The sequence below is a fragment of the Nicotiana sylvestris genome, chromosome 2 (genome assembly GCF_000393655.2).
Source record: "Nicotiana sylvestris chromosome 2, ASM39365v2, whole genome shotgun sequence".
Taxonomy (NCBI): Eukaryota; Viridiplantae; Streptophyta; class Magnoliopsida; order Solanales; family Solanaceae; genus Nicotiana; species Nicotiana sylvestris.
The window spans coordinates 178,091,654-178,163,742 of NC_091058.1; the positions used below are offsets into that span (position 1 = coordinate 178,091,654).

Genomic DNA, 72,089 nt, shown 5'->3' on the forward strand with positions numbered 1-72,089 from the left:
CTTTTGGTGGCTGTTGTGGTATTAAAATTGCTTAGAGGTAAGGTTGATTAAGTAACCTCTTGGTAAGTTAAACCGACAATAATTATGTCGATGAATTGTGATTGCCAAGACGCAATAGCCATTGTAAGAAAATAAATCTTTCAATGGGACGAGTAGATACATTGTCTAGAGACATAATGTGATATAGCAATTGCTTAGAGATGATAATTTTTTATACATATTATGTGTAGTCAAAAGAGGATTTGGCCGATCTTTTGACTTATAAGTGAAACATCGAGGGGTTGAGACTTTTGCCAATTTGAGATGTATCAACAATGATGGTAACTCAACCTATGTGATTGGAGATCCCATGAAGTAGGTTCATATTGATAATAACAAGTCATTAGTTGATCAAATATGCACTATTAAATTATGTCTCTTCCTATGGTGTGTTTGTATATAGTGCAGGACTTCAAGGAATGTGAGGTTGAGTTATTAAACTCTTAATCCAATAATCCATAGTCTATTGTAGGTAGTGTATTGTGTTGCATAATATACTTGATGGATGGACCTATATGAGTGTGGAGTGGGGTCGCTCCTATGACAAAAATTTCTAGAACACTCATGAAAACCAGGCACGCGCATAACAGCAGAAATTGTGGGGGTGTAATATGATGAATAAGATCCCTAGATTACAACACGAGTTTTTGGTTCATAGAAGTTATTAACTTCACCAATTACTCTGTAAGTTAAATCTTATTTTATCTATATTTGGTTCATAGTTTATAAGACACCAGATGAATTTCATTATACCTGAAACACAGCAAATTATACTCTCTCTCTCTTTATTTATTACCTTTTGAGATATGTGGGGGATTGTTAGAAAATTAATGGTATCTCAAAAGGTTATGTCCATCATGGTTTGGAAAATCTTTCTCTTTGAAATATTATTTACATCTACTTATTATTTAGTAAATTATTTTACATTTAATAGAGTCAAACTAGCCGTTATCTAGCCATTAACTAGCCGTTGGAGCAACACCTATATAAACATGGTCTTTGGAGAGCTAAAGATACACTTTCTAATACAACTTTCTGAATCATCTTCTTTATTCCTTCTATATGCTAGGTTTCTTTCTTGAGTTTCTTGCTAGTTCTGTTCCCAGTTTAATAACTGGAAGAGCTTGTTGAATCCTGAGGGATACGCCTAATTTTATTTATCAATGTGTGGGCGAAATATCCTTAAGGACAGTGTCTTTGACACGCCTCAAGCTAAATCTTTTATTGTCCATAATCATCCAATATTTTTCCAACACCTTTAACATTTGAAACCCCAGTTGACCCCCGCATAGAAGAAGCTGTAGAATAGTGCCATGTTATATGGAGTGAGCAAATCGGAAAAGATACACCAACATAACAAATGTCGATGCATTTAGAACCAACACCATGTGCAAAGTAATTGTTGCGCTAAGAAATAATTCATATGAATTAATTAAAAAGAAAAGCTTACAAAATTAAGTAAACATTGGGTATATTAGAAACGATAATTTAGTTAGATCATAAACTTTTATATTAATGATAATTAGGTTAGTAGAATAATTCAACTTGTGCACACCTTGACGATTCCGTACCTGCTATCTCCTACCAACACAAGTACCGAGTAATTTTGCCACAAAGCTTAGGTACATAGAGAAAAAATTACCTAGTGTGTTTAGTCTATATGCTGGAATTTAAGCACCGTTCATCCATGATTTTTCACCCACTTCATTGAGGTTACGCCACACTCTTAGGTGCAGCCGTCAGACCTTTTACTAAACCCAGAATCTCATAACGCATCATAGAAACAGCACTTGGACTGACCTGTTCAAAATGGGAGAACCACAGAGTATCTGCATCTAGGGTTCCACTGCTAGCATACCATTGACAGATGACTCGTGCAATCGCTAAGGCATATACGCCACAATCATAACCATTCACTTGCTTTGGCGTGCCTGGACATTCTTTGTAAGTAGCGCTGGACGCTGTATAAGGAAGAGTAACCTTGTATACTTGTTTGGCGTGATACTCATTCATGAACCCGTAGCTGCTGTCATGATGTACAAATACATTGGAGTTTCTCTCAAAAGCCAGTAAGCTCCAATGACTCCCACCTTCAGCCATGCACACATCAGAATTATCGTTGATAGGTAAGAGAATCAACTTCCTTCTAGGAAGATGAAGTGGTTCCATGAAATCCTTCAGGCTTGCAGGATCAGGACACTCTTTAATCCAGAAAGCAATAGAAGGTGGTACCAGCAATATGTCGTCAGATGGAAAGCTTGAGCTGAGATAGCTAAAATAGAACTCAATGATGCGGTCATTGAGATAATTAGGACCATTGAGAATGTCCAAATCTGATCGCCTGAGAACAACATCGTTGTAGCCGAGAATCTTCTCATCTGCTTTGGTTTTAGCCATGGTGCCAATGCCAACTCTATACATAGTACTCAAGAATTACATACAATAAGAAGAGATTGGAAGGGGGGGAAAAAAGAGTGAAATAAATTATCATTCTGATCAATCAGATTAGAATTTTCTTAGTACAACATCAATAGAACTGCTTATGATTTAAAAAATAAAAAATCATCACACCACCAATATTTTGACTGAAATACCAAGTAAAAGGAAACATAGAATGTCCATAAACATTTAGGAGAAGAGATTCTAAATCTCCAACCAAATCAAACTTCAACCATACAAAACCTCCTCCAAATCCTTTGTCTCGTTATTGTCTTTTTTATTGTCATTAAACAGCTATTTGTTAAATTCCGCACTACCCCAACTTTCAAACCTTATATGTAACCCTTCAAAAGCTATTTAGTTTCTTTCTTCCAAATGATGGATCCGAGCCGGACCATTCTGATTTCTATTGATACCCTAAGTAGCGTCTATGTCCCAACCTAGTTGTTCATATGGATGATATTATTATGACTAAACATTCCCAGGAAGTGATTGAGGTACTAATGCCGCACCACTTTACTAACTTTCATACCACAAAAACTTTGGACAACTTAAGAACTTGTTTGGTATAGTAATTGCTTAGTTTGGCAATTGGATATCTTGAACGAAACCGATATGTCTGTCTACCAATTGACTCACCCCATACCTTTAAATTCAGCTTACTAGCTGAGACATTAACAAATCTAGGCGGCTACAAGAGATTAATCGTTCAAGTTGTATTGTCTTACCATCACATGTTCTGATGTTTCTTTTACTATCTGCAGAATCTGGGATGCAGTAGTACTCATCCTTCAATCTATCAGGAGTAACCTTGTGCAGAGACATCTATAAGAAAAAATCAAGAAATATTGAAGTTTCTTAATTGTACACGACCTAATAATCTTATATGAAGATCCCTTCTACCATATCACTAACCACCAATCCATAAGTAGTTAGCTCTCTTATTTCTTCATTTTTCACATCCACAAAGCTAATAGATATAATAAACGTTATTTTACAATAAGATTTTTAGTCCATTTCATTTGGTGTTTGGTTAATGCATTACACAATTTATCCAAATCAACAACATGATTCAACACACACCAATGCAGACCCAACATTACAACAACATCATACCCAGTATTATCCCATACCGTGAGGTCTGGGGAGGGTAATGTGTACGCAGACCTTACCCCTACCTTGTGATGATAGAAAGGCTGGTTCCAATAGACCCTCGGCTCAGGAATGCAGACCCAACATTGATAGCTCTAAAAAGAAAGCGTAATTGCTCAAGTCATGTCGTTTTCTCAATTCACAGTTTCTCTTTCAAAAAATCATCAAATGGAAAACCTTATTTCTTTTTTAAAGATGAAATCGTACAACCAAAGCTTTGCAATTAAGGGAAGAAGAAAAATGATTTTTTGTTCTCATAAGTCAGCAACAACCTTGCTTTATATTGGGTACAACTGAACCCAATATTGCGACTTGAAAATTTTAAGCAAATATTTATATTATAAACCCATAATTTCAAAAATCCAATAAATTCAGTGATAAGAACTTTAAATCTTCATGTTTAAATCATGAGTCCGCCTCCATAAGGATTATTGCAAATGAATCTAATCACACACCAACAATGATAATAGGAAATAACACCAATTAACTAGTAGAATCAAATATCAAAATTCACACAAAAAAATGAAGAAATTACAATTTGAAAAAATAATTAAAGGTTCCACCATAAATAAACCAAAACACCCACTGAGTTAAATTTTGAGCCATGAGATTACCTCGAATGGAGCTTGGCCGAATCCTTCAACTCTTCTTGAATGTCACAATTATAAATCTTTAATTAATTAATGGGTATAAAATGGAGTAGTACTGGTGAGGTGAAGGAAGAATAAAGAAAAAAAAAGGCAGAGGATTAGTATTTTTGTTTTTGTTTTTTCTTTTGGAGCCCCTTATTTGAGATTTTGGCCAAACTTATCCCCTTATCTTTAGGGTAGGTTTAATTTTGTCCTTCCAATATAATGTTAAGCACATTTTGTCCTCTAATTTACAAAACTTGAGCACATTGGATCCACCTAACATGAAACACCCACAACACTGTTACGACTAATGTTAAACTCACTGAAATGCACATGAACACTGTTTAGCATCGCTCTTATAACCTTCCCTCTGTAATATTCAAATGATCTCCCCTTTTTATCCTTCTTATATTCGAATGATCTTAGTATTTAATTAACCAAAACAAAGTTAGGTGGAGAAATCCATTAGTACCCCTACTCACGCACAACTCCTTTGGAAAGAAGGTATGGCTAGATGCACCACACGCATAATTATCAACACATGCAACTCTTTTGATTAGTTTATATAGGGAAGTATGAATGGTGTTTGTTTAGTTGGTTATCTTGAGAAATTTATATCACAATATTTTTTATTGTTTTATTGTGTATAATTAAAATTATACTTTTTAAAATAGTTTCATTCATCTCGATTTCTCTTTGTATTGATCCGATTAATTTTCATAACTTTATTTATAAATTATCGCAAAATACATAATCACACTATTATTAGAACATCTCATTTGTTATGTTAATCATTAAATAATGAAAAGTTTAATCTAACCATGGTTTGTTTGCCAACGATAAAGAAAACCGCAACATGTTGTTGTTCAACCATAACATGGTAATCTAAACTTTGCAGTGCTGGAACTGAATTTTAAGATCACTTAGGGTTAAAAGAAATTTTGAAGTATTGAATAGAAGCAGTTACATGCTTGGTTAAAAGTGATAATGCTGGAAATAAGCACTTGTATGTATATTTGGTGAAAGCACTATTTTATTTTAAAATAACTAAAATCCTTAAATCTATTAACATAAAAATTAAATGATTAATTACAGGATTTTAATTCTAAGTTAATTTTCGTACAAGTTAATTTATGTCTCAATTGATTTCAAATTTTAAATTTATTAGATAAAATTATTTAATTAAGGAGAGATCTTTTTTTTCTTTTCCACATGTCATTGGTGTATGTTTATATATATGTTCCATAGCTAGAAATTAAACACCAAAGTTCACATGCTTCTCTTAAAATTTTAACTATAATTAACTATATAATAAGTAAAAATCCCTTGGACAATCAAGGGTAAATCCATCATTTCATTGTAAATCACCCTTTGTTAAAATTGGTCTATGTCCCAACATGTAGACATCTGTATTGCACTTTTCTCTTCCTTGATCGTCCATAATTTATAGCCATCAGAAAATCCACTCGAGTCTTTTAGAGTCTCTCTGTTTGTATGTTGTTACTCTTGCTACTTTTCAACACCAGTAGAATTGGCATCAACTACTCAAATTCTTTATGATTGTACGTACTTGTCCCAAGTAAGTAGATATCATAATTTCCGTTTCTTCAAGTTTTTCATGTGCAATATTACATCATAGAAATGAGATATGTCATTAGTGTATAAAGTGCAGGCTTTTTTCCAAACTAAATGTCATGTTAGGCATTAACTTGAAATCAATAGATCACCACATGATACTTTATAACTGAGCATCATCTTCTCCCAAAATACTTTAGTCTTTTCATCTCCCTCACCAGTCTTTTTGGTTAAGAGATTTTGAACACCTTGACCCTTGCACCATAACTCAATCGAGGAAGCCCAATCGAAGTAATTTAAACTTCCCATAAGGGTTACGAAGTAATCATAACGCATGTGTTGTTGCAGTCCTGGACTTCGGTGTGCTTGTAGATTAGTTATGTCTTGAGCAAGATGACATCGAGGGGTTTCTTGAGGTAAGTCACTTGTGCTCATTTTTATTCAATAATCTTAATTCCCTATTGATTTTCCCATCTATATTGTGTGGTTTTGAGGTGAAATTTGGGAATTTGAGGCTAGGGATTTGGAGAGTTTGATTTGGGGATTTTGGTGGCGATTTGGTATCAAATTTTAATAAATTTGTTGTGGTTGGACTCGTGGTTGAATGGGCTTCGGGTTTTGTGACTTTATCGGATTTTGAGTCGTGGGTCCGCGGGCCAGCTTTTGAGTTGACTTTTGATTAATAACTTAGTATTTCCTTATAGAATTAATTTCTTTAGCTCGTGTTAATTGTATCGCATTATTTGTGGCTAGATTCGAGGAATTCTGAGATCGTTTCACGAGGCAAAGGTGTGTTGGAGTAGAAATTTGCTCGGATTGAGGTAAATAACATTTTTAAACTTGGCTTTGAGAGTTCGAAACCCCAAATTATGTGTTATAAGATTGGTGTTGAGGTGACGAGGCGTGTGCGTGTGCACCGTGAGAACTGTGACTTGGTCGATTCCATGGAACTGTATAGTGAATTTATCTTGTTGATATTCGTGTTTTTATTATGTGATAAAGTAATCAAGCTGTCAATCATGCTAGAAATTGTGTTTAGGCTATATGCTAGTACTGTTAGGACCCATAGTGGTCATTTCTTGCAGTTGACTTATTGATTATATTGCAATTTTGTATTTAGTCATATTTATTCATTACATATCATGTCTCAGCCTATATTGCTGTTTATTGTTACATCATATCATCTTTTTTGGTTTATTTCATGATATTGTGAGCCCGAGAGAGAGAGAGAGAAAGGAGAGAGAGAAAGGAGAGAGAGAGACTGGAGAGATTGATGACTGAGTTAGGCTGAGGGCCTGCTTATGAGTGACATTTATGGGATCGGGTTGTACGTTGCAACATGTTTTATTGATTTATACCTGGATCTGGCTTACTATAGCGCTTGGGCTGAAGGAGCCCCTCCGAAGTCTATACACACCCCAGTGAGCGCAGTTAATTTATATTGAGGGATGTATCTTCCCTAGGCATGGATCTTGCTCGAATCATTTATACTTGGGGATGGATCTTCCCCTGGGCTGGATTGACCATATCCAGTACTGAGTGACTGACTGTCAACTGATGTATATATATCTAGGATGGATTTTCCTTGGGCTGGATTGACCATATACAGTGCTGAGTGATTGAATATTCTAAAAGCGCGAGTATACGAGGCTTTCAGCGTGGTGCATCACATACAGCATGTGCATGTGTATTTAGATGTAGGGAAGTTTATCATTCAAATCTATCTTACTTGCATTGAGTTTAACTATTGAACTTGAAAACATGCCTACATTTCTGTACTGTTATTTCTATATTGAACTGTACCTGCTGAGTTCGTCACTACTTTCAGTCCAAAGGTTAGATTTGTTACTTATTGAGTTGGTTGTACTCACGCTGCACCCTGCACCTCATGTGCAGATCCAGGTGCTTCCAGTCATGGCGGTTGTTGAGTTGTGGAGTTTGGATTTTTCGGAGATTATCGAGGTAGCTGCTTGGCATTCGCAGACCCTTGACTCTCCCTCTTTATCTTTCATTTTATGTTTTAGTTCTATTTTTTAGACGGTGTACTAGACCATATCTTCATGTCGATGCTCATGTACTCGGTGACGTCCGGTTTTGGAAGAGATTTTGTATTGAGTTATGATTTTGTATTCTGCTTTAAAAGGTTTTCCTTAAATTTAACTGCTTCCGTATCTTTCAAAGCTTTAGAGTGTTGAAAATATTTGAGTAGCTGGCTTGCCTAGTTCTATGATAGGCGTCATCACGACGACAGGTTGGTTTGGGTCGTGACACTTAGTTACACCAGATTTTGGGGTGAATTCAATTGTATTATCATCATGACTTTATTTATTTATGTTATTCCGCTATTTGAGACGATTTCTTATCATGTTGAGGTTTATTTTCGCATATTTATTGCTGGTTTGCCCAGCAAACGATGTTAGGCGCCATCATGGCTTCGATGGAATTTTCGATCGTGACACTTTTAAATTCTAATCACTCACTAATTACTTTTTTTAATTAATTGTTATTTCTGCTTACTATAGTTAAATTATTTGTTTTGTAGATTACAAAGAATAGACCATATTTAACATACTTAACCATTCACCAGCAATATATATACTCTATTTTGATTTAAATGGTACGATGTGAATGAATTTTTCAAGTAATAGAGGTATTGTTGGTATGACTTTAAATGTATATAGTATTTCTCATCATAGAAGACGTAATATGGCACTTTTCTTAGACTAATATTATCTATTTTATTTGAGATCAGTCTCTAATTGTGAATTATAATTACTTCCAAATATACTCAGTGATAAAAAAATATTTTTTTAATAGTTATTGTTATAAATAGTATTTTATTTATGGTGAATGTCTATATTTTAGAGAGATTTTAGGGTTTGTTACTTGGTGGTTAAGTCATATTTCTCCTATAAATAGAAGGTTCTATTCCGTTGTAATTTATCCAAAATCAATAAGAATTCTCTCTCTCTCTCTTTCTCTCTCTCTCTCTTTATACTTTTCTCTTCAATACTCATCTTCGTTTTTTATTGTTTTATAACACGTTATCAGCACGAGATTTCAACCAATTGAGTAGAAGCTTCGGGATTGAGCATAATGATTGTCAATTCTTCTATGAACTTCCTTCATGATTAAATTATGGATTTAAGGTAAGTATTTTACCTTATTTTTCTCTTTTAAATCCTTGAAAAATTCTATAATTTGATTTTAAATACAAGCGAAGACAATAAATTTTGATTATAACTCTAATAGAATTCATAAGAAATTATAACCACCCGAAGTGGTAAAATTTTTATGTCTTGCTATGATCAAATTCATGTATGATTGTGGGCACAAGAAGTGAAAACTCATCCCATTGAATTTGCTTCATTCTCATTCTCTTAAGAGAATGTGGTAGCAATATGTAATAGGTCTGAAAGAAGTCAAAATTATTATCATGAAAGTATCAATGTGTATGGACGGGGCAATAGACGAAATTATAATCGTCATTATTGTGGTAATGAGAATAATAAGTCTTCACTCTGTGAAATTAATGTTCATCATCGATTTGACATGATATTTCATAAAGCATATATAGATGACTATGGTCCAGATGTGAATGTGACAATATCTGATTTATGAATATATATTCATTATTGGAAAAATATGAATGTGCTAGTGGTAGTGAATATACCACACTCACCTCTAAGAAGAGGTTTGAGATGAAATAAGAAAATAATGTCATTATTATAGCATGAATGGTCATTGATAACATACCTATTGTGATTATGCCCATAGTATTATTGCAATATTATTATTACAGGGCATAAGTAATGAAAATAACATATCTTGCCTATAATGATTTTGACCATAACTATAATGGTCTAACTTTCTCCTTGAAAAAGATATTCACCATATGGTTGTTGATGAATATTTGGTAGTTCAAAATTAATTGAAAGCTCTAGAAGAGCCAATTATACTATTTTGGAGAAATAAAATTAATTATCGATAAGGTATTATTACGTAGTAAGTCTCAAAGAAACTTATTTAGTTTCTAAAATATTCGCAAAACCGGTTGGTTATATTGAGACTAAAAATAAAGGAAAGATTTAATATCTTCTATTACTACAACTTGTAGCGGGATAATATATATGTGAAAAGCTACCCGCTTTATTCTCCAAGAATTGTACTGCACAGATATATATAGAGAGCAAGGTCTCAGTCAGAAGCAATTGAGAGCAACAAAGACAAGAAAAATCAAGAGAAATAATGTGGGAGATAATTCAAAAAGAAGAAGTGACATAAAGAAAAGAAGATGTGATAAAAAGAAGAGCTACAAGACAAGTTGAATAGAAGATGTGACAAAAGGTAGTGCTACCAGACAAGAATTTTTGAGTGGAAGAAATAGTTACAAATACTAAGGGAATCTCTGCTCAAGCCATGTGAAGATGGGGCTCAATGAAGTACCCTACAAGGCTAGACAAGAAAGATTTCTGGAAATGTTTGAAGTCTATATACCTAGAACAAAATAATATAATTTATTCAGACATATACAGAAAACAACTGCATTTGATAATTTTAATACTATCATATCATCAATCATACCATCTAAGAAGAAGATTATAAGTCTATCTTTAATTTGTCTTTCTTTAGTATCAGAGCTAGAAGATTTTCGGACCAATAAGTTAATGAAATAACATATTTTAACTAAATACATAAGTTTCCATCACCAAATAATATATATTACTTTAGACAGCATTAGTAATAACATAATACCTTTGTAAAATATTTCCTTATGAATGCCTTAGCAGTTCCTACCTCAAACCTGTAAAATAAATAAATCCTTATGCTTATGTGTGCATGTTTTTAATTCCCAAGTCCAGTAAACTTTTTCGGGTTTTCCGAAAGGAAAATCTCTCTCCTGTAAACATGTGAGTTACTTATATATATATATATATATATATATATATACACACATACACACACAATACCACAATAAAGTAGAAGTTTATTGATATAAAAATCCATATCATAATAAACTTGAATTTTATTGATAATTGCACACGTCATGGTGTAAACCTAAAGTTTATCAATATTAATAATTTATACAGTTTGTATAACTGGTTTAGCCATGTTAATTTAAGTATGATGTGCAAAAATAATAGAGAATTCACATGGATAAATATTAAAGAACTGGAAAGTTCTTTACGAATTCTCTGTTCTTATTAATTAATAGACCAATTAAAATTGGGATTGAATCCCATGAATGCTGAAAATATCGAAGGTAAATATGGGCCCATTCATCTGCGATATATACCACATAAGATGCATCTATGAGATGATAACATGTGCTATTATTATTAACCCGCAACATGGTGTTTTGCGAAGTAACTTGCTCAATAATTTAATTTCGAGCTTAATTTCCAGATTTTCTATTCAAGACCATTCATCTTGATAAGATGGTTTACATCACAGTTGGTTTAGCAAAATGATTTATTGAGTGCCTCCACTTAATACCTAAACTATTGCTTATGAGAACAGAGTTATCTATATCAGTTTGATATACGTTATATACGAAAGTATATTATATTCTCTCTTCACAAGTGGTTCAGGGTCAGGAACCGAATAATCTCATCTTATTATTATTGATGTGCGGTGTATATTTTAATTAACATCATAACGCACAAATGTAGGTTTCCAAACTTAAGGAAGCAAGTTAGTTTTTCTAACATGAGGGGGAGATAAGATAAACATTTGAGAAAACGTTACGTGAAATGAATTATCATTTGTACATCTAGATCCTCGAATAAGATAATATGAACTTGAAGTTCATAAAAAGATAATTCATCTGCAGTATATTGCAAAGCATGACAGACGCATTTGCTGCCTCAAAGAAAGTAACTATATTCTCACTACAAATGCTCCTATTAGAATAAGTCCTAGAAGAAAAAAGTCTATATATGGTACGCTTAAAGCATATAGACAAATCGGTTTCAAATAAACTTCTTGATAAAGAAGATGAGAAAATGATCATAATAAAGGAAGCAAGTGATCTAGAAGATCACATGACCTAACACTTCATAAAATCTCATGAGAGATTCAGGTACCTGAATATATGAATGAAAAGATCTCTATGTTATGTCTTTATGAAAAATAAGGAGGTTGGTACCGATATAAATTGTTCGTCGACGACATCTATAATAGCGCTAAGTATAGATGAGGATCTCAAGTCTGTCGAATATAGACACAAAAATATTGGCCAAATGGAAGAGACAAAATTCGAATAGAATTTGTTTCATATGAAAGACGTATAGTTTTGGACCTGCAGTTCAAAAGCTTGAAAGTATAAAGTCAATGGTGTGTGTAATCACCTTTATCTATCTTATATGTCTTGCATGACATAAAAGTCGATGTGCATCTAAAGTCCATTCATTTGGCTTATAGGACTTAACTTATATATATGGCAATCCCTGAAAGATTTAAATTGCTTAGAGCATATATAATTCTTGATATTTAAGTAACACATCCTCAGTGCAATTTGTGTACAAATGTATCTTGTTATAACTATACGCATGTTAATATGATAGCAAGAGTTTTTGCCCGTATGTGAAGATATTGAAATGACGATTCCAACAAGATCATATGAAGATAATACATCTATCAGGGATGATGATTTCAAGGTGAAACAAATTCGTTCAAGTTAATATGGCTAATTTGTTTATCAAATCTCTACCAACGATCTTTTGAAGATAGTGCACAAGATTGGAATGCGAAGGCTCAAGGATGTGAATTGATGCTCTCATCAGGGGAGTTAATACGCCCTGTACTCTTTTTTCCTTACAAAGTTTTGTCCCACTAGATTTTCCTTGCAAGGTTTTAACGAGGCAATCAAAAGGTCTATTTCTAAACATGTGTACTCTTTTTCTTTCTCTAGAATTTTTTTTCACTGGGTTTTATTTTAGTTAAGGTTTTAACGAGGCACATTATCTGGTAAATAGACATTCAAGGGGGAGTGTTATAAATAATATTTTATTTATGGTGAATGTCTATATTTTAGAGAGATTTTAGGGTTTGTTACTTAGTGGCTAAGTCATTTTTTTCTATAATTAAAGGGTTCTATTCCATTGTTATTCATCCCAAATCAATAAGAATTCTCTCTCTATACTTTTCTCTGCAATACTTTCTTCTTCTTTTATTATTTTATAACAGTTACTTTGTTTACGAACTCAATTAAATTTAAAGAGATAATAGTTACTTTATTTATGAACTCAATTAAATTTAAAGAGATAATAGCTTCCTGGCCACTTAAACTTGCATCAGTTTGTAAAGCCGATATATAGACTCTTGGGTTTCCCATTCGAACACCTTTACTTGAAAAAATGGCTACTAATAAACACTTGTAATAATGTATGTTGTTCAGTTGCTGCTGACATGGATTTAATTCAATATTTTGCATAGCCACATCATCCATTCATTCACTTTTTTTGACACCTGTATTAATCAGTCACCCACAATTATAGCAAAGATGAACATATACAACTACTGACACTTGCATTTTCCGATTAAAAACCATCTTAGCGTCCCGTCGCCGGCGACCGGCCAAAAGAGTAACTGCTAATAGGGAAGATGAACACAAACATAACAACATTGGCAAAGCCGGAATACCTAGTTATAGATCGAAACCCACCTTTTACTAAGACTGTTGCCAATTTCAACACCCTCGATTACCTCCGTTTCACCACCATCTCCAGCATCTCTATCACTGTCGGCTACCTCTCCTGTAAACTCTTTTCTCTGCTTTACTTTTTAGCAGTCAAATCTTATTAATCAACTCTTAAATCAACCAAAACCCTAAGAAAAAACCAGTTAACAAATCAACTGACCCAGATCAAATAAACCCCAAGAAACTAAAAAAAATAAAAAGAAATAACTCCAGCACTAGATATGCAAATGAGCATAAAATTATAGAATCTTGAACTGAATCTTAAGCCAAAAAAAGTGGGTCAAAGTAACACTGTTAAAAAAATAACGGCGGTGGTCGGTGGCGGGTTATAGTTCCGATGAAGATAAATAGAACAAAGATTTATAGATACAATTATACAGGTGCAAATTTACATATATAGAGAGAGAAAAAGGAAGTATTGTAGAGAATAAGAGAGCAAAAATGGATGCAACAAACTGCATGGACGATTTTTTTTGGTGGGGAAGACGTCAGACGCTGGGAGGGAGGGGAAAAGAGAAGGGAAAAGGGAAAGGTCTCTTTTTTTCTTTTCTTTTTTGGTCTCATTTATATTTTATTTCGATTCTCATATTTTTTTAATAAAAATAATACAATCCACGCACCTTTGTAGCGTGATTTGCACACAATTTAGCCATGTCAACTGCACCGCTTCCATGTATAGGCATAGTCAACGGTCAAATGTATTTATTAGTATCTATTGCATCAAGTTGAAATGTTTAAATGGGAAAAGTGCAAGTTCATGTATCGGCTTTTAAAAGCCCTACACGTTTAAATGGCGAGAAAACCATTACGCCTTAAATTTACAAAGAGATATGTTTGACTTTGTGAAGCGGGGGCTACCTAACTATTTATAAATAAATACAAAAAAAAAAAAAAAGTAAAAGAATCTTGCCTGAGTTCCCATCGACACTGAAACAGTGGAGTTCGGGTCGGGTTTTCCTAAATCTATACCCGTCAGAAGGGCGAAGGCCTACCAAAGACATCGTTGGAACATCGGCAAGCAACACCATAAACCCTAATTCTATCTCTCTCCCATTCTCTACTTTCTCTTCTTTAACTTAACCAACTTTTCTTCTCCACTCTCACAAGCTTTTGGACAACACCCATAAGGTAAACATTCTGATTTTCCTTTTCCTTTTTTTAATGACTTATAGTGGTTCGATGGATCAGTTATTCGCGATTAAAGCTTAGTCCAATGATGTTAGAGTTCTAGAGAGCCTAATTTATTTGCTATTTGGAATGAATTGTGTCCGAGTAGTGCGGTATAGATATTTAGAATTCATACGGCCAACTCCAATTTATTTGAGATTAAGGCAAACTTGATAATTATTGTAGAGGTTTGATGGGCGAGAAGACTTCCATCTTTGTTGTTATGTGTTATAGATTATCTGTAGCAGGATCGGAAACTCGGTCGATACTTCCACTCTTCTCCGCTTAAATACCAAAGCTTTTGTCTGCAGCAGTGTTCGATCCTGTGAAGCTAACCCACACATTAGAAGCTGCGCTCTTATCACTAGACTATGAGCCCGTTTGGCTTAGCTAATTTATAGTAGCTGATAAGGATTAGGTGCTCAAAAGCACTGATTTAAAAAATAAGCAGTTACATGTTTGGATAAAAGTGTTGAAATTAATAATAAGCAGCTGAAGAACTGGGTATATGAAGATTTTTGTTTTAAAAGAAGTATTTTAGGGATAGAATAGTAAATATCTTGGTCAAATCTAAAGTGCTTATAAGCTGAAATTTGATAAGTTGGGGGAGACCAACCTATGGCTTTTGGCTTATTTTTGGTTTATAAGCACTTAACTTATAAGCACTTATTATTTTACCAAACGCGTAGATAAGCCAAAAAATGCTTATAAGCCAGTTTGACCAGCTTATAAGCTTAGCCAAACACCCTCTATATAACATTGTCTTCCTGATTATTAATTTTAATACTAAGCTCATTAAATCATTTGCAGATCCATTCATACATGTCTTTCCTATGCTTATAATCTTTATGGCACACTTTCTCTATAAATATTCACATTCTCATTATTTTGAGTTGATGTCAATTATCCCAAGACACGTTCTTTCCTGAAATTTTGTTATCATTTCTCTGCCTTAATGTTGCAATTTGCAAATAAAAGTTTCCAGTGTTGTTTTATGGTGAAGCTACTTTGGTAAGTTAAATATCTTGTTCTTTTTTGTTGGCGTAGATGGCATTGGTTGTTATCTGTGGTCAACCATGTAGCGGGAAATCAACAGCTGCAGCTTGTTTAGCTGAAGCACTTAAAGAAACAGAATCAAAGCCGTCAGTGAGAACTATTGATGAGACTTCGTTTCATCTTAGTCGCAACCAAAGTTATGCGAACATGACTGAGGAAAAGAACTTAAGAGGTGTATTAAGGTCTGAAGTTGATAGATCTTTGTCAAAGGACAGTATAGTTATAGTGGATTCTCTGAATAGCATCAAGGGATATAGATATGAATTGTGGTGTTTGGCTAGAGCAGCGGGGATTAGATATTGTGTCCTCCATTGTGACGTTGATGAGGAATCTTGTAGAATATGGAACGGAGAACGTCGCGAGAGAGGAGAACTATCTTATGATGATAATATATTTGAGGATCTTGTAAGAAGATTTGAAAGACCAGATAGCAAAAATAGATGGGATTCTCCCTTATTTGAGCTATGGCCAGCTAAAGATGGAATTGATAAATTGTCTACAGCTATAGTTGATGCTGTTAGCTATCTAACAAAAAAAGTGGACTCTAAAACAAGGGATGTTAAGATTCTACAGCCAACCATTGCAACACAAAGTGCACGTGGTTCTGAGGCAAATTCTTTATATGAGATGGACAGGGCGACGCAAGAAGTTACAAATGCTATTGTGGAAGCTCAGTCCCATGCTCTTGGGGGTCCTCTCAATGGTGTATCTCTTGGTCCAGGATTACCTACTGTAGATATCTCGAGATCTGTTAGCTTGCCAGAGCTGCGTAGGCTACGAAGAACTTTCATCAAGCTTGCTGGACAGACAAGCTTGAGCGGGCCACCCCCTCCTTCAGATGCTGATAGTGCAAAAAGGATGTTTGTTGATTACTTAAACAGAGAACTAGCAAGTGGTTGAAGAATTACGGTTCGTATGAATGCAGATAGGTGCCTTAACATTGATTGTATATAGTAGTGAGAGAGACATACTGTATTCCTGCAAATGATGGTGAGAGGACTTCAGTTCATGGAGCTTTACTGCTTTACCATAGTAGTATATGTTCATCTTCCACCGAAAATAACTGTGAGATTTGGTCATTCATTTAGAATTGCTGCATTTGTTTTCCAAGTTAGATTGTTTCATTTTGTTAAAATAGCCCTTTTCACCTCTACATTTTTGGTCTTGGATGACCCTTTTTCCTTGGGTCTAAAATGCCATTCCTGTAGACTATTTGGTTGCTTATGGTTTGATTACGGCTGATGGATGTTTGTACTGCGAATTCAGAACATATAGAACTTTCTAGTTAATAACATTTTCCCTTGATTTGTTGGAGAGTTGTATATGTTGAACGTTATGTTAAGCTAGATTTTTCTCCAGTATGCAAGGATTAAGCTGACTGAAAAGAATATGACAATTAAAATAATAATGAGAAAAAACATAACCTTCAAACCAAGCTAGCTACTGGTACAGTTGGTGGCTGAGGACTTCTGTTTACAAAGCATTTCCGCAAGTTTTGGACCCATGAACCTGAGCAAGAATAATGGTGAACCCATATGGTTAAAATACACACACTTACATTTCTCATTTCGTGCTTGAAATTTCAGTATTATGGATTTTCTCTTTGTAAGAACTATAATAATCACAATTTCTTCTATCAAAACCCCATCATTATCTTCATTATGGCTTTACTCTTTCAAGATTTGTCTTGGTTGGTGAACTTGCTACTACACCACTTAGCACTTGACACTTAGCTGGCGTTTGGACAATGATTTGGTTAAAACTTGAAATAAAGAGTTTTTGAGGTTGTATTGAAAAATAATTTTTGGAAGTTGAAATTGTGTTTGGACATGTATTTTATTTGAAGTTTTTTTGAAGTTTTGTAAGTGCAAGAAAAAATTTCACCCAAAAACTGTTCTAAACTAGATTTTTGGAACTTGAAAAAAAAAATTCAATATTGTTTAAAAAACTGATCATATTCCATGAACAAAAGTTGTCAAAATCTATGGCCGAACGGCAGGTTTGTCTTGAACTTGAGGAGTAGGACTACTCTTCCGCAGTGAATACCAAGCTCAAATCTACGATTTGGCTCAAGAAATCGAAATGGGTGTGCGGATTTTGATCTTCTTAGCTCTCTTTACAACGACCATTTTCAGTAAAAGCTCTCTTTCTCTCATCCCAGATGGTTTTTACGTTGTTGGAAATGAAACCGTTTGGAATAATTCGGATAAGTCACCTTGTGGGTGGACCTGCATTTCTTGCCATCCCAGTGACCAGAGAGTTCAAGCTGTCAGCTTCCCGTATATGCATAGAAATTATATCTTCCAGCATCGGTAAGCTCACCAGATTGCAGAGATTGGCACTTGATGAAAACAGTATGCATGCCCGTGATTCCTAATGAGATTGGCAGTTATGCTGTACTCAGAGCCATATACCTTGATGAGGATGATGTTGTTGGGGCAGGAGGGTTCGGTATGAGTATCGGATAGTTAATGATTGCGGAACATTTGCTGTTAAATGAATTGACCAGACTCGTGAAAGCTATGATCAAGTCTTTGAGAGAGTTGGAATCTTGGTAGCATCAAACACATTAATTTTGGTCAACCTTCGAGGCTTCCTACTGCAAGGCTTCTCATCTATGATTATTTGACCATGCGAAGCTTGGTCGGTTTCTTGCATGAACGTGTGGATATGATCGGTTGCTGAACTCTGAAAATAGCTCTTCGTCCTGCATGTGACAGGGAAAAGGCCTACATATCCATCTTTCGTGAAGCGGGAGCCCTAAATGTAGTTGGTTGGATGAATACCTTGCTGAGGAAGAATAGAATGGAAGACATTCTAAATGAGAGGTGCACAGATGCAGACGTAGAGACAGTAGAAGCAATTCTAGAAATAGCTGCTAGATGCAAATCCAGATGATAGACCTTCCATGCAACTTTGGAGCAAGAGGTCATGTCATCATGCATGGTCCCCGTGATGGGTCGCATTCAGATCATTCTTGGAATAGTTTTCTGGGGCGTAATATTTAGAAACACATCGCAGCCTGATGATGAAATGTGTAGTCTGCCATTGCAGCTTTTCTTACTAATGATCTGTGTGCCTTTTTACCTGCAGATATTCTTGCAGTCAGTTGAACAATGATAAGTCCTAACCCATGGCATTATGAAATAAGTATTAATCTATTTATCAAAAAAAGAAGGTAGTAATCTCATCAGGTTTGTCTTCATTAATATGATTGGAACGCTTACTTTTCTTCCCTTTACACTGTTTAGCAACTGGATTGAAGTTCCAAAGTTTTATTACCTTCTAGGCTTGTAATTCTGCATATGCTTTCAGTTCTCTTTCCCAAAATTATTGCTTCACAATCACGAGATAGTAGGTGTGCTCACTCATTTGAATTTATTACCCAATCTTGTAAAAAAGAAATGGAAGTGATATTGGTGTGTCACACAGTGATGGTACTAAATTTTTTTCCAGAATCACTAAAGATACTTGCACAAGTGCATATAGGTTCAGCAGACTTGAATTTCCAGAAAGTATGTAATTTTGCTGTCATGAAGAAATCTACTAAAACGCGATTAACATCATTTGCAAGTAAATTGCATTCTTCGCAAATTACTGGGACAATAATATGAATAATTGCCATTTAAGTTTCTGTACAAAGGACTAGTCGCATCACCTTAGGAATAGGGGTGGGGAAGGGGGAGACACACAACTGTAAAACATGAAAAATAGCATTATCAATTATTATCAGATTTAGTAGGAGCATTTTTGCTTGTAGGCAATGTCCCATTTCCATCTTCAAGATTCTTCCACTCTTTGCTCTTTTCAAACTCCTTTGCAGTGTCATAGGAAGCATGGAGTCCAAAAAAGATGTAATACACCAAAAGAAAACCAGTCCATGCAGCAAACCTAATGAATGAATCCTTGTCAATTGACCCTAGAAGGAATATGTTAATAGCAATTGAGGCTGAAGGTAGCCATGGAACCAAAGGTACACCCCAAAGCTTTGGATCATGTGCTTGAGGAACGAAAAGCCAAATCCCCAGTGTTGCCAAGAACCATATTGGCACAGTAATACAGTAGACAATCCATCCCTTGTCACTTAGTCCCCAATAAGCAGCTGTTGCGGCTGATGAAGCGAGGATGACCAGTAGACAAGCAATGAGCTTGTTACGGTTTGCATTTGTGGTCACTCCACTCACATAGTAACGACGAACAAGCAGAGCTAGTGCCACAAGCATGAAGATGAAGAGGGTGGAAATTGAGAGAAGATTAGATAAAATGTCAAGTTTTGTAAAGAAGGCAATGATAGCAGTTGCAGCTGTCATAACTGCTGTTGCATTAACTGGTGTTCCAGTCTTGCCATCTACATATGAAAACCAAGGTGGCATCATATGAGTTCTGGCAATGTGAGTTAAGTAACGAGCTTGACCAACAGCACTAACTAACAACACTGATGTCATTCCTTTCAACGCCCCCGCAGCCACTATGTATTGCGCCCAACTCCACCCCACATTTTTAAATGCCACAGAAAATGGAGCATGAGGATCAATGTTTTGATAAGGCTGCATAAGGCACAGAGTAATGGCCAATAAACAGTACAAAGTTGTGGTGATCACCATAGAACCAACTAAGCCAATGGGGATGTCTCTACCGGGATCCTTAGTTTCCTCAGCCATGGTAGAAACTGCATCAAAGCCAACATAAGCAAAGAATAGAACTGCAGAGGCTTTGAAGATACCGCGTGCACCAAATGGCGTAAAGGGTGTATAGTTCTTAGTATCTGACTTGATAAGGCCACAGATGATGATGAAAAAGATCACGATGATGTGAATGATTGAGGCGACATAATTGAGACGAGAAGAACCCTTTGTGCTAAGAATTGCAATGAAACAGATGATAATGCAAACCCCAACAGCAAGAGGATCAAGTTGGTTGTAGCCATCTGCTAAAGTGTTCACCTTGATAAGGAATTTGTCAGGCTGGTAGTTTAGTAAAGTTGCAAAGTAAGAAGTCCAAGAACGAGCAACTGCAGCACCACCTATGACATATTCTAGGAGTATATTACCAGCAGCAATGAAGGCCACAAAGTCACCAAGCTCCACCCTCAAGTAAGCAAATGAACCACCTGCGACAGGAATCTCAACAGCAAACTCAGTATAGCAGAAAACAGAGAGCAAAGCAGAGACGCCAGAAACGACATATGAGAGAACAACAGCAGGGCCTGCATCTTGACTTGCTTCAAGACCAGTTAGCACAAAAATCCCAGCACCAATCACTGCACCCATTCCAAACCATATCAAGTCCCACCACGAAAGTGTCTTCTTCATCTCATGTTGGCTCCTTGACTTTACTTCCACCTCCGCTTCGTCTTTGGACCGTGTCAGCACCCTGTCCATCAATCTACTCGGGGTTTGCTTCAGCGCCTTCACGTAGTTCTCCCAGCTCTTGAATGACTCCTCTGGAAGGAAGTCTTCTTTTGTGCGTGAACATATTCTTCTTCTTAATTCTGACTCTCTTCCCATTTTCTTCTGCATATTTCAATCATTTCTTAGTATGAATGATTTTCTAATGCTATTTAATTACAATACGAAACTGATATTATCATCAGTGTCAGATCTCAATGTGTCTAGCATGAACCTTATATATGACTAAAAAAAAGGGCAGCCCGGTGCCCTAAGCCTTCCCGGACCACAAGGGTCAATCGTACCACGACTTGGATCCGTGACCTCCTGGTCACATTGCAAGAACCTTATATATGACTATGAGAAAAAAATAAAAATAGGTAAACATAAGAAACCACAGATTCTAAATTCCACTTATGAGAAACAATGGCTAGTAGTATTTTGTTTGCTCAGAAAAATAGGTAAAACATGTATGTATTATTTTACATGATAATTTGTTTTGGCACGAGATGGCTATTTTAGGGACATGATTTCTATGAAAGAGGCGTCAAAGCGAAGTTGATGATACTTTAAAATTCCAATAAAATAACTCAGATCAGTAGAAGATGTAATAACAAGACGATCATGTTTCTTCCCCACCCTCAAACTTCTTCAGTTAATAGTAGAGACGAACAATTATATGAAACAACAAAAGAATGAAGAAATTAAAAGATATATACCTGGTGAGAAAAGATTGATAGAAGAGAAACAGTATAAAGTGTAGTAGTATATTTATAGAAGATGAGTGATTCTTGTGAATTCTTTGATTGGCTGAAAAACTAGGCGCTAGCAATAACATCGGACTGAATCTTGTTCATGAAAAGTTCTATATTAAGAGATTCAGATTCTAGTAATATAAAATTGTGTGACAAAGGGCCCGCTGGAGGCAAACTTAGCAATTTTAGTCCCTATTTTTTGACTGATTACGACTTTGGTCATGTGCCCGTTACATTGTGCAAATTTCCTATTTTTCCATACTAAGGAGTCGTCTGGTAAGGATATATTAGGAAAAATAATATATGGATTAGTTTTGGTATTACTAACCCCTTGTTTGGTAGTGTTTTTAACCTATGTATAACTAACACATTTATTAGTTATACACCATAAGTATTTATATATATATATATATATATATATAGCAAACCATGACATTATTAATACAATGGTTTTTAATACATAGATAAGCATGTATAAAAACAGAATTACCTTTTTAAAACTTACCAAAATGTCGTTAAGAAATAATTCCAGCATAACTAGTCCCACCATAACTAAACCCATCATTACTAATACATCTGATACCCATTATTCTTATACACCCTACCAAACGAGCCCTTATTTAATACTATTCACACCCTACCAAATGACCCCTAAAAGGATAAAATGTTACTCCCTCCGTTCCAGTTCATGTGAACCTATTTCCTTTTTGGTCCGTTGCAAAAAGAATGACCCCTTTCTAAATTTGGAAACAATTTAGCTTAAACTTACAATTCTACCCTTAATGAGAAGCTTTTATAATCACAAAAATACTCTGGGTCCCTTTTTGATTTGTTTAGGACCACAAATTCCAAAAGTCTTCATTTTTTCTTAAACTTCGTGCACAGTCAAACAGATTCACGTAAATTGGAACAGAGGGTGTACTACTTATCAAGAAGTTTTCATCACTTTACATATTTACTGCTCCTGTCAAGTGTATCAACTTCAATTGTTTTGACCTCCTGCTTAATTAAGTTATCTCAAGTCTCAACTTCCAAATTAGTTGCACCTTCAAGAGGTTTATTAGGAATTTGAGAATTGAATGGTTAATGTTGATTGTTAAAATGTAAGATATGCTTTCAGAGGTTAAAAAAGGACAATATTAGAAGAAATGGATAGTCTATAAATTCTGGGTCAATTGGTTTTTTTGGCTCTTTACAACCTTGTTTTTAATTTTATGACCTTATTTTTCTTTTTACACACTGAAGATTTACTTTTATACGTAAGATATTTGCCGTTTACACATAAGACATCTAAAAAGGTCATTTTCGTAAATTTAAAATTGTAAAGGAGCATGATGTACAAATAACACATAAATTGTGTTACTTTACTTTGATAGAGTTGGCTTGCCGAATGAATTAAATTTGCTCATCCCGTATAAAATGAAGGGTAAATAAGCTAAACTTACAGCAAATGGAGTAGCCTCTGATTTAAGTTAGTGAGAAAGAAAATGGAATTTGCCTTTATAAAGTATTGCAAGTAATTAATCGATGACTAAGTCAATTAGCTTAAATAAACGGCTGATAAAGACAGCAATTTGACAGCGAAGGCTCATAAAAAAGACCATGAAAATATGGAAAAATCTCCAAGAGAAACAGAAATAGAAATATATCGATGTATAGCCCCACATTACTAGCAAATATACAATTGTAGGCCTTCTGGATATTTGCCAGCTTGCATGCGATAAATGAATTTAAAATTTACTCCTATAGATTGAATTTTGGACGACTTGCATTTTGTTGTATTACATAACGTTGTAAAAATTAATTACCAGTTATTCTGTACTTTCTAATTTCTATGGATTATCATTTTCCTTTATTTTTAAAATTTAAAATAATACGATCTTTACAATTGTTTGGGTGTATGAACAAGATGTTCAACAAAGGAAATAATGTCATTTTGAACTTAATTAAGTAAACATCATAAAACGATTGTTCTTGAAAATATGGAATACTCTCAAACAGGAGCAGATATAGAAATATATCAATGTAAAGTCCTAAACGGATTAAGATTTTTATGCTATTGGTGTAACTTACTGATGATAGGCTATATAACGTATTTTAGTCGCTTATCACACTCTAATGTATTGCACTTTAATTGAGTTTGAGCTTTACCGCTAGTGTTTTGCATTAAATTGTGTATTTTATACCTTATAGGAGTGATTCCGAGCTATGTAGATGTTATGGAATGAATTCAAGTGATTTGGAGCTGTGAAGTCTGAGTAAAAGCCCAAGGAATTAAGCCGGTATCGTGTTCGGGGATCGACGAATGATAGTTAAGAACGAAACGAAGAATCGAGTGGGCATATGATGCATTGTCTAGTAAAATGCACATAACTTTTCACTCAGAAATCCGTTTGGGCTCCACAATATATAGTTAGAAAGTTATTTGAAAGGGCTACAACTTTCATGTTTTGCATTTTCGCAAATTCCCACTACCGCGGCGCGTGGTGCGGCGCGCCTGTGGAAATTTTCTGCAGCCTGTCAGAATCAACAATCTGAGCTTTTCCACTGCCGCCCCACATGGCGCGTCGCCCCATGCAGTGCGGTAGTGCAAATTTTACGGAGTGAGTATCCTATTTCGCGCGGAGAAGTTATTTTCTTCTCAGCCCGACCCTACTTGGTATAAATACATGTAAAAATGCTATTTTGAAAGGTTGGACATACTTTTGACACAAATTCGACCTAAGGAGGCAGAGACACAATAGGAGCAAGGCGGAGAATTCTTCTACAAGTTTTTCCTTCCTCTTCCTATTTTTTCATTGTTGGTTATGACTTTTAGTATTGTAGTTTTACTTACTATTATGAATAGCTAATTTGTTATCTAGGGTTTTGATGGAACCTTTTATAGGATAAATTCTTATTATGTTTTTATATAATTGAGCCGTTGGATTTCTCTACTTGTTCAACTACGTATTTATTGTTGTTGATTGAATGATCATCGATTGACTGTGCCTATTTATTATGTGTTGCTTGAGAAAGGATACATATTTAGGCGGTTGTTGAACAACGTCACTCCTAACGTATGTGAGAAATCAATACAACGGGTTTAAAGGTAGGTTTAGAAATAACAAAGCCTTGACATGATCATAATGAGCGATTAGATAAAGCCAACTAGAGTAGTTTGAAAGAATATGTCTAGTAAATTGTTGTAGTTGCTCGAGAGAGAATTACGACACCTAAAGTGCTCACGATTAGTAGAGAATACATAGGCGAAATTGTTGGGAACATAGTGGGAAGGATTCCAACATTTGAAAAAATCATAACTCTAGACCTCCTTAGTTTTGTCTCAAATTTCATCATTGTTAGTTGATAATTTTACTGCTTTATAATAGTTTTAGCTAATTAGTTAGAAATAAATATTATAATCTCTATAATTAGGAAATTGTTTGGACTTGTGGTTCTTAGCAATATTGAACAACTGCAGCTAAGTCTTAGTTCTCTGTGGGATTCGACTTTGGACTTATAGACCGGATTATATTTGCAACGACTGCTTATCCTTTTTAGGACTAGAGTTGGGCGTGATCACTTACCTGTTATTGCAGGCTAGTTATTATAATTATTAGTTTACCAATTGATGTTTGATATAAAGATTTAATGTAATTACTTTAGAAGTGATACGATTGTGTTAGATATTTGTAATATATATATATCCATACTATAAGCATGAAATCTTTAATTAGCGAAATATTATTCATCTTTTTAACCTTACATAAATTGACCTCGCATTAGTCAAATAGTCATTTAATTATTTTTTTAAAATTTAAATTCTAAAATCAATTAAAAAATTACATATTAAATCTTTCCTTATATAAACTTCTATATATGACTTATGCATGCTGTAAGCATGAAGAGTCAAGAGAAGAATTGCTAAAAAGACCTTTTGAAATCTTGATTGAAGAAAATGACCTTCATTTTTCTTTCTCACTTATTTTTGGGCTAAAAAATTGCTAAGACATGGTTTAATCGCTTAAGGGGTGGTCGGGGGTCAATTTAACATTATCAAATTTTGGAGGTTAGCTATTTTAGTTAGAAAAACTAAATTTTCTCTCTCTAATCGCCATAGACCCACTCTACCAAGTCGGTTTTCGGCGATAACTGACCTAAAAGAGGCGACGATAGACTTTCTCTCATCTATAACAACCCCTTTAGCTGTGTATTTCTTCGGAAATTATAAATTTTGGGTAAGTTCTAATTTTTTTTTTAATAAATCAGAGATTTTGGGGTAGATGAATATATCTTTTTAAAGCGAAGTGCATGTGCACTTGCTGTTTGTATTTGATTTGTGTAAAAGCATATGATGATGTTGTTCATTGATCGACTAGCTTTGGGCTCTATTTTGGAAAAGAATTTCAAACTTTTCCAAAAATATTCACAAGCGAACATCACTAAACAGATTTTCTTCCCGGTAACGAACAATTGAGGTGAAATTATCTAATAATATTTATTTATCTATCTATATTATACTATATTAAAAGCACGAAAACCCTTAGCGAAATGTCGTTCGTCTTTTTTATCCTTCGTTTGTACACTTTAATGGACAAAATAGTAACTACAAATACAATACCTTTTTGAAAAAAACCCTTAACGAAATGTCGTTCGTCTTTTTTACCCTTCGTTAGTACAAGTTATAATGGATAAAATAGTAACTACAAATACAACACCTTTTTGAAAAAAATAATTAACAGAAGATTCTCCTTCTTTAATTACTATCCTTAATACTACAAAGAGGCCACCGTCAAATTTTTTCGTTGGTTAAAAAGAAAAAATAATAAGACAATAACTAGGAGACCCATTAATATCCTAATAAACAAGTCAAATTTATTGTAGTTAAAAAAGGAAAACAATATTTGAGATAAACTTTCTAAATCTTAGATTGTTCGGGTAGTTTTTTTTTATAATAAATGATTTCATGAATTTTGCAGTGACAAATGTTCACGTAGTTTCTACCTAGCTATCAATTCAAGTCTGTAATTACAAATTAAATAATATTCTTGTAATTTTTTATAAGTACTATATTTATATTATAAACTTTTTTATGTATATTACATGAGAAATATCAGTGCTTAGCACGTTTAATTTCTGTGAACTTTTGCAAAAAGATCTAACGAATTTTTTTAACATAAAATTAGAAACATAAGACTTAACTATTTACTAAAAAGTAATCGTTTATAAAGATATAACAAGGTACAATTGATAAAGTGCATGGTTCAAAACTATATTAAAAAAGAAGAAGAAGAAGAGAGAGAGAAATAAATTGGCCTCATTATTGGAGATGCTAGGAATATGGACGTAACTAAGAATTTATAATTTTGGAATATGGATGTCAATAATAATTGCTACAGATCTAAAATATGTTGTCTAGATCTGCACCTTAATGTTGTATAAGAGATTTTTCTAATTGAATATACGACTTTAATCTCCTTGATAATGTTCGACACCCTTATCTCGCAAACATACAGCTTGTTTGGTCAAATCCTCATAATTTATTTCCTTTTCTTGGGTTAAATTATAATTTTTATAGTACTTTTTTTATTAAAGAAATAGATATTTTACATTTTGTTTCTGAAAAAAATACATTTGTCAGTTAACTGATTCCGTTTGTATTTTCTAAAATAAACTTGAGAGTATATACTTTTCAAAAGGATTTCAAAAAAGAAAAACCTCTTAAGCACGATAACTTGTAAAATTGTACTAATGAAATTATAAAGCTGGACCAAATATTGAGTAAGATGATTGAGGACTTCTATTGTCATTGTTTCTTTATTTGTTGAGTTAGTTAAATATGATTAATACTCGTCATTTTTAGGAACTCACTTTTAAACTTTTATTTTATAACTCAAACGTTATTTGTTAATATAGTACGTATTATTTATGTAATTTTTCACAAATATATATTTATTAAGACAAGGTACACGCATTGCGCGTATCCTTTTACCCTTCGTTAGTACACTTTATAATGGATAAAATAGTAACTACAAGTACAATACCTTTTTGAAAAAAATAATGCCGTAGCATAAAAAAAATAATTAACAGAAGTAAGATTCTCCTTCTTTAGTTACTATCCTTAATACTACAAAGAGGCCACCGTCAAATGTTTTCGTTGGTTAAAAAGAAAGAATAATAAGACAATAACTAGGAAACCCATTAATATCCTAATAAACAAGTCAAATTTATTGTAGTTAAAAAAGGAAAATAATATTTGAGATAAACTTTCTAAATCTTAGATTGTTCGGGTAGTTTTTTGTAATAAATGACTTCATGAATTTTGTAGTGACAAATATTCTTGTGGTTTCTACATAGCTATCAATTCATTACAAATCAAGTTAAATGATATTCTTGTAGTTTTTTATAAGTACTATATTTATATTATAAACTTTTTTATATATATTACATGAGAAATATCAGTGGTTAGCACGTTTAATTTCTGTGAGCTTTTGCAAAAAGATCTAACGAATTTTTTTAACATAAAATTAGAAACATAAGACTTAACTATTTACTAAAAAGTAATCGTTTATAAAGATATAACAAGGTACAATTGATAGAGTGCATGGTTCAAAACTACAATAACAACAACAATATACCCAGTAAAATTTCACTAGTGGAGTCTGGGAAGGGTAGGATGTACGCAGACCTTACCCCTACCTCGGAAGGGTAGAGAGGCTGTTTCCGGGAGACCCTCGGCTCAACAAAAGAGATAATAATATCAGAAAAGAAATGCAAGAAGAGATCTGTAACAACAAAAGAAGCAAGAGGAGTAATAATAATATCTTAAAATATACCAAATAGGTGAAAGGGAGTGCAGTAATACAATCCTATGCAAAACAACAAAATAGTGTGAACACAACATAGACCGCTACCAAACATAGGCAAAGCTCTATCAGACTACCCGGTACAAAGAGAGAAACAATATGCACTACCCCTAGCCTACAACCATAATGCTCGACCTCCACACGTTCCTATCAAGAGCCATGTCCTCGGAAATCTGAAGATGCGTCATGTCTTGCCTGATCACCTAACCCCAATTCTTCTTAGGCCGCCCTCTACCTCTTCTCGTACCTGCCAAAGCCAACCGCTTGCACCTCCTAACCAGGGAATCTATGGTTCTCCTCCGCACGTGTCCAAACCACCTAAGCCTCGCTTCCCACATCTTGTCGTCCACGGGAGCAACACCCACCTTTTCCTGAATATCTTCATTCCTTATCTTATCCAGTTTAGTATGCCCGCACATCCATCTCAACATCCTCATCTCGGCTACTTTCATCTTCTGGATATGTGAATTCTTAACTGGCCAGCACTCAGCCCCATATAACATAGCCGGCCTAACCACCGCTCTGTAGAACTTACTTTTGAGTTTCAGTGGTACCTTCTTGTCACACAGGACTGCATGGTTCAAAACTATTAAAAAAAAAAGAGAAAGAAATTGGCCTCATTATTGGAGATGCTAGGAATACGGATGTAACTAAGAATTTATAATTTTGGAATATGGATGTCAATAATAATTGCTAAAAATATAAAATATGTCGTGTAGATCTGCACCTTAATGTTGTATAAGAGATTTTCTTATTGAATATAAGACTTTAATCTCCTTGATAATGTTCGACACCCTTATCTCGCAAACATACAACTTGTTTGGTCAAATCCTCGTAATTTATTTCTTTTTCTTGGGTTAAATTATAATTTCTATAGTACTTTTTTTTATTAAAGAAATAGATAATTTACATTTTGTTTCTGAAAAAAATACATTTTGTTAGTTAACTGACTCCGTTTGTGTTTTCTAAAATAAACTTGAGAGTATATACTTTTCAAAAGGATTTCAAAAAAAGAAAAACCTCTTAAGCACGATAACTTGTAAAATTGTACTAATGAAATTATAAAGCTGAAACAAATATTGAGTAAGATGATTGAGGACTTCTATTGTCATTGTTTCTTTATTTGTTGAGTTAGTTAAATATGATTAATGCTCGTCATTTTTAGGAACTCACTTTTTTAACTTTTATTTTATAACTCAAACGTTATTTGTTAATATAGTACGTACTATTTATATAATTTTTCAATATATATTTATTAAGACAAGGTATACACGCAACGTGCGTATCCTAATATTAATACTATACTAAAAGCACGAATGTCTTTAGTGAAATGTCGTTCGCCTTTTTTACCCTTAATTTTTTTTTTATATTGGACAAATTTGTAATTTTATTATTTTCTTAATATTATTTAACCTTTCTTTAACTAACCATATTGGCTATCCTAATATTTAGGACTTTAAATCATAAATATTTTACCGTGTAAATATTTTAATTCCAAGTATGTAATAAACTAGGATTTACCTTATATAAATTATACTAAAAGGCCAAATACATAGCCAGCCCCTTAAACTTGTCACTATTTTCCATTTAGACACCTCAATTACAGCAGTGACCTATTAGACACTCCAACTATATTTCAACTGTGCCTATTGAGCACCTCACGCTGACTTGGCACAAAGTATGAATCTCACCCAAGTTTGAGCGCGTGAATGAATGAAATAAAGGTCGATGACTAAAAGATATCCAACATCTTGCGCTCTCTCCACACTTATCTTCCTTCTACTCCATCGCCGATTAGTTCAGGCCACCATTTTATACCCCCTTTGTTTTATTATTCCTTCTAATTAACACCATTAATTACATTAATCATTTGTTATTGTTTTAGATGTTGCATTTGAACAGCAAGCAACGCACATCAGTTCTCTTCCATACACCAACTGATACAATTTCTCCATATTCAGAAGTGATATTTCAAACTACAATAGCATGAAAGCAGATGAAATCTAAAGAAAGAAGAACGCTATAGTGCTAAAGCATCAGAGAACTTGCACTAAGAACTACAAATGCATTCACCCCTTTGGAAAGCGCTCATTCCCCTTTTTCATCTTTGTATTATTCGACCACAATTTTGAGCGCCATTCAAGTTACCTTCTAATCCAGTATCAAATTGCTAAGTGATAGCCAAAGTAACAAAAGAAAAAAAGAAAGAAAGAAAGAGAGAGAGAAATAGAAGATAGACTCACATCAAGATTTCGGCTTCTCTGATCCTCATAAGCAAGAAAATCGAACCCCTTTTGATTGCCTATTTCTGTCCCTAACAAGATTAAGATCAACAACTTCCCCAAACTAGTTAACATAAGAAGGAAAATATTAACAAGGAAGGGCAACGAAGACGAAGCAGGGCATAGCTAGCGGCATAGGAGCCGACTCGGCATCAGCAGCTTCGTGCCGCACTGGAGTAATCCAAGCAGGAGGAGAGATGAAGAAATCGGAGAAGGGTTTTTGTCTTTCTTTATTTTCCACATGTCATTAAATGATTCTTTGGTCTGCTATGTTCGAGCGCTTGACAATCACGCAGTTAACTTTTGTGGAAGAGTTTATATGAGGTGCTCAATAGGCACAGTTGGAATATAGTCGGAGTGTCTAATAGGTCACTGCTGTAATTGAGGTGTCTAAATGGAAAATAGTGACAAGTTTAAGGGGCTGGCTATGTATTTGGCCATACTAAAATATTAAAACGGAACCCTTCCTCTCCACGTTCTTGTATTTCTTTTCAGCCATCCTAAGAGATAAACATCTTTTCTATTCTATATTTGTGCAATCATAGTAGGTTCTTTTCTTTTCTATTTGTGATGTTGCGTATATGTTATATGTGCTTTAATTTTTTTGTGCGCCTCTTTTAATTTCTTCTTTAAATTTGTAAAGAGATTACGAATTGAAGCTTTTATTCTTCACTTAATATGAACTGGAGTTGGAACAGGCACTTGCGACGAGGTGATCAGTAGAAATTCAATTGGAAGAAGAATAAAAAATAGCCCTGAAAATGTCAAGCCAGTGTAAATTAAGGTATGGAATCGAAATAATATATAAAGTCTTTTTCTAATTGAATAATTGTATAAAATAAGCCATGTTAAAAGTTAAACTTTTCAGTTTGTAATTATTTATAGTATGAAATTTTAAGCATGTTAAAAGTTAAGTTAGACATTAAATTCTTTACATACGAGACTTTTTAGCTCAACTCATATTATGCATCTTAAAATTGATTTGTGGTTTTCACTTTAGCGATAAGAACTTTTTTTTTATTCCGTCGGACAAAATTCATATAGTAATTCTTAATGATTAAAAAATAAAACAATTTGTATTTTATGCGCGAGAAAGAAAAAATCATTGTCTTATTTTAGTTACTTCATACTGTTTGGATCTTACAGAATAAACTTGAAAAATGACCAAAAAAACAAAAAACTCGACCAACTTGAAAATAGCTTTTAAAAGACAGAAATTAAGGCTCTTAAATCTTCCAAAGTTACGAAGGTGAAGAAATTATAAAATTATAACTATGTTTAAGTTGAATATATGGAATGATGAATGAGTTTCTTCCTTTATTAACTTAGCTATGTAGGTTCAACATTCATTAAATTTTGGAGCTTAAAATTTTATTTTATAAATCAAACTCTATTTTAATATAATATATATGTGATTTTTTTAAAAATATTATTCATCAAGATTAGGTACACGCGCAATGCGCGTACCCGAAAACTAGTTATTTTAAAATTATATACTCATTGATATGGGTACACGCTCAAAGCACGTATTCTAAAACTAGATAAACAGTGATGTAATACTGTGTTCGTGGTTTGATTTGGTTCCATTTACATACAAAAAGAAAAATTGACTTTTTTTTTGCGCATATCACACCTCCTTTTTCCGAAGATGAGGGAGTTTTTCCAATTAAAGTGACATAATTCGAAATGAGATTATTTATTTAATCAGAATCGCCACTTGGAATAATTATTATGGTATCCCAAGTCACCGGTTTATTTTAAGAATCCCAGATCGAGGAAATTGACTCCATTTATGGTCCACGAATGCAGAAGACCGAGTAAGAAATTCTGTTAATCCGGAAGAAGGTGTGAGGCACTCCCGGATTGCATTAGTTCTCTTTTTTTTTTCTTTTTTCTTATTAAAGATAATCAAAATTAAAGATACTACAATATAAAATTGCTTGTCTTACCAAAATTAGAAGGAAAAACATATTTTTGTGAATTTTTTTCTTTTGCAAATTAAAAAAAAGCTAGTAATTCAAAAATGTGAATCTTTTGTGAGTATTAATTTCCTAAGAAAAATCTATAAATGGTAAAACAAAAGCTAAAATATGTAGATTAAACTCAAAGAATATTTACATACTAAAAAGTGGTAAAAAATTCGATTATGGTCAAAAAGTAGGTGCTCGCAGTGCCCCTGCTCCCCCTCAAATTTTTTTTTTTTTTTGCATATTTAATTCAAGTCAGTCAATCAATCAATGAGTGAGAGCTACCGATAATTTTTTGTAAAAATAGCACGGTATAGCCAGTTTTCGGACTGGTCATTCAAAAATAGCCAGCATTTACCGAGTCAATGAAAAATAGCCACTATTTTGTTGCAATAGAGACCGGTCCAACATAATATACTGGAGTTCGGTGCATCTGTGTATGAACTCCAGCATATTATGTTGGACCAGTATACTTGTTGGAACTCCAGTATATTATGCTGGAGTTCTAGTGTACTTATGCTGAAACTCCATCATATTATGCTGGAGTTCCAGCATACTTATCCTGGAACTCCAGTATAATATGTTGGAGTTCAAGTATACTTATGCTGGAACTCCAGCATAATATACTAGCGTATTTTTCGGGTTTTGAACAGTGTTTTTGCTCAAATTTATCTTTATATGAAAAGTGGCTAAATTTCGATTACTTTTGAAACTGGGCTATTTTTGAACGACCAGTTATAAATCTGACTATTTTTGAATTTCTCCCTTTTGGTAAGCCCATCTATCTTTAGCACGCAATACTTCGAACAAATGGGCAAACCATCGTGATTTATTCAAATATTTTTATGTCAGATATTTTCTCCATCGTACATGATAATTGTTTCCTTTCATTATTTTAATGAGGAACTTATATTCATATGTACGTTCAAGCTTAATCAAACTTCAGTAATTAAAACGAATAAGCATATAACTCCTAAAAATATTCAATATAGGATGCAAATTCGTTGCAAAACCTAAATGACATGCTCCGTTTATTTTTAGGAGTTGTCAATAAAACAAATATCTCAACATCGGAAAAGAAATATGAGCTTAATCAATCTTGGCTCGTAAACATAAAAGAACAAAGAAATTGAAGTATTTGAACAACACAAGTGACCGTACGCATTAGAATCAAGCATTTAAATAAGCAAAAATGAGTCATCTATATTAAGCATATTAAATGTTACATCCCAGGTTAGGATAACAAATATGTCTAGACAAAGAAAAAACTACATTAAATTTTAATTACCTTTGAAAAATGATATTTATATGTAAGTTCGATTTTTCGATTTTTTGTAACGCCTGTGCATTCAAAATAGGCTATCTGTATAATATTATCACCTGGGCCATGCATATATGAATTGAAGTTTACCCGTAGTAACTATGAAAATTTAGAATCAAATGCATTATTGATCAAATAGCATTCTAGTATTTATTAATTTTTTAAGATTATAAGATTTTTAAGGATTGTTTGAGTGAAAAAAAGAAAGAAAGATGAATGAGCCATAGATCTCTTATAGGACACAATTTTTTTTTCCCTATACAATTCAAATTTACAGGAAAAAATTATAGCACCGTTTCACCTAATCCAAATTCTCAAATGTAAAAAAAAATTCAACATGTAGGATAGAAATTCAACCGAAAAGAAAATAAAAAAAAATTAAAAAAATAAAAGAATTGGATAGTACAAAATTATGAAATGCTAAATAGAGCCTAATTTATTTACTTGAAGGAACTGGCTCACTTTTGGTATCTCCAGCATTTGTAAGTGAAGAAGCATTTCCTCCTTCAACTTTTCCCCATTCTGCATTCTTCTCAAGCTCCTTGGCAGTGTCATAAGAGGCATGCAACCCCAAGAGCACATAATATACCAACAAAAGGACAGTCCAAACTGCGAACCGTATAAAAGAATCCTTATCCATGGAAGCTAGAAGAAAGAAATTTATGGCAATGGATACAGATGGTACCCATGGTACCAAAGGTACACCCCATACCTTTGGACTCCTAGCTTTTGGCACCAAAATTGATATTCCAGCAGTTGCCAAGAACCATATTGGCAATGTGACACAATATCCTTTCCAATCATCTGTAACACCCCAAATAGTAGCAGTGCCAATAGATGATGCCACAATGAGTGCAAGTAACACGAGGAGCTTGTTTCGATTCTCTTTAGTGGTCACATTACTGACATAGTAACGTCGAACAAGAAGAGCAAGTGCCACAAGAATGAAGATAAAGAGTGTGGAGATAGACAAAAGGTTTGAAAGAATATCAAGACTTGTAAATAAGGCAAGAAGTGCACTAGATGTCATCATGAATATAGTAGCATTGACTGGTGTTCCTGATTTTGCATTTACATAAGAAAACCAAGGGGGCATCATGTGAGTTCTGGAAATGTGTGTTAGATAACGAGCTTGGCCTACACAGTTCACTAGCAAAACAGAGGTCATCCCTTTTAATGCACCTGCAGCAACCACATACTTTCCCCAGCCTAAACCAACAGCCTCAAATGCAACTGAAAACGGGGCGTTGACATCGATATTCTTGTACGATTGCATAAGACAAAGAACAGCAGCCAATGCACAATACAACACAGTGGTCAATAAAACAGAACCAACTAGGCCAATAGGGATGTCCCTAGCAGGATTCTTGGTCTCCTCGGCCATAGTTGAAACAGCATCAAAACCAGTATAAGCGAAGAACAATACAGCCGATGCTTTGAATACACCACGAGGACCAAATGGCATAAAGGGGGTGAAGTTTTTGGTATCCGCATGGATTAAACCAGCAACAATGATGAAGAGGAGGATTAGGACATGAACAACTGATGCAATATAGTTGATCCTAGAAGAAGCTTTGGTGCTATTACATGCAATGATGGAAATTATAATGCAGACACCGATGGCTATCGGATCAAGGCGATTGTAGCCTTCTGCTAGAGAATTTACCACGATCCGGAAATCGTCAGGTTGGCGGCCACAAAGAGTGGCAAAATAGGAAGTCCATGAGCGAGCCATTGCGGCTGAACCAATCACATATTCAAGAAGTATGTTACCAGCTGCTATAAATGCTACAAAGTCACCGAGCTCCACCCTTAAGTAAGCAAATGAACCACCTATCAAAGATGTTAAACCTTTTGTATGAGAATTTTGTTCATAAACTTAATTGACATAACGAAAGCATTTGAGCATAAGAAGAAGAAAAAATTGCATATTTATGACACAAGTTGGAGAAATCATTGTCAACAAATCAAGAAGAAGATAAGAATAGAAAAAAATAGTGTTCTCAATCTCAAGGTACCTTCCTCAAAATTGCACATTATGTCAGAAAAAGTTATAAGATTGGTGCTCAAACACTCGCCCCTGCCCATATCGTGGCTCGTGGCTACAATACCAGTATACAGGCGAAATGCTTGTCTTTTAACTGCAGCTCTGTACAATTCTGAAACTTTTGACTTGCTTGCTGCAAAAATTCTAATGGAAAGTGACTGTGGAAGTGTACGTACAAATATGCACATATGGGGTTGTTCAGAATAAAACTGGAGATATTGCTTTTCACAGTGTCTTTGGAGATGATCATGAAATAAGTAATAATGCACTTCAGGGAATTAAGTTCTTTCTCTTTAGTTCACCTAACTTGCAAAAAGTTTTAAGATTTTACAGTTAATTTTCTTTATTCGTGGTTTTAGGATACTTTCAAGTTTCAACTACAATAAAAACTTATTAGGAAATCAAGGAGAGGGATCATTCCACAGGGCTCATAAATCATTAAGCACCAATTTACCAGAATAAAAGGTAAGATGAACGAGTGTCAAAAGGATATGGACAAAGTCTAGTCAAAAGGTATTGAAGATGGATATCGCTCATCAAGAGATTTAATTTACTAATGTACCATAAAAAAGGGATTTACTTAAACACATAATGATAGTGCAAAGATTTTTTACAGAATCAATGTATTTTAAGCTATTATAGTAGATAATCTATCTTATTTTCCAAGTTACTAATCCTGCCTTTTTATCTTCGATGACCTGATAAAGTGAATATTCTTTTACTAGTTAGCAAAATAAAGATATGTAAGTGAGTTTACATACCTGCCACTGGAATCTCCACAGCAAACTCAGTGTAGCAAAATACAGCTAACATAGCTGAGACCCCAGAAATAACATAAGCTAGGACAACAGCTGGACCAGCATCAGTACGAGCTTCAAGACCAGTAAGAACAAATATTCCAGCACCAACAAGTGCACCTAAACCAAACCACATGAGATCCCACCAATTCAAGCTCCTCTTCATTTGGTTCACACTTCTTGCCTTGGCATCCATCTCTTCTTGCTCATCAGAACGTGTCACAACTCGATCATAAAGCCGAGCTGGTGTATTACTCAATGCATTTACATAATTTCCCCAGCTCTTGAATGATTCCTCTGGCAGAAAATCATCCTTTGAAAGTGTACATCCTCTTCTCCTTATTCCTCCAGAAGTCGACAATCCGTGTCCTTCTTCCCCTTCCCCCATTTTCTATCCCTGCATTTCCAAGTCTATTTAAGTTATATACTGGCAGTTTCAATTTTTCTTGCATGATTGTGTTAGTTAAACATATGATAACATGTTAGACACACCATTTTTATCAGGTTATAAGATTTGCCAATAATTACCTTATAATTGACTTATTGTCTAAATCTTTTTTTCCGTTGTTTGTGTACAGAATAAGGACTATTTCCAAACATAAAGTGGAAGATCATGGAGATGATATTGCATTTGGCAAAAGAAAAAGAAATGCTGAAGCAAATGGATAACTAACCATGTATTAGCATATCTTTTCTTGTTGAGAATAAATCGAAGTTTTTAAACGCCTATACCATGTTATGTAGCAAATTCAAGAAGGCACCATCTAATCAGCAATTGACAAAATTAATTTTCTCATTATCTCATGTTCAATAAATTCCTAATAAAAGCAATTCCCACCCTCCCAAAAAAAGAAAGAAGAAGCATATTCAATTGCAAGTAGAATTTAACTATATCGCATTTCACGTAAGGCACAACATGCAACATTAACCACCAATTGGTGTACTTTGTGAGATTGTCGGGATCCCTTCATTCTTAATGAGGTTTCGAATATTCAAACCCTAGAATAGAGAGAACTTGTGATAGGGAGAGATTTCCCTTTCGTGATACGAATCCAAATTGGTCGAGCAAATGAGGTTCAATGGTTAAACAAAAAAAAAAACAGAATTTAACGATAAAGCATTTCACAAAGGCACAACCATGCAAACATTTTAGCACAAAACAAAAAGAGAATTATAAGAAGAAAAATTTCGTATAATGCTACAACTGAAGTCTACCGGTGGAGACCGCCGGTGGAGGAGGATGAGCAGGTCTCCGATGAGCAGCGGCAGGTTAGTAGGATTACAGTAGAGAGAGAGAGAGAGGGAAAAAAAATGTTGGCGGCTTCCAGTGGACGTAGAAAGAGGATCTTACACTATAACCAACCAAGTGCACAATACTATTGACAGTTCTACAATATGTTGAAAAAAGAGAAAATGGTGGAGAGCCACAGAGTAATTAACGGTGATATCAATGAAGACTATTAACTACATAAACCGTTTTAGCGAGCAGTTTCTTTTTCTTGAAGTTTTACTTGATGTAACCTCATGGATCTTTAAAATTGTTAATCTACAAATTAATAATTAATAATATATAGCATAATAACACAAAAAATATAAAAGGTATATTAAAAGTGTAAGAAAGTTAAAAAGATTTAAAAAAACTCATAGAAAATTTAAAATCTAGCATGTTTTTACAAGTACTAGCTTTAGAATACGCGCATTGCGTGTGTACCCATATTGATGAATTTAAATACGAGAAAAATTAAATGAATATTATTAACCATATAATTGAGTTATAAAATATAAATTTTAAAAGGTACAAGTAATCTTGAATGATAGTTATTCAGCCTATTTAGCCAACTTAATCAAGGAAAAATTTATGTCACACAATGTCTTCCTATAATTTGGATATTTTTACCCTTTAAAAATAAGTTTCATATTGGACAAACTTGTAATTGTAAATTTACTTATTTTCTTAATGTTTAGAACTTTAAAATCTACTAAATTTTATTAATTAAGTTCTTCCTTATTTGAACTATGTAGAAACTCCTAATATTTAGGAATCAAAAATTGAATAAAATTTCACTTATTTATAATTTTTTCCTTATTTAAATTTTTGTAACTATAATGAAAGCGTTTTTTTTAAAAAAGTTTTTCTTCATTTTAATTTTATGTAGAATTAACCACATAAGAATATCATCAATGTCATGACCCAAAATTCAATTAGTCGTGATGACACCGAATCTGACCCGCTAGGTAAGCCCAATAACAGTTGACATAGTTCTAATAAAATAAAACTGATCAACAAATGATATAGCTGAATTCCAAACAATATCCCAATGACTAGTAGTACAAATCACGAGCTACTAAGATTGAATTTTTGCAAAAACTGATATGAAATAAATAAAACTTCTGTTTGAAATGTACATAAACATAATTCAACTCTAAAACTACCCAGAGACAAATGATAACTAAATTCGGAAGGGAAGTACATCTTCAGTGTCAGCTTCGTCATCTACCGCATCTTAGCTCCAAGATCTGCACGCAAGGTGCAGAAGTGTAGTATGAGTATAACTGACTCTATGTACCCAGTAAGTATCTTGACTAACCTCGATGAAGTAGTGACGAGACTTTTTAGTTAAAAGATACTCATTGATATAACTTGTAAAGTAGAATTGCAATATAAACAATATTAGAACATAACAGAGAGGAGTATAAAAATAAATATGTGAAGCAGTAAATGATTACTAGAAGAAATTATGGTCAATATTTCTCAATATCACAACCAATACTTTCCTTTCGATGACCATCAAGCTACGACAGAAAATCCAGAACTTTCATAGTGGTGAGAAATGTACTCAAGATATCAAATCAAATGGCACGACAATACCTTTCGTGCATTTGTCTCATCCTTACCGAGCATACGTATAACAGTACCAACCATGTGAAAGAAATACCAATAACAATAATGACAAAGTGGGAGATACACAGGTAGTAATAATGAATAAGGCAGTGCATATGGACAACGTTAACTAACTAGGTAGAAAACATAGAAGTAATGATAGCAATTAAGATAAAAGAACATAAATTTCACTAACTAACATGGTAGAATGCTTAGATGTAGATATAACAAACAAGAGGGAAAACATGATCTTTATAAACTAAACAAATAGAAGGCATGAATAACTAACATGGTAGAAGGCATAGATGTAGAAATAATAAACAAGATTGAAAGCATGATCTTTATAAGCTAAACAAATAGACCAAGGCGCGAATAATCATGTAACCCTCACAACCCGTTATAGCATAAGAGAGAAACACATAACATAGACCAAGGCGCGAATAACATCCATTCCGTCCAATGACATACTTGTGGTAACAATTGTGCAAGAGCAAGAAAATCCGACCCGATACAGAATACACATTCTCATTAGGCTCATAAACAATCCTCAAACCGAATTTCGATCATCCCCAAACAGGTAAATAACCTTCCAAAAGTTCATAGAAACCTTTCCATAACTCATACCATTCAATTGTCCAATCCTCAATATTTCTTCACAATTTGCAATCAAAGAATAGTCTGCTTACGAGAACATCTAGTCTCTGAACCTCATGAATACCAAAATCTCCATATCTGATCTCAACAGCGCTACTCAAATAACTGATACGTCACTCATACACCATCATCTTACAGAAAATACCCACCTATATCTTCTGCGCCACGTAGCAAAATCGGAACCTCAATAGCTCAAAACCAGGCGATCACCGTAACATTAGTCAAGCATCTGCATGTCAAAATACAAGGCGCCTTCTAAAATGCATACCCTTCTTGTAATGACAAGACCGATCATTTTGAGCTTTAGTATTCCATTCAGTGGTTTGAGACTTTGAGTAGCTTCATATTATGTGTTATGACTTGCGTGTATGGTTGATTTCTATTTTCGAATGTTCCGGGATTGATTTGGAAGCATGATTCTCGTTTTAGAAGCTTTAAGTTGGAAGAGTTGACCAAGATTTGATTTTTGGGTAAACGAACTTGGAATCGGATTTTAATTATATGGTGATTTTGGACATATCCATTAAGTTTGGTCGAATTCTGATGAGTTTTGGATAAGTTTGGGTTATATGGTGATTGTTTTTGGTTTCAATGTCGATTTGAGCATAAAGGTTACCATATCGAGCAAATGGTCTTTGACTCATATAGATACTAAACCATTATATGTGTATCGTAATTTTGGAACTATAGCAACTGGAATCATCAAGTTTCAACATTGTATGAGGAATTTATGGTCATTTCACTAAGAATTGGGTTGCTAGATTTTTCAAATCAATTACGAAACTGCCACTGAATTCATATTTAAAAATCTATATTATTTTCAAATATTGGAACCAACATATCTACTTCATTATAATGTCAAATGAAGTAATTCAAAAGCCTAACTTGACTGGAATTTCATGAGGAATCCATTGGAGGCATCAAAATCGAGTTTTGGGATCGTTTAGCATAAGAAATGAGTCAGAACAGCTGGATAGAAGCATATAATATCGAGGGTTTGTTCATTTGATCATAATTTGAGTTGGGGAGCTCGGATTTGGGCGATTTTGGAGGTAATTTTCGCCACATGGATTGGAGTAAGTGTTCTATACTCGATTTTGGTTATATTTCATGAATCCATCTTCATTTTTGGCATTTGATTGATGATTTCAGAGTGAAATTTGAGAAATTTTGTCTAAAATTTCATAAAATAAATTTTGAGTTTGAAACATCGATTCGAAGTCAAATTTGAGTAAAACTAGTATGGTTGGACTCGTAATTAAATGAGTTATCGAATTTTGTGAGTTTCATCAGATTCTGAGGTGTGGGTATAGATTTGACTTTTTGGTTGACTTTGAATTTTTTTATTAAAGATTTTACCTTTATCGATTGGGGTTTCTTTCTATGGAATTATTTGATAATTTTGATTGCTTTTAGCTGGTTTCGAGCCGTTCAGAGGATGATTTGAGTGGGATGGTGTTTTTAGTGCATCGATTTGGCTTGTTTGAGGTAAGTGTCTTGCCTAACTTTGCTGGGGGAATTTTTCGTACTAATTGCTATTGTTTGCTACATGCGGGGGTAATGCATATATGAGGTGACGAGCGTATATGCATGTTCCAGGGTTAATCATATTCAGGGTAAATTATACGATTAATTGTGCCTTGTAGAATTTTGTGACCTTCTTGTTTCATGTCTTACTTGACTCATAGATTACTAAGAATATGAAATTAAATGCTAGAGATCATGATTTAGCTTATTATAAATTGATTAAAATTTGACGGATTTTTGTGAAACTATTGATGTGTTAAATTCGGTCATCACTATGCTTAATCATTAATACATCGCTACGGCCGTTATTCTTGAGATATTTGATCTTATACTTGTGTTGAAGATCATTTCTGGGACTTGTTGAAATACTTGAACAATAAGGTTCTTGAGGGTTATTGTATTGTTATTGGCTTGAAATATGTGATTGATATTCATTTGGAATATTCGTTTAATCACTCTCCTTGATACTATTCATGCTTCCTACTTTGCTGTCATTGATATACATATGCTTGGTGACGAAGAGAATAAAGCACAAAGGGTGATGCCGTGCCATTACATATATATTATCATGTGAGGAAAAGTGTAAAGCACGAAGGTTGATGCCGTTCCATTTCATCTACATTATCATGTGAGGATGAGATTAAAAGCACGAAGGGTGATGCCATGCCATTTTATTTATATTATCATGATTTAATTTACATTATCATATGAGGATGAGAGTAAACGCACGAAGGGTGATGCCTTGCCATTTCATTTACATTATCATGTGAGGATGAGAGTAAAAACACAAAGGGTGATGCCGTGCCATTTTATTTAAATTATTATATTTTTATATTATCACGCATTCATGGAATAAAGGGTGTTTCCGTGCAGACGAGGATAAGAGATATGCATTATGTTGTGATATCTTTTCCTTGTGTAGATACATTCAAGCCTTTTATCTTGAGCTATTACAGTTGCACCTATGTTTTCTATGTGACTTGTCGTTGTTGTTCTGTCTTTGTCCTCTACCTTCAATTGTAGTTGTATTATCCATGCCTTCTATCTGCTTAACTTGAAAATATCATGTTTTTCCTTCTTGTTTGTCACACCTACATCTATGTTGTTCCTCACTTGTTGCCTTTTAGTATAAGCCTTCTACCATGTTAGTTATTCATGCCTTCTATTTATTATATCATAAAGATCATGCTTTTCCTCTTGTTTGTTATATCTACATCTAAGCATTCTACCATGTTAGTTAGTGAAATTTATATTCTTCTATCTTAATTGCTATCATTACTTCTATGTCTTCTACCTAGTCTATTATCATTATCAATATACATTGCCTTGTTCATTATCGCTACATGTGTATCTCCCACTTTGTCGTTACTGTTATTGGCATTTCTTTCACATGGTTGGTACTGTTATACGTATGTTCGGTAAGGATGAGACAAATCCACGAATGATGTTTGTCGTGCCATTTGATTTGATATCTTGAGTACATTTCTCACACTATGAAAGTTATGGATTTACTACCGTGATTTGTTGGTTATCGCTCTAAGGAAAGGATTGGTCGTGATATTGAGGAATATAAATCGTAATTTCTTCTAGTAATCATTTATTGCTTCGCATAGTTGTTTCTTGTACTCTTTTCGGTTATTTCTAGCATTGTTCTATTGCTAGTCTTCTACACAGGTTATATTAGTAGTAATGAGAAGCAAGATACTTACCTTAAAAGCTCTCAATCAATACTCTAGAAGTGTTGTTCCCCTTAAAATTCGCCTCCACACGGCTCAAATCTAATAAAAATAACTTAACATCATCAAACAATGCAAGAGAAATCAATTTCGGTGATTAAAGTAAATATCTTTATAGAATTTTTCAAAAGTCAACCCCGGACCCTCTTAGTTAAAACTCGAGTCCAAGGGTAGATCTCGACTCCCCACATGAGTCCGTATGTGTGTTATATTTTCAAATCCGAGTCCAATTCGACTCTTAAATCTCAATTTTTTTATATCTTTTAAATTATAGTAAAAAATTCCTAAAATTTCTCTTCAAACATCATGATTTAGATGTTAATTCTCATAAATAATCATGTAATATAATTGAAATAGGATCAAAATCACTTACCCAATAATTTGGTATTAAAATCTCTCCTCAAAATTGCCTTCCATCGAGTCTAAGGCTCCAAAAGTGATAAAATGAGACTAAGTCCCGAAATACAAAACATATAACTAGGTGCAGAAGTTCGCAAATGCGACCACCACAAAAGAGAACAATGGTTCGCAAAAGCAACCCATGACTGACACTGTCAATGTCGCATTTGCGACAAAATACTTCGCAAATGCGAAGCTCCTTTCCCCCAGCTGCCCGTCGCAAAAGCGACAATTTGCCCGCAAAAGCAAACAACTAGCTTTCGCAAAAGTGATGCATTCCTTGCAAATACGGTGTCCCTCCCTAGCAGCCCTTAGTCACAATTGCGATGGAACCAGAACCAGCACATGAAATGTTAACAAAAATAATCTGAAACTCACCCTAGCCCCCGGGGCTCCACATCAAGCATCCACATAAGTCTAAAAATATTATACGAACTTGATCGTGCAATCAAACTACCAAGATAACACCGGAACCATGAATCGGATATCAAAATACATGAAAATCACAATGAACTTCAAGAACTTCTAAAAACACAACCCCGCATCCGATTCCTATCAAACCAACTCGGAATGACACCAAATTTTGCAGACAAGTCACAAATGATAAAACATACCAATTCCAAGTTCCGAAACTAAAATTCGAAACCCGATAGGCTTAAAGTCAAACCTTGGTCAAACTTAAGAAAATTCTAAACCTTCAAATTTCCAACCTTTGCCAAAAGGTATCAAATCAACCTAGGAACATCCGAATTCAATTTCTGGTATACGCCTAAGTCTAAAATCACCATCCGGTCCTAACGGAACCATCAAAACTCTGATCCGAGATCAAATATGCAAAAGCCAAACTTCGTCAACTCGTTAAACTTAAAACTTCTAAAATGAGAATCATTTTTCCAAATCAATCTCGAACCACTCAAAAACCAAAACCGACCATGCACGGAAGTCATAATACACAATATGAAGCTACTCAAGACCTCAAACCACCGAACGCAATTTTGACGCTCAAAACGACCAGTCAAGTTTTACATTTTTCTTAAAATTATTTTATACATTTGAAATAATTTTCTTTCTTTTATTTCCCAGCGTCTCTTTTTCTCTTTGAATGGTTATTGCATAACTTTCAACGAGAACTTCGCAGCATTTCAATTGCAAATGGGGAGATGCATATATTTTAGATTCTTATCGCCTAAACTTAATCCTATTTAAATTGCTTTCTTCAATTAGGAACAAAAAATAATATTATCCAAATACATGTTATTCATCAATTCTAATCAACATAGTTCTCAAATTTAAAACTTTATCTTAAAATTCATCTTTTCCATTAGTTAAGTCTTACAAGGAGAAAAACAAATAAATAGAAGAGACCGAAGAGAGGAGGCCATTGACGAGGAAGAGAAGAGGGAAGGAAGAATTGGATGATAAAAATAATAATAACGTCCCTCCTAAAAATGTGTGACTGGTTTGCTGGTGAGGGCATTTAAGTAAAAAATATATACACAATGCTAACCTAGCTACTACAATCAAGTAGTAGGTTCAACACCGAACCAAAACCGTTAACCGAACTGAACCGATGACTTATTGGCTTATTGGTGTCGGATTATCGGGGTAATGGATGGTGAACGGATTGAGATTATATAATTAACGGCTTAACGATATGGGGAGCAGATTATTCAATTTTCTTATCGGGTAAACCGTTAACCCGTTAAGAATTTTTATATTTACACTTCTACTCTTACCAGTAATTCTTGTATGTACTAGATTGGAAGATGACTCTTCAAAAATACTGTTAGATAAACAAGACAATATTTTTGAATTTGAATCCGACATTAGTTTGAAAGCATTGACATGTCATCTTACTATGCTTAGAATTTAGACGCCGAATGATATCATTCCCAGCATACTACCCGTTGATTTTGAACATTCTTTAAACCAAAACAGTCGCAAATGCGTGCAAAATTGTAACATAGAATGATAGAACTGTCTGATGTCTGTAGCTAATGCCTAATGGTAGTTGTCTCTGGCTTTTCATAAATTATGAGTGGACATGAATTGAATTCCTCTCAGAGCCGTAGTATTACCTTTGTAGATAACAATGCCAATGGTATTGATTGTTCAAAAACTAACAGAGGCAGTTTGAACTATACATTTGGCCATTTAAATTACAACACAAAAATAATTATCTTATTATCATCACATCTGCACCATAAAATCTCCATTAGAAATTTTCCAAATTACAATAAAGGAAGAAGAAACATCTTTTAAAATTTAATATAATCACATCAAATGTGCTAATATGCAGTAGCTTTTAAAATTACTGTCAAACTAAAAGTGACAATTCCCGTATAACATTTTTATTCAAAATGTTGGGTGAATTAAAATGCATGCTTATGTTAAAGGATTTGTTGATTGTTCAAAAATTTTCTATTTGGTTTAGCTGATAAACTATCCGATAATCGTTAATTCGATACCAATTCGCCTATTGTCTTATTGGGTGACTAGCGGATTATTATATTTATAATTCGATAACCGATAAGCCGAACCGTTAAGCGTAATTATCCGCCCAATCCGCCCGATAAGCACCCGACCCATATGTATTCTCATTTAACAATATAATCAATTTATTAAGAAAGTCGTTTTGCTTGTAGTAATCAAACGTTATTTATTATAATTATTGAGATTAAATCATCATGTGCCTAACACAAGGTAAAATCAGACATGCCGGATATAATGAGTTGAGTCCAACATATCACCATGCCAACAAACATGACGTATCATCATACCAACTGAACCATAAGTTATCGTTGATGTAAGAACATAGTGACTACTTTATTTACAAGGGATACACATGATCTTCGTATCAGATTTTCTATCCAGTTGATGTTCGATAAGGTCTTTAAGACAATAACATACGCATTGGTAGATCTAGAGGCTAAGATGCGGGTTTTCGCGAACTCAATAGCTTTTGCCCCACACTTTATATATATATTATATTTTTTATTAAATATGTATAAATATTTAACTATGATTATTGTAGAAACCTATAAACTTTAAATCCTGAATATGCCTATACACATGCATCCATATCTCCTGAATCATTACTAGTTTCGCACCATTTGTTAATGAACTGGGCGAACCGGGAGAAATATGAGAAGAAATCAAAGAAATACCAATGTGAGTGAAAGGGAGAAAAGTCAAAAACAATGAAAATATTTAGAAATACTGAAGACAAATGTATATCAGATGTCATTATTGTTTAACCAAAAAATAGGAATTTCGGTCAAAGTTTAATTTTAGAAGAACTCGGGTTACTGATAATCAAATAAGGAAATAATTATGTAAGGAAAAAGGAAAATTGAACTGAGAAGTAGCCGAATAAGCAAAATAAAGCAATGTAAATAAGTATATTCCAATAATAATCACTGTGTCCATACAAAAATATTTTTTCTCTCCTTTTATAGCTATTTCTAAGTACTACGTTTCTTTCCTCTCATAAAGAGCCATTATGAACAATTAATGACATTAATAAAACGTTATAATTGGCAAACGTAACTGTTTCGTGAAGATTCTATAACGTTTCCCATCATTTATGCTCATTAATTGCAGATAATACGTATATGTACTGTAACACCCCGTACATTCAGACTAGGTGTTGATATGTTAAATGTGTATTAATTTGATATTTTAGACATATGAAGTCATATCGGGATGATTATGGGTGAAAATAGTTATTTCAAAATCAAGATGGAAAGTGAGGTGCATAAGATTTGACAAAATCAACTAAGTTTGCAGAAGGTTCATATTCCAACAGGTTTTAGTGAGGATGAGTAAGGAATTTGGGAAAACTCAAAGCATGAAAGTTGTAGGCCTTTGAAATACTTTCTAACGATATATTATGGAGCCCAAACGGATCTCTGTGCAAAAATTTATGTGCGTTTTACAGAACAGTATGCGATATGCACGCCGGTAGCGCGCCCTTAGCGCGGCCATGCTAATTTTGAGGCAGTGTTACTGCCGTTTAGCGCGTCAATAGCGCGGGCAGGCCTCCAGATGCCCGGGTGCGCTAGTGGGGGGGGTCGTTTTAAAGCTATATTTCGTCCCCCACAGCCCCAAAACATTAAAACTTGCTCTAGAAAGGAGAACTCTCAAAAACCTAACTCCCTAAGGGTCCTTCCACCACCCAAGGTAAGTTATAATGGTGATTCTAAGCTAATTTCAATATCCCAACATCTTATTAACATGGATAAACCATCCATATCATTAGATATTCGTTTGGGGCATCATTATTGAGAGAAGAAACCCTAGAACTCAAATTCAAGAAGATTGAACGTCAAAAAGGTAATGTCTTCACCCTCTAATTGATTCTAGCATTGGATTAATGATTATTGACTCAAGTTCATGAGATATGAGTTGATGGGTTTGATAGAAAATCATGAACAATTATAGGTTTGGCTTGTTGATTGTTGATTATTGGTTAAGGGTGTCGTTTACATTATGGGTGATAAAGAATAATGTTGATTGTAACTATTTGAGACTTTAGAATTTATATAGGAGCAAGAGAATGAGTTAATGGGTGTAGAGACACCATTAATAAGGACTATGAAGCTTTATGCCACCAAGTGTTTGAGAAAATGCCTAAGTGACCAAAACATGAGTATTATTGCTAATACGGAATCCCTTGACTTGTATTGATATAGATTGAAGTTAAAGGGATTGGCGAATGTTGTATTATGCTCAAGAGCAGGAAGTTAAGGTATGTGAGGCCAACTCTCTATGTTTGGGAATATTAATGATTCTCCCTACACTATATTTCTTTTACGACGTATCAATTGCCTCAAAAATATAGTTAAACCTAGTTCCTTGAATAGTAGTAGAGCTTCTATTCTCTAGCTTCATAACTCGTTCATGACTTTCATTCTGAACGTTTTGAGCTCAGTGCATATTCAAAATAGACTTGGGCTTGATGCCCCCGAGTCTTAGTATAGATTACTTAGTATGCCATAAACAGTTGAAGTTTTAGTGTTCATAATCAGTTCAAGAATACATGTCTCAGTCTAGTCCTATTCAGTATTCTAGTATTATGTAACTCAGTATGATCCAATATTCTAGTATTATGTAACTCAATGTGATTCAGTATTTTACTGTCATATATTGCAGTATGATTCTCAGTTCCTGATTTTAAATCCCTGAATATTGAACACTTGTATTTGGGCCTAAGGCCGCAGTTTATGCTTTATGCATCTCTGGGCCTGAGGCTGCAGTTTATGCTTTATGCATCTTTGGGCCTGAGGCCGCAGTTTATGCTTTATGCATCTTTGGGCCTGAGACCGCAGTTTATGCTTTATGCATTTTGGACCTGAGGTCATAGTTATGTATACGTATACTTGGGCCCGAGGCCGCAGTTTGTGCACATATATATATTGGGCCTGAGGCCGCAGTTTAATATTCAGATAAACAGGTTGTTCATCATTCAGAAGAGGGAGTATTCATATCCTTACTTCCTTTTAGTTTAATTATTAGTTACCGTTCAGTTATTAGTTATCATATCAGTTACCAGTTATCAGTTCAGTTACCAGTTATCAGTCCAGTTATCATTTATTAGTTATCATTTCATTTATCAGTTATCAGTTATCAGTTATCATTTTAGTTTTAGTTTCAATAGTTATCATTTCAGTTATCAATTATCAATTCTCAGATATCAGCTTAGTTTTAGTTTCAGCATTTATAATTCTTTCTTTCAGTTGCCTTACATACCAGTACAATTCAAATGTACTGATGTCCCTTTTTGCCCGGGGCTTGCAATGCAGGTAATGATTTACAGGTCGACGACGCAGAGCGCTAGGATTCTCGTACCAGCTATTTGGTGATCCCCAGTTCTTTCGGGGCATTATCATTACTTTACAGCCTTTCAATATTTACAGATAGTTAGTGTTTTCAGTACTTTAATAGAGGCTTCATAGACTAGAGTAACAGCTTGACAGAGTCTCAGACTTTTCATGTTAAGCCATGTTGGCTGCAAATATGTTTCAGAATTGTATTAGCATTTTCACACTTTGATTTATATCATCCAGACTTTCAGTATATCAGTATGTGTTGGTTTATCTTCAGCATTTAGTATTTTATGATATCACATGTGATTCAGCCAACCAGTTGGTTCGCTCGGTCACATGTAGTCAGGCACCGAGTGTCGTGTTACGTCCAAGCCCAGGTTCGGGGCGTAACAAATCTTGGTATCAGAGCACTAGGTTCAAGAGTCCTAGAGAGTTTATGAAGCCGTGTCTAGTGGAGTTTCCTTTATATGTGTGTGCCGCCCACTCATATAAACGGTTAACTACCAAGACATCTAGAATTGTCTCATTTTTTTCTACTCTAGATCGTGCCATGAAGCTTAGAGCAATAGTTAAACTTCTCTTCCTATAGAATTCCAAACGTATTGGATGCCCAAGCGACGTGCAGGAGAAACTTATGGTCCTAGAGAGGATAATTGCCCATTGGGGTATAATTATGGAGTACAGCTTGGTAAATATAAGACTTGAGAGGGTGTTAAAAGTGGGATGCAATGGATAGTAGTACAGATTAGAGCATAACCTTATCAGAAAGTACAAAAGCAGTTATTATGTATTATGGTTATCAGTTTACCTCAGTTTCCAATTATACAGTCTTTCAGTTAGCAAGTTTATGGTTATTCAGTATGCCAGTATTTAGTTATATGGCTACCAAATATCCATTTTCAGTGTATCAAAATTTCAGGTGGCTTATGAGTATGCAGTGATGCATATGGGTTCTCAAAGAAAATGTAAGTAACAGTGGTTATAGCTAAATTATCGCATATTTTAGGTCCGAATTAAGACCCAAGAATCGCCGGATGGTGTAGTAAGTGATTTATCAGATAATGGTATACTCTGAAGTATAAATTTGTGTATGGTAATCATATGTGTTTTACTTTAGAGAACAATTTCTTTTAATTCTTTCAAATGGAGCCACATATGGGATGATGATAGTTCAAGTGTCAGACCCTATCATTGGTCACTATAGTTATGGACAGAAAAAAGTCTAAGGGTAAAATACCTAGGAGTCAGAAACATTTGTTATTACCAAAGATGTGATTTACAACTCATGCAAATGACTAGAAGATATGATGTATGCAATGAGGACCAAGAGCAGCCAATAGTGAATTTTAGGGAACAATTTTAAGTTGTTTAGATTTATTCAAATCAGAATTAGAAAGTACCATGTTAGTGAGTCGCTATATGAAACAGCTATTGATGTAAGATAAAAGATATGACAGTTCCCCCTTAGGTTATGTGACTAAGTGATTACCATGGATGTTTATAATCTGATATGATTTTGAAGTGTATAGAAATTTTGGGGTTAGATATTCTAATTTTGTTTAAGACAAATGAAATTCCCCTAGGTGTTATCCATGTACATAGTTCAAAAAGAATGATAGTGTGTGGTAAAAGAATATGATCAGATGATGGGGGAAGTTAGGAGTAACCTTATACTTCACTTTAGTTATTCAAAGCAGGAAAAGAAAATATAATGCTAGCAGGTGGTTAGTAAAAAGATATTAAGTAAGTTATGAGTAGATACAACAAATTAGTAATTTCAGCAGAGCTAGTAGAGGTATAATTTGATTCACTTAGCCAAGTTACCTCTAGTGAGTGGATGGCAGTTTGAAAATACCGAACGTATGTGTCAGAACCCAAAGAGTTTAAGTTAAACCCGAAGTACGGTGGCAGTGGAAAAAAATCAGCTAGCAGTGAGAGAGAAAACTATAGAAGAATAGCCTTTAGGAATTATCGAAATGTGATTTCTCCAGGATTGACAGGGTGGGCAGAGTTAAATCATTACGATTATGTAGGATAGTTATGAAGACATAAGCTTTTCGTTTATGTAAATAATTTAGTTTTTCCTAATAAGAAAGATTTCTCAGAGGTAAGTTGGGAGATGAGTCATCATTAACGTAAAGTGCAAAGAGTTGCAGAAGATAAAGAAAGTTGTTAAAATCCCGAAAAAAGGAAGGATCCGCAAGTATAAGACCTTTGGTCTAAGGGGTGATGTGAATTTTTTTTGTAAGTCCAGTTAGTGATTTGAAACCCAAAGAGTCAGCATGGGATATGAAAAAGAAAATTAGTTCGGTAATGAGGGAAAATTGTATTACCACAGGGATTATGTATAACATGTGTAAGAAACACAAAGTGAGTAGAATGATCACCGAGCTTAGTTATTAATGATAAAGTGATCAAAGAAAAGCTATAAAATCATGCCTATTTATGTGTTATGAGGGTAGAGCCATTGCACGAGACTCTAATTGTGGAGTACAAGTCAAAGACTTAGATCGCAACAATGCTATAAGTGTTTTCAGGAAGTGCTTAAAATGATAATCAAGTATGAGAAGTGTAGCTCATGATTGAGACAGACAATAGAACTATGGTGAAATAAGTTCACCGCTTAGCCAAGCAAAGAGTTTGGCTTTCGGATTCTGAAGATGGTGGAATTATTGTCCAGAACAAAATTTGCTCTTCCTTAGTAGCCGAAGTGAAGAAGAAATGGTTTGATGATCCCTACGTGTTGCAGTTGAAAGATTATATTCACAAGTATAAAACGATGGCTTTTGAATAAGGGGGAGATGATGGTACTTTGAGGTACCAAGACAGATTGTGTGTTCCAGACATAGATGGACTTAAAGAGGGAAAATCATGTTAGAAGCCCATAATCCCAGATATTCTTTCCATCCAGGTTCCCCAAATATGCATCATGACCAAGGAGGTTTATTGGTTGAACGACATGAAAAAGAATGTCGCAGACTTTGTGGCCAATTGTCCGAATTGCTAGCAAGTGAAAGTCGAGCAGTAGAAAGTCTAGTGTTTTCATCCCAGGATACATATACTTTTGAGTGGAGATGGTAAATATGGAAATTTATAACGGGATTATCTTGCTCATTTTAAAAGCATGATTTGATTGGACTTACCAAGTTAGCACACTTCTTGCCAGTAAAAACTATAGATTCAGTAGAAGATTATACTGAGTTGTACATTCAGGAAATCGTCTGATGTATGGGACTCCGTTGTCCGTCATTTCGGATTGTGGTGCTCAGTTTAAAATGAACTTTTAGAAGTCTTTTCGGAAAGGATTAGGCACAGGTTTTTCATCCTCAGAAAGATGGCCAGGCAGAGCGCTTTATTCAAACAATTGAGGATATGTCCTTGATGTTAAAGTAATTGGGATAATCACATACCTCTCATTGACCTTTCTAATAATAACACCTACCATTCTAGTATCAAGATAGCACTGTGAGAGACTCTGTATGGGCGAAGGTGTAGATTGCCAATTGGTTGGTTCAAAGGAATTGTTGGGACCAAATTTAGTCCATCAGGCAATGAAGAAAGTTAAGTTGATTCAAGAGCGTTTGAAGAAAACTCAGAGCCTCCAAAAGTCCTATTCGAGCGTGCGACATAGAGACCTAGAGTTTCAAGTTGATGATTGGGTGTTTCTGAAAGTTTCATTTATGAAAAGCGTTATGAGATTTGGGAAGATGGGGAAGCATAGTCTCTGCTATATTGGGCCATATAGATTCTTGTGAAGGATCGGTCAATTAGCTTATGAGTTGGAGTTGCCACCATAATTAGTGGTGGTACAACCAGTATTTCACGTGTCATGTTATAACATTCAAGTTTCCAGTACTCAGATACTCATGTCAGTTCAGTACTCAGATACTCATGTCAGTTCAGTACTCAGATATTCATGTCAGTTCAGTACTCAGATACTCATGTCAGCTCAATACTCAGCTACTCATGTTAGTCCAATACTTAGACATTTATGCCAGCTTAGTACTTAGATTACTCAAATATTCGTGCCAGTTCAATATTCATATATCCATGTTAGTTCAGTATTCACGTATCCATGGCAGACAAATATTCAGGCAATGCAGTAGTCATTCAGTTCAGTATTGCAACAGTTCAGTAATCAGGTATTCATTCAGTTTAGTATACAAGTGTTAATTAAAGTTCATGTTTCTACCAGACCCATTTAAGGTCCAGAGTTAGCAGAAGTTACAGTCAGGACAATCATTCGAGGACGAATGATCCCAAGGGGAGATAATGTAACACACCGTACATACAAACTAGGTGTGGATATGTTAAATGGGTATTAATTTGATATTTTAGACATATGAAGTCCTATCGGGATGATTATGGGTGAAATTAGTTATTTCAAAATCAAGATGGAAAGTGAGGTGTATAAGATTTGACAAAATCGACTAAGCTTGCAGAAGGTTCGTATTCCAGCAGGTTTTAGTGCAAATGAGTAAGGAATTTGGGAAAACACAAAGCATGAAAGTTATAGGTCTTTGAAATAGATTTCCAACGATATATTATGGAGCCTGAACAGATCTATGTGAAAATATTTATGTGCATTTTACAGAACAATATGCGATATGCGCGTCCATAAAGGAGAACATAAAAACTTGCTCTAGAAAGGAGAACTCTCAAAAACCTAACTCCCTAAGGGTCCTTCCACCACCCAAGGTAAGTTCTAATGGTGATTCTAAGTTAATTTCAATATCCCAATATCTTATTAACATGGGTAAACCCTCCATATCATTATATATTCATTTGGGGTATCATTGTTGAGAGAAGAAACCCTAGAGCTCGAATTCAAGAAGATTGAACGTCAAAAAGGTAATGTCTTCACCCTTTAATTGATTCTAGCATTGGATTAATGATTATTGACTCAAGTTCATGAGATATGAGTTGATGGATTTGATAGAAAAACATGAACAATTATAGGTTTGGCTTGTTGATTATTGATTATTGGTTAAGGGTGTTGTTTACCTTATGGGTGATAAAGAATAATGTTGATTATAACTATTTGAGACTTTAGAATTTATCTAGGAGCAAGATAATGAGTTATTGGGTGTAGAGACACAATTAATAAGGACTATGAAGCTTTATGCCACCAAATGTTTGAGAAAATGCCTAAGTGACCAAAACATGAGTATTATTGCTAATACGGAATCCCTTGACTTGTAATGATATAGATTGAAGTTGAAGGGGTTGGCGAATGTTGTATTATGCTCAAGAGCAGGAAGTTAAGGTATGTGAGGCCAACTCTCTATGTTTGGGAATATTAAGCCCTACACTACATTTCTTTTACGACGTATCAATTGCCTCAAAAATATAGTTAAGCCTAGTTCCTTGAATAGTAGTAGAGCTTCTATTCTCTAGCTTCATAACTCGTTCATGACTTCCATTCTGAACGTTGTGAGCTCAGTGCGTATTCAATATAGACTTGGGCTTGATGCCCCCGAGTCTTAGTATAGATTACTCAGTATGCCATAAACAATTGAAGTTTCAGTGTTCATAATCAGTTCAAGAATACATGTCTCAATCTAGTCCTATTCAGTATTCAAGTATTATGTAACTCAGTGTGATCCAGTATTTCAGTATTATGTAACTCAATGTGATTCGGTATTTTACTATCATATATTGTAGTATGATTCTCAGTTCCTGATTTTAAATCCCTGAATGTTGAACACTTGTATTTGAGCTTGAGGCCGCAATTTATACTTTATGCATCTTTGGGCCTGAGGCAGTTTATGCTTTATGCATCTTTGGGCCTGAGGCCGTAGTTTATGCTTTATGCATTTTGGACCTGAGGTCGCAGTTATGTATACGTATACTTGGGCCCAAGGCCGCAATTTGTGCACATATATATATTGGGCCTGAGGCCGCCGTTTAATATTTAGATAAACAGGTTGTTCATCATTTAGAAGAGGGAGTATTCATATCCTTACTTCCTTTTAGTTCAATTATTAGTTACCGTCAGTTATCAGTTATCATATCAGTTACCAGTTATCAGTTTAGTTACCAGTTATTAGTCCAGTTATCATTTATTAGTTATCATTTCATTTATCAGTTATCAGTTATCATTTCAGTTTCAGTTTCAATAGTTATCATTTCAGTTATCAATTATCAATTCTCAGATATCATCTTAGTTTCAGTTTTAGCATTTATAATTCTTTCTTTTAGTTGCCTTACATACCAGTACAATTCAAATATACTGATGTCCCTTTTTGCCCGGGGCCTGCATTTCACAATGCAGGTAATGATTTACAGGTCGACGATGCAGAGCGCTAGGATTCTTGTACCAGCTATTTGGTGATCCCCAGTTCTTTCAGGGCATTATCATTACTTTACAGCTTTTCAGTATTTACAGATAGTTAGTGTTTTCAGTACTTCAATAGAGGCTTCATAGACTAGAGTAACAGCTAGAAAGAGTCTCAAACTTTTTATGTTAAGCCATGTTGGCTGCAAATATGTTTCAGTATTGTATTAGCATTTTCGCACTTTGATTTATATCATCCAGACTTTTAGTATATCAGCATGTGTTAGTTTATCTTTTGCATTTAGTATGTTATGATATCACATGTTGATTCAGCCAGCCAGTTGGTTCGCTCGGTCACATGTAGTCAGGCACCGAGTGCCATGTTACGTCCATGCCTAGGTTCGGGGCGTGATATGTACTTTTTTGCTATCTTGGTTCATTCCACCGATGTCTCTTCAAATTATCAAGATATCTGAGTAGCCGTTCCTTCTTATTTTCTTAAACCTTTGCTCTTACCTATTAAGGCTCGCATCTCTTTGTGTACTCTTTGCTAGCTGTCACTCTTTTATTAATCCACGTGTCTTGACATGTAAGCCACATAATTAATTCCAAATGTTAACTTAATTTTTCCCAACACAGATAGTCCCCCCACTTGCCATTTATTCAGCAATTGAATATTTGGGAAGTGGATCTCATTAAAGCGGGAATATTTGTCGCCATTCCCACATATCATTATACCTTTTCCAGAACTGACGCTTCACATGTCACTTCCATTTAATGCATGTGACACGTGGTGGCTTTTGATTGGTTCTGCAGTCTTTCAGTGTCTGTTAGAGATTTTTTATGGCTACATCAATCACGAAGTGACAATTTTCATTATGATGTTTCCATCATTACCTTTTTGTTTGACGGTTGCTTCTGAGTATAAATATATCCTTTGTCTTTTCTTTCATAGAAAAGTTTTCCATCTTTGACTATTCAATCTTCTCTTCTTCTTCGTACAGCTATGTCTTCTTGAAACCCTGATCCTCGAAAAGTTCTTATCGTAGATCAACTTCCCCTTGCTCCTACTAGAAGCAGGAGAGGGGGTAGGCTGCGTAGTTTAGGGTCAGTTTCCATTCAAAGTTCTTCTTCTTCTCAACCTAGTTCCACTACTCCTTCATCTTCTAGGACTAGGGCTTCTCTTCCACATAGGTCTTCTGCCAAAAGTAGAGACTCTAATGAGCTAGTCCGTGAACCTACAGTAGATGAGATTATCCCTTCTAAACTTTCTTTTTATACTAATTGAGAATTGATTAGAAACCAGGTTTCTTCTATGTCCTCTCATGATCGTGCCGATGTTTACCCTTCACAGATTACTGAAGGTTTGATCTCTGTTGTTCGTAGGATTGTCATTGAAAGTTTGATTTCCCAATTATGATGTTACACCCCATATTTTCTTACATGAAAATACGCCATAAGTAAATTAATGAGAGCCCGGAAGCGAGATGTCACATCTCGCAGTACTACATTACGATGATGTTGCACCCTGTAGTGTTGTACGTTGAATTTGTCGTAAGGTAATTGACATCAGTCCAAGGAAAAGATTATTTGGAGATTATAGGGATTATACTATTTCAAAAAAATAATAAGTAAATTCGTGAAGGTGAGAGGGGAAGCAAGTCAAAAAAATGAATATTCATCCAAGTTTGACATGTTGGGATAAAATACGGCTCGAGCTAAAATACTCGGTATTTATGGACTAGTACCATACGGGGTACCACGTGACCATAATAGTAAGGTGTATAAGGTATGTGAAAAGTGAGTAATATTTTAAATAAGTGGGAATAATTCTCAATTTTGTAGGTAATTGATTAATTACCGAGTAACGGAGCATTACCTAATTAATTGGGGATATATTTGGATAAGATCAACCTCCCCACGTGGAAGCACCCCCAAATCCCCATGTATGACTATTTAAGTTAAATAGAAATGTGGCAACAATTGAGAATTGGACAAAGTCTTATAACCTAAGTCATTTATTATTTTAGAAAGAGAATCTTGATATGTCTTAAAGACATAAGGATCATTCTATTCATGTAACGTGAAATCAATTAGATGCCTTTCTCCAAGTTTGTAGTGCTTTCTCCAGGTTAGTAAGCTAAAGTAAAGACTTCTTTGGGCAGTAAATGTGAATGAGCAATTGCTAAGTTAAAACAAGATTGACAAAGTTAGCTTTTTCATATGACTTTGAGATCTCATATATCCATCGGTTTGGATCTACTAAATCTTTCTTTGTACATAAGAGGTGTTAAAGTTATCTATGACTTGAACTCTTACAGACCTTAAATTTCCACCTATATTATATCTTTCATATATATATATATATGTTTGTGTCATATACATGACATATGCCACATTCAAAAGTATGGCTCTTATGAACGCACCTATCTCCGTACCGAGAATTCGAGCAAGAATATCATACAGATTTTTCCCTACTTCAGGTATGTTAAGGCTATCCCTTCTTTCTTTTCGCATGTTCTATACGACACAAACGAAACGAGCAAATGCAAAAATTCCATAAATGACTCTATTCATAGAAGTATTAGAGATATCTATGTTCTTGAATTTTCATGTGTCATAATATTCTATCATCTGTTCATGGGTCTCAGAAAAAAATACGAAAGCTGAAAAGAGTTTACTTTATGATATTACTCAACGGCAAAATAGTCTTATGACATTCCGAAAGATTTTATTAACGTAATTTTCATGCATTGCATTCTTGTACATTGACTCATGACCTGATGGCTCTATATACGTGTATATATATATGTATATGGTATATGAGAAAGGTTATGGCGTTATATACGCACCACCACCTAATCAGCTGGTATACGTTGATGATTTTGCCAATAGTGGCTGGGATGATATGATGGGACGCCCTCAGAGGCTAATGATGTTATGAAACATGTACCTATGCATGACATGACATTCATACATATATATGCACGACACTATAATTATTTCATGATTTACAAAGTTATCTAGACTTACAGGTGGAGTCATTCACTCTATATTTCCTCCATGTCTGTTATGTACTTATTTATGTGCCTTACATACTCAATACATTATTCGTACTGACGTCCTTTTTTGCCTGGGGACGCTGCGTTTCATGCCCGCAGGTTCAGATAGACAGGCTGAGAGCCCTCCAAGTAGGCTATCAGCTCAGCAGAAGATGTTGGTGCATTTCATTTGCTCCAGAGTTGCTTGTTTGGTCAGTATGATTTAGACGCGTATCATTTGGTGTAGCTGGACCCTGTCCCGACCTTTATGTTAAGTATGTACGCTTAGAGGCTTATAGATAGATGTCATGTAAACGAATGCTTGTATGGCCTTGCCGACCTATGTTTTGAGTTTACAAATGATCATGTTGGCCTTATAGGCCCGTATATCACATGTATAAGTTTTTATATCAGGTTGAGTCATCCTATATTGAGTATTCCCCTATGTTTATTCTAGGTAACCCATGATGGCCCGTTTGGCCCATTTTCCAATGAAAGTACAATCAGAAAGATATGGTATTTTGGTACTCGGTTAAGTAAGGTACCGGGTGCCCGTTGCGGCCCATAGGTTTGGGTCGTGACAAAAGTGGTATCAGAGCAGTTTTGTCCTAGGGTGTCTATAAGCCGTGTCTAGTAGAGTCTTGTTTATGGGTGTGTCGTGCACCACACTTATATGCAGGAGGCTACATGGCATTTAGGAATGTCACTCTTTCTTCTTACTCTAGATCGTGTGCTAGAGCTCTCTTATAAGAATTCAAATTCTGAAATTCTATTTTATTCGTAATAAGGCGATACCTACATCCGGAAAGAAGGTTGGAAAGAGAGATAGTTGTGGAAGAGCTGAGTCAGAGGAATTGGATTTTTGTATGATGCCTGCAATAAGTAAATGTGAGGTCTTCAGCAGATCATGGGTGTACTGAAAGGTGTAAGCTTCATAATAGGAAGCCTTAAGGCAAGAATACCTATCCACCTTAATGGTGGAAGACAATAAGTGATTCAGAAGATAAATACAAGTTTCAACAAGCAAAAGAAGCAAGATAAAGAAGAGTACAAGACACCCAATTAATGAAGGTTAACAGTGTTTATAATTCAGGCAAAGGAATATAAGCCTTTTGAATTATATTCAACAGTAACAAAGGTATGTATAATTGGCCGCACCCATCTCAATTATGCCTTATGGGGGCTAACATGTGTAGTTTAAGAAAAGGATGGAATATCAAGATCCGGCTGGGGTTAGAGTAATCCAAAATGGTGAATGGATTGTTTGTGTTAGTTGACATTTTCGTAGGATATTGTAAAAGCACTAATAGATCTCCTCGTGAGACACCTAGATGGTGCACCCTAAAATAGTAAAGCTAGATATGAGCACTGGAAGCCTTGAAGGAATAAATGTTACATAAGTGTGGCTCCCATCCCCAGTAAAGAAAGAATGTTAGGCAACTCGAAGATCCTGTGGATAGATCAAGGGGAGCTAAAAGTAAAAGAATGTCTTGTTCAAGTTTCCAGAATAAAGAAATAGACATAGATGTTAGCGGGAATTAAGAAGAGAGTTAATGAAGCATTATGTGTAAGATATGACAGTATTATAGAATCTATAGTCAAGTAAAGGAAAATAAAAGAGGCGACAGGCCTTGAGACAACAAAAGAATATAGGCCATAAAGTCATATCCTCATTTCGAGAAATGAGCTCGTGACTCCAACACGACTACCAGAAGGAAAAGTTAGACCCTAGAGTAATAGAATCAGTATGGACTGGTGAAAAAGGTAAACTAAACATGAATTAAGGACTGATTGATTTGATACTGGTCGGCATCATGAGAATTTCATATTGCGTTCTGGCGATAATAGAATGGACAATAGAAGAAGATTCATAAGAAATTAAGAGAAAGGTCATTTAGGAAGATGCTTCCCTAAAGCAAGCAATGTGAGCAAAGTTAAGCTTAAGGTATTGTATATGCAGTTATACTAAGTGTCATCCTCGCTAGTAAGGAATTTTGTTATTCTTGGTACAGAAGGATTACCGCAAGGTGAGTAAGGGTCATTGATGATGTGAAAGGACGCCAAAGATGAAGAGTTAAAACTTCTATAGGTAGGTTGTCATAACTCGAACTCTTAGTATTTCCCTAAAGGGGGGAATATGGAGTGATGTGGCAATAAGTCAGAATTAAGTGATTCTAGTAACTATGGAATAGTAAAGGGAGAATCTGATAAAACCAAGAAAGGGATGAGATTGCACTTATTCAAATACTATAGATATGCTATGATTCCAGAATGTTATGTAAGCACGACATCAAAAAAAGGAGGTAAGGGTTCTTGCACGGGATGTTATTGTTAGATAAGGAGCCAGTACGTAAGGTAAGTTAAGACAAGGAAATAACCCAAGAAATATTACATAGAATATGATATGAGAATGAGCCAATGAGTAATTAGTAGTTGATTCAGGAAGAGCCCAGTCATGACTAGACAAGAAGTTACAGACAAATCAACAGATCATGCAAGATGAATGTAGTAAACCCCAACATGGAGAATTCAGCCTCGCAGTAATGTCATCGTGATCCTTGAGAAATATTTAAATAGGAATTGGAATAGTAAAAGGTACCATATGAGTATTACGGAGATAAAAGAGAATGTCACTAGGAAGTCAGCCAAAATATTAGTTCAGAAGCAACCCTACAAGAATAAGGACATGGAGGTAAGTAACTACGGATAATTATAAGCAAGGAAGGACATCAAAAGATCCATAATAAGCTCACAGCTTTCCAAGAGTCAGAGGGTCCTCCCTAAGTATTACAATGAAATACTAGCTAAGGAAATAAGGAAGAAGGCTGCAACCTAAATACAGTGACCAAAAGAGGAAACGGTCTTGTAACAACAGCCTCACAACAACATCGTATGCACTCTATAAGAAGGGGCAGCTATCGGAGCTAATGAGAAGGAAATGAAACCAAAAGTAATATTGGAGATCATATGAGTTGCACAAAATTTCGGCCTATGTGGGAACTAAGGTAAGCTAAGTAGGCATGCAACAAGGAAGTAGAAAGACCAGGAAAAGTAATAGCTTACATTTAAAGGAAGCTGAGAAGGAACTTAAGGAATTACTCGATCTATGATCCAGAGTTAGTTACGTTATGAATGCGCTTAAGAGTTCGGAGTATTATCCATGCAACATATATGTTGACAGTCATGCAGCCGTAGAAGACTCCAGTATAAGATAAAAGAAAGAATCGAGTCCAAATCACACACATGATTGAATCGTTAGAAGATTATATCATGGATATTCCCTAGCGTCCATGAAAGACTATAGTAATACCATGAGCCACAGATCGGAAGATAGCTTAAGCCAACATAAAGGTTGATTAGAGGGAAGAGGAAACTAAAGAGTTACATCAATGAAGTAAATCAGGAATCTGATTATTGGACCCTGAAAATTATAGAAATCATGATTGAGAACATTGTAGAATCACTCTTACTATCAAAGGTACAAGAGAGATAATGCAGTATCCATATTCTATAACGGCTCTACGATAAAGCCAGTTAGAAGTGTCCCAACTGCATAAGAAGTTAGTATGAAGCTCTTAGGAGATTGTGTAAAGAGGTTCATGTATTATAATAGAAGTTCAAGATGTGGATATGAATTATACTTTTGTGGAGGTAAGGTTATGAAAGAGATAGAAGATGTGATGTGAGGCTGTAATGAAAGTAAGGTAAAGGTGAAAAATGTATGAGATACTCAAAAGCATAAGGTTGAGAACATTCCATACTTGGGATAGAAGGCTAGAAGCACAGGGATTCAATATTCAGGAATGATAGCAGCGGTGTCAGTAGCATATCTTCCAGCCTATGGTCTAGGTATCGAAAAACATGATTATGAGAGTAAAGAATAGTTAGAGACGATGTGATGTCTCGCTTGATGTTCCTGAACAACATAAGGAAATCTATGGTGCAAGAAAGTTAAAGGAAGACCGTGAATAGTATAAATAGATATGTATAGGTCCCAAGCTAAAGTATAGTAAAGCGACAAAGTTTTATGATAGGAGTAAAAATGAGAGAGGGCGAGTGAGAAGGTGACGAGAACGAATAAGTCCTCGGGATTAAACCCATGAAAAAAAGAAAGCTAATGGTTTCTCTAAGTTATAGAAAGTTCAGTATAGCCTGAATGAACTCAATGGAATCTAAGACTAATAACATTTAGAAGAGATGGAATGCTTCCCTGTTAATAGAATGAGGGGTAATTATTATAGCAAGAAAATGATGGTTGGGCCTTTGATTAAGTAATTATCTGATGAATAAAACAAAGGGATCTTATAAATTGGACAGGATTAAAATACCCACGCAAGGTGAATCACATTGGGATGTCGTGAGATACCGTTATAGAAGCAGGGTATCGCCCCGAGTGGATCAATTTAATAATTTCAGATGTTCCCTGATAAAACGTGAATCCTAGCAGCAATATTTCATAAAAGGTTAAGTTATCAGGGGTGGATTATGGATCAAAATTGAGGTGAATCAACAATGGATGGATAAAAGTTGTAAAGTATGAGAGGAGATTAGGCCGTCATTCTTAAAGATGAACAGTAATATGGAGGCGTTAGAGGACATAGATTTATACGTATGAGATAAGCAATGAAAGTAACCTGAGATTTGGTAGCAGACCTCAGTAACGAGAAGTCGAGGTAAGAGTTATGGTATAGTATGACCTATGTAGATGCAGTAAAGTCATACGAATGGATAACCAGGTTTATAAAATAAGATATAGCAATATTCGTAAGTTCGACAAAATACCAAGCGAAGAACTTCAGGATTGGCTAAAAGCTGGAGGAAAAAGGAGAGGAGAATCGCATAGGCACACTTACAAGGTCAGTATCATAGAAGCTGCATAATGGAAGGTAGCAACAGTTACGAGATAGGAAGGAATTCGATCACAAGTCATGGCGTGGGAAAGAGGCCTAAAGGGGGAATGCCCTAGCCTTTGGACTTATTCACAGAACAGTTTCCTAGATGGAAAAATGACTACTAAGGTGTTCGCAAGAGCTATGGGATATGAGAACGATAAACGCATCAGTCAACATTCGAGGACGAATATTTCAAAGGGGGGAATAATGTTACACCCCATATTTTCGTACATGAAAATACGCCATAAATAAATTAATGAGATCCCGGAAGTGAGATGTCACGTCCTGCAGTACTACATTACGACGATGTTGCACCCTGTAGTGTTGTACGTTGAATTTGTTGTAAGGTAATTGACATCAGTCCAAGGAAAAAATTATTTGGAGATTATAAAGATTATGCTATTTCAAACAAGTAATAAGTAAATTTGTGAAGGTGAGAGGGGAAGCAAGTCAAAAAAATGAATTTTCGTCCAAGTTTGACATGTTGGGATAAAATACGGCTCGAGCTAAAATACTCAGTATTTATGGACTAGTACCATATGAGGTACTATATGACCATAATAGTAAGGTGTATAAGGTATGTGAAAAGTGAGTAACATTTTAAATAAGTGGGAATAATTTTCAATTTTGCAGGTAATTGATTAATTACCGGGTAACGAGACATTATTAATTAATTGGGGATATATTTGGATAAGATCAACCTCCCCACGTGGAAGCACCCCCAAATCCCCATGTATGACTATTTAAGTTAAATAGAAATGTGGCAACAATTGAGAATTGGACAAAGTCTTATAACCTAAGTCATTATTATTTTAGAAAGAGAATCTTGACGTCTTAAAGACATAAGGATCATTCTATTCATGTAACGTGAAATCAATTAGATACCTTTCTCCAAGTTTGTAGTGCTTTCTCCAGGTTAGTAAGCTAAAGTAAAGACTTCTTTGGGCAGTAAATGTGAATGAGCAATTGCTAAGTTAAAGCAAGATTGGCAAAGTTAGCTTTTTCATATGAATTTGAGATCACAAATATCCATCGATTTGGATCTACTAAATCTTTCTTTGTACATAAGAGGTGTTAAAGTTATCTATGACTTGAACTCTTACAGACCTTAAATTTCCACCTATATTATATCTTTCATATATATATGTTTGTGTCATATACATGACATATGCCACATTCAAAAGTATGGCTCTTATGAACGCACCTATCTCCGTACCGAGAATTCGAGCAAGAATATCATACAGAATTTTCTCTACTTCAGGTATGTTAAGGCTATCCCTTCTTTCTTTTGGCATGTTCTATACGACACAAACGAAACGAGCAAATGCACAAATTCCATAAATGACTCTATTCATAGAAGTATTAGAGATATCTATGTTCTTGAATTTTCATGTGTCATAATATTCTATCATCTGTTCATGGGTCTCAGAAAAAAAAATTACAAAAGCTGAAAAGAGTTTACTTCATGATATTACTCAATGGAAAAATGGTCTTATGACATTCCGAAAGATTTTATTAACGTAATTTTCATGCATTGCATTCTTGTACATTGACTCATGACCTTATGGCGTTATATACGCGTATATATGTATGTACATATATATGTATATGGTATATGGAAAAGGTTATGGTGTTATATACGCACCACCACCTGATCAGCTGGTATACGTTGATGATTTTGCCTATAGTGGCCGAGATGATATGATGGGACGCCCTCAGAGGCTGATGATGTTATGAAACATGTACCTATGCACGACATGACATTCATACACATATATGCATGACACTATAATTATTTCATGATTTACAAAGTTATCTAGACTTATAGGTGGAGTCATTTACTCATTCCTCCATGTCTATTATGTACTTATTTATGTGCCTTACATACTCAATACATTATTCGTACTGACGTCCTTTTTTGTCTAGGGATGCTGCGTTTCATACCCGCAGGTCCAGATAGACAAGCTGAGAGCCCTCCAAGTAGGCTATCAGCTCAGCGGAAGATGTTGGTGCACTCCATTTGCTCCAGAGTTGCTTGTTTGGTCAGTATGATTTAGACGCATATCGTTTGGTGTAGCGGGACCCTGTCCCGACCTTTATGTTAAGTATGTACTCTTAGATGCTTATAGACAGATGTCATATAAACGAATTCTTGTATGGCCTTGCCGGCCTATGTTTTGAGTTTACAAATGATCATGTTGGCCTTATACGCCCGTATATCACATGTATAAGTTTTTATATCAGGTTAAGTCATCCTATATTGAGTATTCCCCTATGTTTATTCTTGGTAGTCCATGATGGCCCGTTTGGCCCATTTGCCAATAAAAGTACAATCAGAAAGATATGGTATTTTGGTACTCGGTTAAGTAAGGTACCGGGTGCCCGTTGCGGCCCATAGGTTTGGGTCGTAACATATGATCCCTAATGCATATCAAAGGATCACTTCTTTCAAAGCTAGCTTTTCTTTTATGTATACGTACCCCTTTACATTGGACTTTAGACCCCCTATTGATTCAGTCATTATTGAATTCTGTCGCTTCTTCAATGTGTGTTTAGGACAAATTGACCCTATTGTATGGAAGGCTGTTGCATGTTTAAGATATTTGGCTAATTTGGCCCAATTGCCTTTCACCTTTTTTCATCTAATCCATCTCTACTCCCCTAAGTTATTCCGTCATGGGATTTTTACTTTAGTGGCGAGGAGTAAGAGAGTTTTAGTCAGCCCTGAGGATGATAAACATCGTGGCCGATACGCCCAATTTGTTGTTGCTCCTACGATAGGGTTAGTAGGTGAAGAAAATATGTCCTTCCCTAAAAAGTGGAATTTTGCACATAAGTTTTCTTTATAACTTTCTTTCTTCTTTTTTTTTATAAAAAGTTTGTACTTCCCGTGACTGTTTCACTTTTCCTTTTTTCTAGCAACCATGGGAATTGTTGAAGAGATTCCCAATTTCCGTGGTTGGGTAGAAAAATTGTTAACCATTGCTCTGATGGAAGTTAGATCTTGGAAGTACCTCTCAAATAGGTTTGGTTGGAAGGTTAAGATTCATGGTTCTTTCCCTTCTATTTTTATTCATTCTTTCATTAGAATTTATTTAACCCTTCTTTTTATCAGGGTTTCCTATTCGTGGCGTAAGTGCTTAGTCAATCGCAGCTTCTAGACTTTTTTTGGTGAGAGCTCATGAGATAATCTTGAGTTCTTTATCGAAAAGGAAAGCTGATAGACCCCAGGATTCTGAAGATGAAGATGATAGGGATGGAAGCTCTTTGGTTAGAAAGCCGCAGACTAGAAGATGCGTCATTTCGGATGACAAAATTACTCCCCCTTCTCGTTCTGTTCCTGTGACTGAGCCTGTTGAAGCCACTTTAGTGAGTTCTGACGAAGAGACGCCCATGGCACCTCGTGACTCTACTGAACACCTCTTTTTACATGGGTTTGATAATGAAGGCTTTGACTTGGTGTTTGAGGAAGTACCTCTTGCCTCTTTTGTCGTATCTATCCCAACGAAATGCCATTTGCCTGTTCTTACTGCTGCTATTTCTGCTCTGCCTCAAGCCATTATGACTTCATCTACTGCCCCTGCTGCCAATATTTCTCGTACTGAAATTGGTTCTTCAAGTGGAAGTAGGGTGATGAAGCAAATTACCATTGAAGTTCCTGCCGATGGTAATCTTCTGAAGAAGTTAGGCCAGGCTGACGTATGGTTAAAACCCTTGATTGGTCCGGTTGAAAAGTCCAATCTAGAAAGTCATAGTTCTTTGACTTGGATGAATGACATCGTGCAATCATCATTGAAGGTATATACTTCTTTTTATATCTTATACCATTTTCCTTTTACTAGGATTCTTATCTTTTTTTTATATGTAGATCAATCTCATCGGCACGGAGATGATGAAAAGGGTTTCCCATACGGAGCAATTGATGCATGATTACCAGATTGAGGCAGATAATTGGAAAGAGCAGTATGAAAGCCTCCAGTTTGAGATGGAAGTTTTAGAAGAGAACAAATGTACCTTGGAGCAGCAGCTAAGAGTCATGGAATCAGAGCTAGCTGTTGAGAAAGCTTCTTCCAACCAGGCGGGCAAGGATAAGAACCTTCTCAAGTTGTCTTTTGTTGAACAACTCTCCAAAGCTACAGAAGAGATCAGAGGTCTGAAGGCCTTGTTAAATGAGAAAGAAGTTTATGCTGGTAAGCTTGTTCAAACACTCACATAGACCTAAGAAGATCTCCGAGTGTCTTCCGATAAGGTCAAGTTCTTAGAGAGTTCACTTGCCCCTTTACAGACTTCTTACGATGCTGCTTTAGATGAGAGAGAGGATCTCAAGAGTGAAATTGATCAGTGGGAAAAAGACTACGAAGCTCTTGAGGACAAGGTCGCTGTTGCAGTAAGTTAGGCCATTTTTAACACGCGACATGATACTCTTATGGAGGTAAGCCAGGAAGGTTTTAATTGGATGTTGAGTTAGCAAAGATTAAGGAGACAATTGAAAAAACTCAGCAAAGCCAAAGTTTTTCTTCACCCATGGATGATACTCCCAAAAATGGTGAAGCTAATCCTGGTGCGGTGGATGCCCCAGCTCCTTCTGTTCAAATCGAGCCTTCTGCTACTGATGATGCCATCTTGAATACTGGTTCAGAACCTGCTCCATAGTGAAAGTTTGATTGTGAAATTAACTAGTTTTTTTTTGTTTTGTTGGTGAACAATTGGTGATTTTTCCCCTGGTTCTATTTAGGGGTAATGTTTTTTGGTAACAACATATCCCCAGGTCTTTTCGGGGATTTCTATAATCAAGTTAGGACTAAGTTCATACTTAGTTTTAACTAAATATTTTAGAATATTATAAAGTTTTTGCTTCGACTTTTTATAATGCCTTTTACTTGAGTTTCTGTTATACTCTTTTAATGATTTTCCCTTGCCTTGTTTCTTTATAAGTTCAGGGTCTTGCTTCCACTTCAATTTTAATATGTGTGTTTTTGTTTTACCTTTTTAACTTTTGTATTTAAAAATGGTTAGTTAATTTCATGGATTTTTGAATCAAGCATGAATTATAAAAGAGGTCCCTTTTATATACTACACTTAATGAAGAAGACGTCTCAACTTCATAATGGTGTAAGCATACGAAAGAAGAAATAGGAATACACATGTTTCTTGGATTAACTTTGAGAAAAGTTTTATTTCATTTGAACTTGTCAAGCTAAATAATACCTTACATGTATTTAAATATCTTCTATAACTCTTCCGTAACTGTTCTCTTTACAACGGATTTGTAAAAAAGAAAATCCAAGGGTTTCTTTATGACCCATGGCTAAATACTGCCTTTAACCTAAACATTCATAAGATTTTGAAATTTATATCCACAAGTGTATTCTTCACAGGTTTTTGGATCAGGCTTGCATTTTTGGCTCGTGACTTTGCTCTGGACTTGATAAAAAGATTGAGTAGACTTTAGGTTGACTTGAAATTTAATTGTTTTGGACTTCTTTACATATATTGTATGTATATTATATAGTCCCCCAAGTGTTTGAGCTTTGAAGTATAAAATCTCGAGCACTTGATTATTCCTTCCATGCGGTCTTTTTCCTAAAAAGGAAAACATACCGGACTCGGAGGTATAATTTTAGATGAAGACTACTTAACCATTACATATCCATCAGAATAGTTGTAACCGTAGACCGGGAATTATGTTTCTTCCGCGTGTCTTTCAGGTCTAAATTCATCATTTAGTGTGGGCTAGCTTTTTGCCTATCATCTAAAATTGTTAGTACAACTTTAACAATTCAAAAATAAAAATTGTAAGTGGTGATACCTGACCGTTGGTATTTCCTTCACTTAGAAATAGTACTTTTCCAGATGAACAACATTTCAACTTGAAGGTAGAATCTTGCCATCCAGGGTTTCAAGCTCATATGCACCTTTTCCTGCGATACCACGAATCTTGTAAGGCCCTTCCCAATCTGGACTTAACTTTCCTGCATTGTCTGCTCTTGTGGATTGGAAAACTTTCTTGAGTACGTAGTCCCCAATCTTGAAGTATCTGAGATGAGCTTTCCGATTGTAATATCGCTCAATAACTTGTTTTTGCGCTGCCATCCTTATTAAGGCAGTTCCCCCCTTTCTTCAAACAAATCCAGATTTACCCGCATCTCTTCTTCATTCGACTCTTTAGTAGCTTGAGTATATCTCGTACTTGGATCCCCTATTTCGACTGAAATTAAAGCTTCGGCACCCTATATAAGTGAGAATGGTGTCTCTCCCGTACTTGTTTTTGCTGTTGTTCGGTAAGCCCATAAGACTCCAAGTAGTATCTCTGGCCACTTGCCCTTTGATTCTTCTAATCTTTTCTTCAAGTTGTTGATAATAACTTTATTTGTTGATTCAGCTTGTCCATTGGCCACTGGATGATAATGTGTCGAGGTAATCCTTTTAATTTGCCAACTTTGGAAGAATTCTGTGATTTGTGCACCTATGAATTGCGGGCCGTTATCACACACGATCTCTTTTGGAACCCCAAACCGGCATATGATTTTTCGCCAGATAAAGTCTCTAACCTCTTTTTCTCGTACCTGTTTGAAGGCTCCTACTTCTACCCATTTAGTAAAATAGTCGATGAGTACTAACAAAAATCTTATCTTGCCTTTGCTTTGTGGTAGTGGATCTACGATATCCATCCCCCACTTCATAAAAGGCCATGGTGCAACAACCGGATGTAATAATTCAGCTGGCCGATGTATGTTGTTACCATATCTTTGGCACTTGTCACATTTAGGCAAAAGAATTTCCACCTCTTCTTCCATTTTGGTAGTAATAGCCAGCTCTAATTATAGTTTTTACCAAAGATCTTCCTACAACGTGATTTCCACAATATCCCTCGTGTATTTCTTTCATCACATATTCTGTTTGAGAAGGCCCGAGACATCTTGCTAGAGGGCCATCGAACATTTTTTGATATAAATTGCCCTGATCTAAACAGTAATGAGAAGCTTTTTTGGCGAAGTGCCTGAGCCTTTTTCTTATATTCGGGTAGTATTCCATACTATAAAAAAATGAAAATCTCGTTTCTTCAATCCCAAGTTAGATTATTGTAATTTACCTCATTTTTATCTTGATCAAGCACCGAATGAAACAAATTTATTACGGAAGCGTTTCCTTCATTTGTCACTTCTACAGAGGATGCAAGATTAGCCAAAGCATCTGCCTCGACATTCTCTTCCCTTGATATCTGTGTGACTTTCCAAGTTTGGAATTGTCTGACTATGTCCCGTGCCTTTTCCAGGTATTGTTGCATCCTTGCCTCTCTAGCTATATAAGTCCCCTGCATTTGGTTAACTATAAGCCGTGAATCGCTTTTGATTATGACCTGCTCTACTCCGTGTGCTCGTGCCAATTCTAAACCTGCAATCACAGCTTCATATTCTGCCTCATTATTAGTGATGGGATGACATTTTATGACTTGTCGTATGGTTTCTCCCGCAGGTGGTACCAAGATAATGCCTAGACCTTCTCCTTTTACATTTGATGAACCATCAGTAAATAAGGTCCAAGTACCTGGATTAGACTCGTTAATACCTACAGTTCTTGTTTTGCCTCTACTACAACCTTGGGCTAAAATCTGCCACAAAATCTGCTAAAACTTGTGACTTTATTACAGTTCTAGGCTGATATGTAATGTCATATTCGCTTAGCTC

The 72,089-nt window shown here is 35.0% G+C and overlaps 4 protein-coding genes and 1 long non-coding RNA gene across 9 annotated transcripts; 1 reads left to right on the top strand and 4 right to left on the bottom strand.

Annotated features, from left to right (window-relative positions):
• Positions 1-1,497: 1,497 nt before the first annotated feature.
• LOC104241839 (NEDD8-specific protease 1) lies at positions 1,498-4,390 on the bottom strand. Of its 3 annotated transcripts, XM_009796795.2 has the most exons (3): positions 4,245-4,375; positions 3,207-3,303; positions 1,498-2,452 (listed from the first exon to the last, which is right to left on the bottom strand). In XM_009796795.2, the coding sequence occupies exon 3, from the start codon at positions 2,434-2,436 to the stop codon at positions 1,753-1,755; it is 684 nt and encodes a 227-aa protein (XP_009795097.1). In that variant the 5' UTR covers positions 2,437-2,452; positions 3,207-3,303; positions 4,245-4,375; the 3' UTR covers positions 1,498-1,752. The 3 variants fall into 3 exon arrangements, with proteins under 3 accessions (XP_009795097.1, XP_009795096.1, XP_070024454.1); XM_009796794.2 differs by lacking the exon at positions 3,207-3,303 and having other exon boundaries at positions 4,245-4,390; XM_070168353.1 differs by lacking the exons at positions 3,207-3,303; positions 4,245-4,375 and adding an exon at positions 3,657-3,984.
• Positions 4,391-14,436: 10,046 nt separating this feature from the next.
• LOC104241838 (protein KTI12 homolog) lies at positions 14,437-17,078 on the top strand. The gene is made up of 2 exons (XM_009796793.2): positions 14,437-14,667; positions 15,754-17,078. The coding sequence occupies exon 2, from the start codon at positions 15,754-15,756 to the stop codon at positions 16,660-16,662; it is 909 nt and encodes a 302-aa protein (XP_009795095.1). The 5' UTR covers positions 14,437-14,667; the 3' UTR covers positions 16,663-17,078.
• A 2,282-nt stretch (positions 17,079-19,360) lies between these two features.
• Positions 19,361-21,974, bottom strand: LOC104241837 (cationic amino acid transporter 1-like). 3 transcript variants are annotated; one of them, XM_070167546.1, is made up of 2 exons: positions 21,869-21,974; positions 19,361-21,272 (listed from the first exon to the last, which is right to left on the bottom strand). In XM_070167546.1, exon 2 carries the CDS (start codon positions 21,267-21,269, stop codon positions 19,482-19,484), a length of 1,788 nt encoding a protein of 595 aa, XP_070023647.1. In that variant the 5' UTR covers positions 21,270-21,272; positions 21,869-21,974; the 3' UTR covers positions 19,361-19,481. The 3 variants fall into 3 exon arrangements, with proteins under 3 accessions (XP_070023647.1, XP_009795094.1, XP_070023646.1); XM_009796792.2 differs by having other exon boundaries at positions 19,361-21,275; XM_070167545.1 differs by lacking the exon at positions 21,869-21,974 and adding an exon at positions 21,385-21,464 and having other exon boundaries at positions 19,361-21,275.
• A 6,698-nt stretch (positions 21,975-28,672) lies between these two features.
• LOC104241836 (uncharacterized) lies at positions 28,673-31,415 on the bottom strand. The gene is made up of 2 exons (XR_714827.2): positions 30,996-31,415; positions 28,673-29,338 (listed from the first exon to the last, which is right to left on the bottom strand). It is a non-coding gene; the product is annotated as an uncharacterized lncRNA (long non-coding RNA).
• A 3,110-nt stretch (positions 31,416-34,525) lies between these two features.
• Positions 34,526-38,540, bottom strand: LOC104241835 (cationic amino acid transporter 1-like). The gene is made up of 3 exons (XM_009796790.2): positions 38,382-38,540; positions 37,131-37,563; positions 34,526-36,155 (listed from the first exon to the last, which is right to left on the bottom strand). The coding sequence occupies exons 2-3, from the start codon at positions 37,552-37,554 to the stop codon at positions 34,759-34,761; spliced, it is 1,821 nt and encodes a 606-aa protein (XP_009795092.1). The 5' UTR covers positions 37,555-37,563; positions 38,382-38,540; the 3' UTR covers positions 34,526-34,758.
• Positions 38,541-72,089: the final 33,549 nt, after the last annotated feature.

Bases quoted from the DNA above. Each gene is read 5' to 3' on its own strand.
- LOC104241837 (XM_070167546.1), bottom strand. From the start codon at position 21,269: ATGGGAAGAGAGTCAGAATTAAGAAGAAGAATATGTTCACGCACAAAA.
- LOC104241835 (XM_009796790.2), bottom strand. From the start codon at position 37,554: ATGGGGGAAGGGGAAGAAGGACACGGATTGTCGACTTCTGGAGGAATA. The intron at 36,156-37,130 runs GTATGTAAACTC...CATCTTTGATAG, and splicing joins TGTGGAGATTCCAGTGGCAG to GTGGTTCATTTGCTTACTTA.
- LOC104241839 (XM_009796794.2), bottom strand. From the start codon at position 2,436: ATGGCTAAAACCAAAGCAGATGAGAAGATTCTCGGCTACAACGATGTT.
- LOC104241838 (XM_009796793.2), top strand. From the start codon at position 15,754: ATGGCATTGGTTGTTATCTGTGGTCAACCATGTAGCGGGAAATCAACA.